The sequence below is a fragment of the Anguilla anguilla genome, chromosome 18 (genome assembly GCF_013347855.1).
Source record: "Anguilla anguilla isolate fAngAng1 chromosome 18, fAngAng1.pri, whole genome shotgun sequence".
Taxonomy (NCBI): Eukaryota; Metazoa; Chordata; class Actinopteri; order Anguilliformes; family Anguillidae; genus Anguilla; species Anguilla anguilla.
In genome coordinates this window covers 2,813,708-2,874,655 of record NC_049218.1, presented here as the reverse complement: position 1 = coordinate 2,874,655, position 60,948 = coordinate 2,813,708, and the positions used below count along the sequence as shown (strand labels likewise).

Here is a 60,948-nt window from a genome sequence, read left to right as displayed (position 1 = left end):
GGGCTCTTTTTTCCTAACTCTTTCTGGCTGATCACTTAATATTTTACAAGCTGAGTGGGAAAAGATGCTGGGTAATGAATTTCAGGATCAGTTTAGTGTATTTTTTAGATTGGCCCGGGCGGTTTTTGTGTGTGCAGTGAAGGATATGTTATTATTTACATACATTTTTGTGACATGCTGGCTTTACGGTGGCTGATAGAGCATTCTGGGATTTGTAGTCTAAAGAAAGATAAAAATACTCCAAAGCAGCTTGTGCTGTGATGGTATGCATCCAGAGGATGTATATGTGTACATTACCCGATTATTCTTCAAAATGTGATGTTTAATATTATTTTCTTTCGGAATTATTTCCAATAGCAAACGCAACCTGAGATTGCGGTACTCAAGGAAAACAATTAGCAAGTGATCTTTATGTTTTAATTGTGAATAAACTGTAAAATTAATCTGTTCATATGTACAGTATTGCTGTAAAAGCCGAGTTACCCGAAGTATATTTTTTAGCTTTTGATGATGAACCCCCAAAATTCCCTGATAACAGCCATTGTAAAGCCGGCTGGTTTCCAGAAACATTTTTAAATATCAAAAATATCTTTCATCACACAGAAAAACTGTGTGGGCCAATCAAAACCATACAATAAAGCTGGAATAATATCAAAATCACTCCAGAAAGTGAATTATCTGTGTAAAATTGGCTGGGGGGCTTACAGTTGCAATTCAAACATTGATTCATCACTCCTCTGTTATTCTGTGTGGAAAGTTTTTGGCTGCTGTTAAAGTCAGAATCCATTCCGTTCACGTTTATTTGTTTGAAACCAGAACACGTTTCTTGGGCTCCTTTCTGGGTTTTGTTTGGCTGCGTTATGGTGCTTTAGGAGATGTGTGTGTGTGTGTGTGTGTGTGTGTGTGTGTGTGGTGTGTCTTGGTATCCAGAGCGACTTAAAAAAGTGCGTACAGTGTGGTTTAGGGAAGACAGAGCTGATGGCAGGTTTGAGCCGGTCTGATGATGAGAAACCAGCGTCATAAGTGACTCAAAATGAACTTGGGCCTTAACATTGAGCAACAAATTTAAAAGCAAGATGCGTTTTATTTCAGTATGCTACCCAAGGAGCACGCAGAAAAAGGCTACAACAGAAATGAGGTTGTTGAGTGAATTTTGAGTGACGTTTGAGCGATGGCTGAAGTTTGAGGAGCCAGATGTGCGACAGGCCGTATGTCTTCCTCTGACAGGTTTAAGGCTGATCATAAAGAACCGTGTGTCTGAACAGTCAGCTCAAACCTGCCTCACCCAACCCTCCCTCACCCCACCCCTCCCTCACCCAGCCCCTCCCTCACCCCACCCTCCCTCACCCAGCCGGCCCAGACGGTGCAGTCGCTCACTGGTCCCGTTCAGCCCCCTGTCCCGTGTGAACGCGCGTCTTGGCCTGATGTGGGAGGCACAACAAACCACGCCACCCAGGGCCCGACCTTTGACCCTGCCGGCTCCCCCCCCCCCCCCGTACACCCTGATTCCAATTTCCCTCTTCTTCTTTCACCTATTTCTACCCTAAATTCCCCTAACCCCCCCAAACCAAAAAAAATGCCTTTCTCTACCTTCCCTTCCACATGTTATCTATCATTGGGCTGTTATGGCCCTACCATTTCATTTCTCATTAATCGTTGTTTGGGGTGTTGGTGGTTTATGAACTGTCCCTGTTGTGTATCTGACACTGAAAGCTCATTGGACCATCCCTGTTGCTTATCCGACACTGAAAGCTCATTGGGCTATCCCTGTTGCTTATCCGACACTGAAAGCTCATTGGTGCTCTGGCAGGGATGCGTTTTCCTTACTGTGACCTGACCCTGTCCTGGTGGGGTGGGGGGGGTGGGGGGGGGCACACAGGCAAATATGTATCTTTCACGTCTATTCTCAGAGCCATGTTTTCGTTTCCTGTTGATACAACCTTCCAGGACCTTTCAGCTTTCGGGGCTTGTTGATTTTGTGAAGGGTAACGCACCTTTGCAGACTGCGTACTATAGTGTTTGTTCACCCGTCGTCTTCTAGATTTATTTTAAGGGTCAAGGTCAAGGATTTTAGCTTGGTCTTCACTGTTCTTTGTTCTAAACTAGAAATAACAAAATGGAGGAACTCACTGCTGTCCTCTCTGTTTCTTAGCCAGAGCTGGACAGGAAATGGGCCTGTGGAGAGCCGTCTGATGCTGCCGTTAGTGAAGTGTGTTGTATCTGTGCAGAGCTTTGTGTGCCCAGCACAAGGGGAGACCTGGAGTAGCTGAAACTCCAGCAGTTCAGGAGCCGGTTCTATGAACTCTGATCGAGTGAGTTTTACTCTCACAGAGTACATTTATCCCTTTTTGACTCGTATCAACTCTGCAGAGTTGTGTTGGCACTCATCATTTTACTCTGGGAAACTGTACCATCTCTGCTACCTCGACATTTTGGTTAAGCTCAGAAGCCACACGTATACGTGTATACGTAACTGTGTAGAACTAAATAAAAAAGTAACCCAAATAATTTCAGCTTTCAGAATATAGGACCATGACCCCGTTGCTCTTAAATCGAATCTACCTCTCAGTTCTGGGGGTGTTGGACACCCCTGTGCTGCACTGCCCTTTGAAAATCCCACCCATCAGAGAGGATTTCACTCTAGCAGCTCAGAGCTGACCTCGAACCCTTTCTTTCATATGGAAGCCGAGGCTAACTGCGGCCTACCCCACAGGCTGAGGAAACGATAACCAGAGCCTATGCGTGGTTAGCCATGGTCTACAGCCTCCACTTTAAAAGGTGCCATTGTCTTATATTATTCTGACACCTTAGAATTTTTTTTTAGTTTTAAACCAAAAGGATTTGGTAACGCTAGCCTGAGAGAGTCCACCCCGTGGCATTCGGTCCTCCGGAGAAGCGGATTGGTCTCGGGATGCGCCGGCCGGTGGAGAGAGCACACGCACCTGGGTTGCGTCCTAACCCTAACCCTAACTCAAACCCTAACCCTAACCCTAACCCTAACCCTAACTCAAACCCTAACCCTAACCCTAACCCTAACTCAAACCCTAACCCTAACCCTAACCCTAACGCTAACCCTAACCCTAACTCAAACCCTAACCCTAACCCTAACTCAAACCCTAACCCTAACCCTAACCCTAACTCAAACCCTAACCCTAACCCTAACCCTAACCCTAACCCTAACTCAAACCCTAACCCTAACCCTAACTCAAACCCTAACCCTAACCCTAACTCAAACCCTAACCCTAACTCTAACCCTAACCCAAACCCTAATCCTAACTAACCCTAACCCTAACCCAAACCCTAACCCTAACTCAAACCCTAACCCAAACCCTAACCCTAACCCTAACCCTAATCAGCCCAGGTGCTTAAAAGTGTGTTCCCCTCCACCAGCCGGCACAGCCGAGACCAACCCGCTTCTCCGGCCGACCGGGTGCCGCACGCCCAAATTAAGACGGTCGCACCGTCACGGTTGTCCTGAGCCCAAATCTGAGCTGGCGAGGTGTGGAGCCCTTTGCACAAGCGGCTCATGGCTGAATAAAGGTTGTTTGCGCGGTGCTTTCTCGCGCTGTCGTCTCGCGTAGGATCACCGGCTGGTTAGCGCGTCGTTAGCCACGGGGGCTAATCTCCTTCTCAGAGCAAGCAGGTGCCTTCAGAAGTGAGATGTCAGTGAATGGGGGCTTGCTGGAGTGCTGCTAAAGGGCTATTTAGAGTCTGTCTCCACCAATCAGTGCAACAGCAGCTGTGTCACAAATACATTGCTGCACAATATATTAAAAATATATATTTTTTAAATGATTCAATAAATTATAAGAAGTTATAATTGATTTTTACAAACTTTTAGTAACCATTGCGTTCATTAAGTGCACATGAACTGATTATTAAGGACTCTGAGGATGAGCACCATTGGTTATTGAACCAATGGTGCAGTCATTTTTCAAATTTTCCCAAATGGATGGGAAAAGATATTAAAACAGTTTCCCTTTGTTTGTCGGTTAGAATTTGAAATCCCATAGACCACGTGAGCTTAATGGGATGAAATGGGGAAAAATACAGCAGATTCCTGTTGGTGCAGTTTATTTATGCAGCTCTGCAGATCAAACTGGGATCTATGCTCACATTCTTCTCGCCTGTGTAATATTTATTCAGTGCGTCAGTCCGTAAGTAGGCCCAGTCTGATTACAACACATCTGATTGCTTACAATGTACAAATATCCTCATACCACCATGGTCTTCTGTTTTTACACGGTGAAATGTCCAGTGCTAAATCAAACCTTACAGAGTTTATATTAGTTCACTATGGGCCAGAGTTTGTTCAGTCAAACTCTGGCCCATAGTGAACTACTATAAACTCTGTAAGGTCACTATGGGCCAGAGTGAACTCATATCAACTTATCAACGCTGGACATTTTACTGCACGGTTTTGTTATTGCTAACAGTTTTTTTTTTTTGCACATTTTTTGAATCATTAGTTCTCGTATTTTATATTACTCGTATCTGTTTTTTTGTGAGATTTGTAGAAACTTTATTATTTTTTGCAGAACAGCCTCTCATGGCAGGTTCTCATGTGGAGAGAACAGTACTGAACTGTAATTTATCTGACTGAATGTGTGGGGGATTGACTGAACAAACTGACCAAAGTAAGCCTCATTAAGAACAGGTCGTATTGAACCAGGAACCAGCAAAGGCCCAGCTGCACTGGTCACCGGTTTGATTTCCATTTAGGACACTGCCACTGTACCCTTGAGCAAAGTACTTAACCTGCATTGCTTCAGCATATATCCAGCTGTACAAATTAATGCAATGTAAATGCTGTGTAAGTCGTTTTGGATAAGAGCATCTGCTAAATGCCTGTAATGTCATTTCTCTGCTGCATGGTAAATGCACTGCATTTATATAGCGCTTTTATCCAAAGCGCTTTACAATCGATGCCTCTCATTCACCAGAGCAGTTGGGGGTTAGGTGTCTTGCTCAGGGACACTTCGACACGCCCAGGGCAGGGATCGAACCAGCAACCCTCCGACTGCCAGACAATCGGTCTTACCTCCTGAGCTATGTCACCCCTGCTGCAGTGACTTCTCCACTGGCTCCCGTGTAAGTCCCTGCTGTTCAGTCTGTGAAACACGCGCGCATGCCTGCTCCACGTACAGCTGTAGCATGGAATTAGCATTTAGCTTCATCGTGTCAGTGCACTGCAGACAAACGGTCCCTAGCTGAGCGCTGGAAGATTTTCTCAAGCACTTGGATATGCTTCCGGCAGTTCAGTGTTTTCCTTAAGAAACGCTCTTTCACAACCTTGGAAATTCTTCAAATCCGCTTTTTTTAAATTTATTTTTTATTTATTTATTTTTTTTAAGATCTGCAGAATTTCTTCTTTGAATGCTGAGTAAAAGCAAAGGCTGGCAGCCGTCAAGCCAACCATGGCACATGACGCGGGTCAGGCTATTCCTGTAAACAGCGATAACGTCCTTCGGTAGAATTTTCTAAAACCGTACAATTTTACTGGCAGCTACGGGTGTTTTAAGTGTTTTCGGAGTTGGACGCCACATTCTCGTCATTTCCAGAAAATGTTAAATGTCCCGCTGGTTACTGTCAGTGAACTTTACTGTCCAAACAGAGACATTTATTTGGAATGAATATTCTTGACATGCTTATTTGCTTTCCAAATTAACCTGACTGGTTTAGTGTTGCATCTGCAGTTTCATTATCAGTTACTGGGCTGTGCATTAAATCAGGAGAAACAGGAGAAGAAGAGGGAGCAGGAGGAGAAGAAGAGAGGGAGTAGGAGGAGAAGAGGCTTTGCTTCAGTCCGTCAGTTATGTGGACATGTGTGAAGTCCTTGTTTGAACACTGATTTAATTACCAGCAACAAAGGCATGGTAGCTCTAGTTTAACAGAATATTTACTTTCTCTTCCATTGTGAGGGGAAAACAGTTAGATAACAGTTGGATGGGGGTTCACCTGAAAATAAAAGATCAGTCCACTACTGGTAAAAACAGTCAAACTGAAAACACCATGCTCCGCCTGGCCTCTTTGAGTTGGTCTTGAAGAGCGAAGATCCTTGACGTTTGAGTGGGTTGCGTGTGAGGTTTTTGCTGGAGCGCCTGGCGGTAAGTACGGTAAGTGGGTCTCTTGGCGGCATGGGAGGACCAAGCCACGGGGAGTGAGAGGGAGAATGCGCGGTCTGGCGTACGGAGCGTTGAGTCACGCAGCTGCTGCTCCTGTTCCCTCACCTCCTGGGCTGTGGGGGGGAGGGGGTGGGCAGGGGGGGATGATCCTGCTGACCGCGGTGTTCTGGTCCTGCGATCGTCCCTCTCCCGCTGTTTTATTCTGACGAACTGGCGCTGCGTTTCAAAGCGTGCGCTAAAGCGGCGATTCGTGGTTGTCACAGCGTGCGTTTGCTTTCCCCCTTTTGCGTATTAATCCAGTGTCCGTTCCATCTCACGCCCTGTAGTGATATCTGGCTGGATTTCCTTCCTTATCAAGTTCAGTGAACTGAACGGTGTAGGTTGTTTTCTTAGTGTTTCAGGTACGACAACAGCTTTAGCAGTTCCAGTTCTATGAGGTTCTAGTACTGTATGTTACTGTAATTTCCTCCTTTTGGTACCAACAGCCTTGCTACCAGTTCTAAATTGCTCTGGTTATTAATTATTGAAAATTCATTTTTGATTGGCATCATAATTATTTGTTAAAATCACTCTGCAGAATTTGTGGACATAGATCAGTCCACATATCAAAATAGTCATTGTAAAGTACTACTTTACCTTTGCAAAGTAGTGTTTACACACCCAGTGTTTGTAGTAGGAGTGCTTAGAGAGAAGTAAGATTTGTATTTTTTTAATTGCCATGACAAATGTTTTTCAATAGTTTTTCGCCAATACAGCCCTGCCCTGTGTCCACATTAGTAGATGGCAACGTTGGCTAATGACGGTGCAAACTCGCCAATAAAATGACTGTCAAGGCATTGGCTGCTCCTTCCAATCTGCTACGTCCCATTAAACCGAGCTTTTTGTCTGAAGCATTTTTCTCTGCCTGCGTCTATAACGATAACATTTTGTTACATTGACCTAGAACTCTGTGCTGACCTGCTCTCAATAGTTAGCTGTCTCCTCTGTGTCTGCCATCCTGCGTGACTACTGCAGATCTTTGAGGGGGGGGATGGGGTGGGGGGGCTGTGGATGAATGGGAGCCCTCTCTGAGCGAGCTCTCCTTTTGGCTGAATCACGGGGGCCAGAATGCTGGGGCCTTTTGTCTGAACCCGGCCCCTGCCTGTGTACCCCCCTACCCCCCCCCCCCCCCCCTCCACTGTGTGTGTGAGGCTGTTGCTGTTTTGGCTCCTCAAACTCCCATAACATCCATCTTATAGTAACACATGAAAGGTAAAGGGAGGGTCGGGGACTGCCCTCCCCCATTATATTCTCATCTCCTCAGAGACCCAGCCGGGCCTGTGTCATTCGGCTTCATTCGCCCCTGCAGCCGCTGCGCAGCGTGGAACTCTCCGGAGAGTTAGGCTGAATTAGGCTGCCTCTAACTCTGGCGTCTGTCCCTCTGTTCGCTCCATGTTCACAGATTTCCGTGCACTAAAGGCCCCCTTTTGAACTGCGCACTTGTGAACTGGGAGCCATTTTGGCTCATTATCGCTGCTCTAGGTTTGGACAAGGGGTCATCAGATACGGAAACTTCCTGAACCCCCCCTCCACTCATACACATACGCATGCATGAACACACGCACGTGCGCACACACATACATGCATACACACTCAGGCACGCACGGACACACACACACACACACACACACATACATACACACACTCCAGCATGCGCACACACACACATGCGCACACACACAATCAGTCACACATGTGCACACACATGCACATGTACACACATACACACACGTACGCACACACACACACATGCGCACACACACAATCAGTCACACATGTGCGCACACATACACATGCGCACACACACACACACACATACACTCAGGCAGGCACACACACACACACACACACACACATATGCGCACACACACACACACACACACACACACACACACACATGCGCGCCCACACACACACACACACACGTGTACACATACACACACACACACACATATGCGCGTGCACACACACACACACACATATACACACACGCGCACACACACACACACACACACATACACACACACACGTGTACACACACACACAGAGACCGGGGCGTTGGATTATCAGCACCACAGTGGGGTATCGAGCGCCCTCGTTCCCAGAGTCGCAGGGAACGACTCAAACCCGGACCAAACAGCAGCAGCTGGACGACAGCGGAACCACCGGGACCAGGCTGACAGAGCACAGCGGCTGAGCCAGGCCCACGCACCCCTGGGACTAAACTACAGCCCCTCTAATGAGCTGGGAAACGTTGCCTTTGAGACCCGGACGCAGCGCGTTTCGCCAGACTGCGCTTAAGGCTGGTCACAAAGGGACAGCGAATAGCGGGTCATCTGACACGGAGGCGGTCCGAACACGCAGCGGCGCTTTGAAGAGCGCTCTGACCGCGGTTTCACGGCTTTAACAGGCTACGCTGTTCGCGGTGACATCGTCGAAGCTTTCTCGCTGAACGCGAGAACCTCGTAGGCTGAAGGTTTTAGACGTGAAATGAATCGGTCCTCTGTCCGATATCGCAGCCAACTATATGTATATCGCATAGAGGCAGTCTTGAATGCATCCCTGATTGATTTTTGTCCATTTTGTTTCGCGTGACATTACAGGCATTTAGCAGATGCTCTTATCTATAACTCCCTTAAAAAGCTTTGTGCATTTTACATAGTATCCATTTTTCCAGCTGGATATGTCCTGATGGAATTTAGGTTAAGTACCTTGCTCTTGGGAACAACGGCAGTGTCGTCCCTGGGAATTGAACCTGTACTGAAACCTTTTTGGCTGCCAGCCCAACTCTCTAACCACTATACCACACTGACTGCTGTTTTGTGTCTTATTTTCTCCTGCATGACAAAGCGACAGTCACATATGACTGGTGACCTCTTAGATGGATAACTGCCCAATAAAGTCGCCATTAGACATTTTTAAAAGGGGATTAAAGTCCAGCCAGCTTTCTGAAATAGACTGCACAAACAGAGTGAGAACAAGCCTCCCATTTTCTCCACCCTGGAGACAGAGCGGGGAGATGCTGTAATCGATGGGACTGCTTCCAAAATGGCCGGTCCGTGACCCCTCTTCCCCATTAAGGCAGCCTTTTCCATCCGCTTGTATGAGCATAAAAACATTCCAGACCTCTTCTTAGGTTCAGTGCTACCAGCTGCACTGTAATATGTTCTTTGTTAAATTAACATGAACATGAACATGAACATTGCAGGCATTTAGCAGAAACTCTTATCCAGAGCGACTTGCATACAATTTGCATTTAATCCATTTATACAGCTGGATATATACTGAAGCAGTGCTTCAACACAGCCGTCCTGCACTTACAGTGTACACGTGGTCCCTGTTGGACTCATATAAACTCTGTTAGTGTTGAATTAACACTGAGCGCTTTGCGGTGTTGCCCTTAATGAGAGGGGATACGGGACAGAGAAATCTGTCGAGGTGAGCCGTCTGGTTCTCATTCAGCCCAAGCCTCAGGGCACTTGGTACACTTGACATTGCATAACAAACCAGACTCCTTTTCACTTCTTGAGCAACATCAGGAGTTCTGCTGTTGCTAAGATGAGTCACATGATGTGAAGGAGCATCGAGAGCCAAAAACGAATTCACGATCCGTCCTGGCTGAGGGTGATCTGCGATGTTGTGAGGTCTTCACAGGCCTTCGTTCCTTATGACTTCTACAGTACGCTGCCTCCGATTCTTACAATAGCTTGTCGAGTAAAGACTGATCACTTCGGACAGATTTATAATGATTGACTGTTGCTGTGCGTGTGTGTGTGTGTGTGTGTGTCTGTGTGTGTGTGCATGTGAGCGCAAGTGAGTGTGTTTGTGTGAGTGCGTGTGTTTGTGCGAGTGTGTGTGTGCATTCTAATGGCAGCAGTGTAGTATAATGGGTAAGGGTTGGCCTTGTAACATATCCAGTATATATCCAGCTGTATAAATGGATGCGGTGTAAATGCTGTGTAAAAAGTTGTGTAAGTCGCTCTGGATAAGAGCATTTGCTAAATGCCTGAAAGCCATGTAGTGGTAGGCTGACTGCTTCGATGCAGCTGCCAGAAAACACACACACATGTTCCAGGGATTATCCTGATCCTTGAAAGGCACACAATGAGCTTTAAAATGAGTTGCTTAGTCTCAGGGGGGTTTATCCTACAACACTTAAGTACCATTAGTGCCTCATTTAAAATCTGTGTAGATTTGGAACAAACACAAAAAGATCTGACATGTTAAAGGGATGTAAAGGATATAAATATAACTTCTTGGATTCGCCAAAAATAATTTTTGCCTTCGTTGACAGGTAACATTAAACTATAGCTTCGTCTCTTCGTAATGGAGCACCGCAGCCACTGAGTGGTTTGTCTCTGTCACAGTGAAGGTCTGCCAGTAGGTGATTTTGAACAAATTCCAGGACAGGCTAGTCTGAGCGAAACTCGGGGCTAAAACCAGCCTCCTGGAACCTGCAGGGTACTTTAAGATATTGGAACGGACAGAGCAGCTTTCTAGTGGCGAGGGCCTGACCCCAGCCAGGTGGAAGCTTTTAAATGACTCCATTTTGGATTTAGCGTGTAGAGGGGTTTTGGCAACTGGGCCCTGTTCTTATCGGGGAGCTGGTTTAAACTAAACAGGCGCAATTACGTAAATAAGGTGCCCCGTGAGGTGCCCCGTGACACATTTTGTCCGTATGTCCTGCTGTCCTAATGTCCATCCCTAATTTTACCTGCCGTCAATTAATTACTTTGAGAGACACAGGGAGAACAAAGCAGGTGACTGAACAACCAAACCTAGCTCAGCAGTGCTCCTGTGAACGACCTGCCGAATTCCAGTTGCTACATTGTATCTATGCACCACAGATGTATTTAATTTGCTAAATAACCAGCCCCCGCCCACCACACGTGTGTGTTATATGGTACATGTGTTGACTTTATGAGTTATCCACTCTTCCTCCGACATTGTGGTTTGCCGAAAGCGCATTTCAGAATGAAAAATGTTCCTGCTTTTGTCATCCTGTCATGCTTTTGAGGGTGCCCCCCCCCCCCCCCCCCCAATAGGGGGCGCAGACCTCACTGCAGGATTACACGGTGCATTTTTCAGAAAGCGCTTGTGTGTCAGGAGGTTTCCTGTTTCTGCGGGATTGGTTGACAGTGGAATTCGCACACCTGGTGTTGAAAATGAACACTGGACGTGTCGCTGGACATGTCAAGACCAGGCTTGATTTGGTGTTAGATACTATCTATTCTGTAGGTAAGCAGAGCACTAGGTACAGTTTAGTCTGGAAACTGGTGAGAATTGTTGGGCTGAATGGCCTGTTCTCATCATTATGTTATGTTATGTCAGTACATTTTATTTGGCAGATGCTCTGATACAGTAAGTGCTCTGTGCTTGGTAATGTAGAGGCAGCAGAAGATCACTTGTTCTTTCGGCGATACTTGACATTTGATACAGCACAAATTCAGTCAGTGAGCACAGGTTCAGTACAGGCTCAGTTAGTGAGCACAGGTTCAGCACCACAGGTTCAGTACAGGCTCAGTTAGTGAGCACAGGTTCAGCACCACAGGTTCAGCACAGGCTCAGTTAGTGAGCACAGGTTCAGCACAGGCTCAGTCAGTGAGCACAGATTCAGCACCGCAGGTTCAGCACAGGCTCAGTCAGTGAGCACAGGTTCAGCACAGGCTCAGTCAGTGAGCACAGGTTCAGCACCACAGGTTCAGCACAGGCTCAGTCAGTGAGCACAGGTTCAGCACCACAGGTTTAGCTCGGGCCCCCAGCTTGCATGGCCTCTCTCTCTGTTCTCCTTCCAGAGGTACATGAGTCACACAGCCTGTTTGGCACTGACTTCACCTGTGAGGGGGATGGACAGGCTGATGTATGCTGGGGGATGAGAGCTCTCTCTGATAGGCCCACTGCCAGTTTAGCCACGTTTGCTGCACTTCTCCTAACAGACTCCTTCTCGCTCTCTGCGGTTTTATTTCTCGCTTGCCAGAGCCAGATAATCCACCCCTCTCTCTGGTTTTTTTCCACATTATATTTACCGATGTGTCCTTTTTCTCTCTGGCAGCTATAGAGATCCCCGCAATGAAATGCATAACTGTTCTCTGAAAACCAGCCAGCATCTTTCCTGATAGTCGTTATTCGACCTACATACATCTACTTGGAGCTTCACATCAATTTCATATTTTCAGGGAAAATAAGTTAGTATATACTTGGCTGTGCCAAGCCCATACTGAATCAGTGGAATGACGGGGTACAGTAGGTCTGTTGCTTGATGTGCTTTTTCTTCCACTTTGGAATGGCTGATTGTATTCGTCAGCACTCTCTGCTCCAGCCTCTGCTGCCAGTGGAGGTAGTGCAGACAGGCATGTGTTCCGCAGTGTGTTATCAACCACAAGTCAGCTTCTCACAGATGTAAGTCAGAGGAAGATGCTTCACATGCAGTCCAGCAGTCAACCAGCAGGGGTCGCTGGTGAGCAACGAGACTGTGTGATCCTGGCTGACTGAAGCCCTCCCCACCCTTTGGAGGTGGTAGTGTCAATAGTGCATGGCCTGTTTAGTGACCAGATGATTGAGGAAACCTGCTGACGTTTATGCAATTTATGGTTCCAGGTTATCAAAAGCTTTCACGCCTTGCCAGAGTTGTAATGTACAGTCTAATTAGATCTTTGGATTTCTGATTACTGCCACTGACACATGTATGTAGTAGTTCTCCCTGAGCGTCATGGACATAAAAACCTGTTATGAAGAACATATTAAACCTCAGGTGTTAACACCTTCACACTTTAGGGTGAAACACTACTTGTGTTTTTTTTTTTTTCTTTTGTGAGGCAGCGGTTTCTGCTGCATCAGCAGTTTTGTTCAATCACACGGAGGTTTTAAAGGGAAATGTTGAGTGACAAGCCAAATGAGTTCATACTGCTAACACAGAACAGTAATTTAACGAGACGGGCGATCCCCTGGGGCTGTGTAGCTCTGCAGTTCAACAGGTGAAGTTTGGCAGTTGCCCTTTTATTCCTTAAAGCCAGTACTATAAAGGTTTATGTAATTACACAGTGCTCTCTGTCTATGCAAGAAAATGGAATGGACTTAGTCTTACAGTCTTAATGGACTGTAATGTAAACTGTTGTGGTATTGCAAACCGCAGTTGCTATTGCTAGTCTGCAAGCAGCAATGAGATGGATAACTAAACATGAAAAACACTTGATTAGACTGGAACCGGTTCATATCTAAACAGCTACTAAAATGAAAATAAGAGGCAAGAAGGCGAATGCTGCTTTTTTGTTTGTTTATTTAAAAATGTTGTGTGAATAGAAAAACATACCAGGAGCTGGCATACAAACAGTGAAGTATAGTTTTAAAGCTAAATAAAAACAAAATTATAATTGTGATACATGTATGATGTAAGCTGCCTTACAGAGTATTTATTTTCACATTTAGTGGGAAAATTGTACATATAAGCATACATTGATAGACAGAAATACATAAGGTGAAAACAAGAAAGAAACCACAAATGTAGTGAACATCATAATTAGTGTGACAACTTTCTTGGATGAGGATCCTTAAAACCTTTTGCCTGCAAGTAATGGTTGAGTATATCATTTTGGCCAGTTGTGTTGTGAAGTTACCAAAGCATCAGATTACTTTGTTTTAATGCGTTGAGTCATTTGATCATGTATTTACGTTTTTACCCAGATCAACTGTGGCAAATGCCATTTTACATGGACTAATATACGTGCGCATAAATTTCAAAAACAACGGGGGCTTTTTGGTCAAATGATTAAATGCCTTAAAGGGCACCATTGGGCTGCTCTTGGAAAATTATCTGTGGTTTACCCAGCAAAAAACATTTGGTGTGTGAAGTATTATAACTTGGAAGTTGGTATTAAAATATTCATTTTTAAAACATCAGTATTTATAAGTATGTAAAATGAACCCTAAGACAAATTCTGTTGTGTTTCAGCGATTCTCACAAAGATTCAGAAACGCTTTGTATGTCGAACCAAAGGCTTCCCCTGGGTTACACATTCTCTTAGGATGACCCTAGGTGCCCCAAAACATTTAGCTCTCCCTGTTGTGGCTGCAAGCATATTTCAGGTCCCTGTAATGCATGTGTGTATTCATGCACATGTCTATTTTAAGTGGTTTTTTAAATCTCATCCACAGTTGTCCCACGCGCACGATTATTTTCACTTTGGCGAAACGTATCGTGTCTGTACATGTACGTACTAAGGGCATGAGATTACTCACAGTTTACGGAAAGAGGAGTTTAGAGTTTATTGGGTTAATGGTTAAACAACAGACTACATCAACCTACTACTTTTTTAATCTACCAGGGTTAAAAAGTGTGCTTGTACACGTTAAAGACAGCTACACGATTACATTGCTGCTCATGCATATAGCTACTATACCTTTATCTGCTATATGGAAATAGTTACTGACAAACAGATGCCATTTGCTTGCTGATGCTATGGATAGTTTAGTTGGGTGGAATGAAGTGAGTTGTACGTGGTTGACAATAATGGCCCTTTTGTTGCTGTAAGCCTGTATGAAATGGACTAAATGGGTTAGTGTACAACAACCAAAACTAAAACAGAAACAAAAAGGGCTTCCAAGTTTTAAATACACAGAGGGCCTTCTCTAAAATTCACAAAACCTGGGAAAGTGTTCTGTAAAATGTTATTGGATCTGTTTCTATAGTGTACTGTCTAGAGATTCTATGTACTGATCAGGGGTTCTTGGTGCTGCATCCAAAAATGTAGAAGGCCAAGGGTCTTCAGCTCCTCGATTTGTATCTCTGATATATATGTTCTGTATATAGAATATCTTTGTTCAAACATATTATTTCCAGGGCTATCCACTTGTGCACGCTGGATTTGTCAAACAGTTTCCTGGGTTTGCAATACTGCTTCAGTTGTTCCCTTGTGCTTAAAAACAATTTCTAGTTCCTACTTATGCACTCGGTACACGATTCCCAGAATGCACCTTGAATGTCAGCACTGACCTAAAGAGGACGTATTCACTTTTGCCTTCGGTGAGTCACTGGGTGTGTGGGATCCGCTGTTTCTCAACACTAAATTTATCGATGAAGGCGATTCATCACACATTTAATTAATCTACACCTTGTTGCTTGGGTCTGAATTGGATGCTATCTTTAAGGTGAAAATAAAAAAAATGACTGAATGACTGCTATTGTGCCAAAGTAATTTAGAATCCCATCAAAATTTTAGATTTTTAAGCAATGCTGGGCTTTTATTTTAAATGTAAGTTGTTCCTATTTTGAAATTCTGAAAATTCAGTGTCACTGGTCCCTGGTGCATTCTGGGAACACCTTCATATTGTATGGTTATTTCAAAAATCGCAGGATATACTTCAAAGATAACTCACAAAAAATATATAAGAAGTATTTGCTATGTTGATAAGAAATTAAAGCAGCTAAAAACAGAAACAAAGTTTTATTTTGCACAGACAATATGTGATTTAATATACAGTATACATACTGTATATATATATTGTAAACAAATAAATGTAATGTAAGTATATAAAAATATAACTACTGAAATTTTCTATTCGAAACGAAAATGTGAAATTCATAGTTGGGAGGGGAATGGTAACCAGAATAGTAAGATTCCATTGTTTTTACCACATTCGGTGAAATTATTGGCTCACCAGGCTAGTTTATTTATCAATGAACACATTGCATTTAAAGTGCATTATAACCCGAGATTATACCATGTGAACACTAAGAAATGATCTGTGCTTTATTGTTCTTAGTAATATTACCTACCATTATAGTAACATTAAAATAGTATTGTAATATTGTTATGATCATCACCCTCGCCCTCATTGACTAGCTGTATGGAGTAACATTCTCTTTTGGGCACATCTCAAAAGAAGGGACTACCCAAAAGGCATGCATCTGTTATTGACGTCTATAATACTTAATGAAACATCCTCCTCCTTGCATATTAATGTGAAAACTCGTGTCTCATATCATCACTGCTCACACACACTGCCAGTTTAATGGTGTCCTAAATCAGGACAGACAGGACCAGAGCAAAGAGATTCTGCTGACGTTTCTCTCGTTTACACGCTGGCTATGTTCCCTTAAGCAAATCTGAAAGCAGTTAGATTAGCGTGCGATGCCAAGGCCGAAGGGCCTTTTCTAAGTCTGCGGGCTACGGAATAAAAACACAGACTTCTTTCACTGTGGTCCTTTTTTTTAATAAAAATAGATTTTTAGACACAGCACATGGCTCGTTACATAAACCTTAAAATAGTGATTGAACGCGGTAATGGACGTGGGAGGGTCTGTGTTTTCCCAACATGACTCAAGACTGGTGTCCCAGCACCACAAGCGGCTCTGCGGAATGCGCCCCACAGCCGGGGAAAAGAGAGAAAGGCGACAGACAGAGACGCAGCGTTTCCCCGCCCCCCCTCCGGTGAACGGGCTTTCTGATTGGTCAAAGCCCAGCCTGCCGGCCAGCCCCTCCCAGTTGATTAGCAGGGAAGTGATTTTGTTCCTGCTTGATTAATCAGGGAATGCTTATTTTCAGACCATAAAATGCCTGGGTGTGTCATGTGACCAGGCCTTCCTGTAGCTATACTTCTTGTAGCTCTCCTTCCTGTGGCTATCCTTCCTGTAGCTAATCTTGAGATTGACGTCTCCACTTTTGTACATCCCTGTGGATAACGGTGAATGTAATGCATTGCAATGCTTCTGTAGTCTCGGCCAGCTGATAGCAGTAGATAATCATTAGCAATAAAGCCAACTGCTAACAACTCCCACAAATTTTTCAGTACGGTTTTTGAAAATCTTAATTTCCTGATTAATCAGGAAAAATCACATCCCCGTGTTTGACCAGAAAGCAAATGTTTTAAAGTTTTTAGTTTTTTTTTTTTTTTAAAGAAGAAATTTTATATACATCAGATGTACAAACTCAAGCTCACACACATGTAATTGCACTTTGCGCTAACAGAAGAAAAAAGTGTCTATACTGGCGGCGGCGGCGGGGCCGTTGGTGGACTGAAGGTCTGTTCGACAGTTTAAGTGCTGTTTCAGCAAGCGTTCCAGACATACGTATCTGTGCGGTGGGTTCGAACAGTAGGCTGTCCCCCAGCTGGGCTCCTTAGTTAGACTGTTTCTTGGCTTTTATTCTGAAAGAGAGGATGGAGAACAGAGCAGGTAAATAAAAAAATACATCAAGGGTTGGGCCTTCCTCCTAGATGCTGTAGTTGCTCAGAAAGCATAAAGGGGAGATGAGTTAGATTACATTCTACAACTTGAAGATACTTCCAGCAGTTTTGCGCAAGGGTGCTTGTATTTATTCAGACTAGACGTTTAAATTTAGCCACATCTACGAACTAAATGGTGTGCTTCATGACTGCTGTGACAGTGGTGTGTTGAGCCCAAAATGTCATTGGTAGATAAGGCACAGCAGACTAGTCTGGATTCTTATTGGCACACTGTAGTTTTAACAATGCAACTCCTTTGGGATAATAGGGACAGAACATGAGATTTTTCACCCGCAGGTTACCGTTAAACTTTTCTCCTATAGTTTCTGTTTCATAGCTGATGTACCTAACTAAACATCCTCAACAATAGTAAGAACAGTAATAATAGTAATGTACATTGCAAAACCAATGAATTGAAAAATGAATATATTCATTGCTCCATTCCAGACCGTGGTCAAATACGTATTTGTTTTGAATTCAAATACTTTTCTGTGCTCTATTGATCTTGCCTGGTGTAACTGAGCCTGCCATTATGACCAGAAGGTGGGGTTTGCACCTATTGAGAGTATTCCATCGGTTCCAGTACACCAGACAAGATCAGCAAAGTGTAGAAAAGTATTTGAATCGAAAAACGAATACGTATTTGACCCAGGTCTGCTCCACTCATTACACTTCTAAAGACGGACAAATCGCAACTGCGACGCCGGTGTCCACGACGACGAAAAGTCTGCGGTTTACATAACGAGCGCGATCTTAATCACCGCCTCTTCCAGACGAAACCCCCCCTTTTGCGTCTGCGTTTAAGTGCCGTCCGTTGAGTGCGCACTGTGTACTGCCCCCGCTGATCTGCGTCTGGCGGCTATTTGGGGCCCCGGAGCTCTTGGGGGGGGGGGGGGGGGGGGGCGTCGTCTGTTTTGGCACCGGACCTGTTTTTGTCGTGCAGAGCAACCGTTCGCACCTCTCTGTGTTTCCCAGACAATGCGCAGTCGTACAGGGACGGTAAAGACCCCCCAAATATGTTTGGTGGGGGGGATGGACGGGGGTGGAGGGGGAGGGGGGGTGCTTGTGGAGCGGTATCAGCCCCTGTACAGCAGAACCCCCCCCCGCGTAGTAGACGCATTATCCGCACTGCTATAGGTGAGGGCACTGCTCAGCTCTCAGTGGCTTTTTAAAGAATAATCCCTTCAGCACCTACTGTAGGACCGGGGCCTTTAGCTAAACGGTGACCTTTAAACCCGCTCAGATATGGAGAGCGGAAAATAAATAATTAGATCATGAGTGAAGGTCTGCTTTACATCCCCCCCCCATGGCCCATTCTGAAGTCTGACTAACCCGTATAAACAGATGAGCTAATGGCTCACACTGGGGGGGTGGGGGGGTGGGGGGGTGGTGGGTGGTGATGGTGGGGGGGTGGGGGGGGCAGGGGTGACCTATTATTATGACCCTTTTTGTTCTCTTGTATGTATGTTGGTACACATGTCTGGGTACATGTACAGTATGTGTATGTGGATATTAATTGATGTGTCAATATGTTCATGGCACTCTCCCTAGGCACCGTCAACAAACGTGCGCATTCTATTAATGCGTGAGAAACATAAAACAGGAAACAGGTTTTTATTTACTTTTTTTTTTTTTTTGCTATTCACCTGTTTTTATGCGATTCTTGTGGTAAATTGTTCCATTTTAACATTTTCATTTTAAGTGAGGTTGGTGCTCTGGGTAAATAAGATGAGGAGAGAGTTACTTTTGAACCAAATTTTAAAATATATATATATATATATATTAGATTTTCTTTTTGTACATTTGAGTCAGAAAAGTGCCTGAGGTGACCAAGGTGCCTGTAATCAAATACGAACCCCTGCAGCACAGACATACGGACGTACGGATTGTGAAAAGGTGCTGAAGCTCACGTGGAAGTGGCCATATTTCATGTCCTGTGTTTCTCACAGTCACCCGAGTCTTCCCTTACTCAACAGGAGGGGTTTTTATTTACTTCTCAAGGGCGTTCTTTAAATACTGCTGCAGCCACTTGGTCTTGGGGTCGATGCAGACCTCTCGGTTGTTCTTCTTCAGTTTGGCACTGCGGAGAGAGGTAGAGGAAGGTGAGAGAGAGCAAAAACACATAATCCCACGTTCACACCTGATAGACCTTCACAAAAAAACATGTTTATAAAAGTATGCCTGAAGTACACTTTTTGTAAACGAAATCCCAGGTAGTCCAGAAGATCACGGTTTAATAGTCAACAAATTGAGATACAAGGTTTTCATAAGTGGTCGCTCATAAATCGTATGCTTAAAGAATAGTATCAGGAAATACTTAAGTAAATAGGTTTACTTAAAATTGGCCAATTTTGTTTTAAAAAGTACTTTAAAAATATTTGAAAAATTAACTTGATGAACTTAAGTATACTTTCAAGTGTGCTTTTTTGTAAGGACAGTCCGAGTCTTTTATGCTGCAACCTTTCCAATGGGAAAACTGTAGCATGTGTACTGTTTTTTAATGGTAGACATCTTGGGAGGGTTTAAGAAATTCATAAGATATTCGGCTTCGTCACGTAAGCATCTGCTGAGTATGTCCTTAAACGGTTACTTTGAGTTGAGGCATCGGTGCGTAACTGACCGTTTTGAATCAGATTTGTCGTGTTAGTTTCATGGGGATTCACTCCGTGGGCAGGAGCACACCGCTACGGTTCCCCAGCCGAGAGTAACGGGCCGTTTTCTTCTATCTAAAAATTCAGCTGCCGGCTTAAAACCGCAGAAAACCAGAAGCGTCTTTCAGCCTGACTGACGTGACACCAAGATGGCTGCCTGACTTCCTTTCAGGGAAGCTGGCTGAGGTTTGGTGGTGAGGTTGTGACCCGAGCATGTATCGTAACATTTGGATTTCATTCACTGCCTGGTGTGTTCTTCTTCTGTGGTCTGACATGGGGCCCCTGTAAGGGCCCGACGGACTGCTGTCCCACACCCTCTGTGCCCCGGGGGCAATAGATCAGACTGCAGAAGCCTCGTCAATGTTGTATACGCAGGGCAAGCCGGCATTGTGCTGGTCGTGCAGAGACGATGTTAATCGCTTCTGTTTTAGCCCCAAACAAATAAACGCGCCGTCGTTAATCTTGTTTTTGCCCCTCGGTCAAAAAGGCCTACTGTATGGAAGTGAAAGCTGATAGCCAGTCACTGGAACCGTTCTTGGTTTTGTAGATTATGGCCAGCTTCAAAACATGCGCTTTTGATTAGAAATCAGCGTGTTTTCCATTGCCTGGTCCACTTTATTGAATTAGCTTGACTGGGTTTTTTTTTTTTTTGTGGGGCACCTTCTATTTGAAAGTAAACATTCGACTAAAAGTAAAAGACCAGCAGCAGCAAAAAAAAAAAAAAAAGACTGAAATTTGATTGGTTTTATTTTAACCAATACCAGCCCTCTTATTGGCTACATTTCCCAAACTTCTGATCATTTACTAAATGAGGAGTGTATCAAGAGTTCTGAAATTTGGTGTGGGGGGGGGGGGTTCCTCAGGGATCCATGTATCAGAGGTTATTTAGACAAAAAGGAGCTGATAGAGGAAAGGTTTCTGTTGGAGAGTCTCTTCAACAGTCACTCATCTCCTAACCTGCCACACATATCCCCCAATCACTAATCTGGGATGAAAAGGTCACAGGGACTTTGCCATTGACTGGCAAGAGGTCACAAACCTTCAAAAGAATTGATTGCAAACTACACACAATCTTCAAAACAGGAGAAAACAAAGCTAACATTGGCCTCATCTGTAACTCCTCCCCCTCCCTTTAAAAAAAATAAATAAACAAACTTGCAGAAGGAAGTGCTATAAAAACTAAACACTAATCAATTTTGTGTGTCACCTCAAATGTCAAATCGTATATACTAAAAAAACTGTGATAGACTCGCTCTATATTCTGAGGGAAGGTGGGGGGGGCTGGGGTTTGTAGTTTGTGTGTTTTGGGCTCCTGGCGTCTCTCTGATTGAGGCAGCAGGTGTGGGCAGTGCAGGAGGAGCAGGAGGACCGCAGGTAGTAATCGCTTCACAGCGCGCTGAGAGCCGGGGCAAACAGAGGGGGCGGAGTTAGCATCCCCTCTCCTCCTCAACGCAAACAGAGGGGGCGGAGTTAGCATCCCCTCTCCTCCTCCACTCAGACAGAGGGGGCGGAGTTAGCATCCCCTCTCCTCCTCCACTCAGACAGAGGGGGCGGAGGTACTAGCCCCTCTCTCCTGCATGCTGCTCAAGCGTTAAGGAGACTGGTCGGGGCTGGGCCGTCTTTCCGCCTGTGACTCTGAGTCCCGTGCCAATCTGCCGGGACGTTTACTCAGGCACCCCCCCCCCCCCCCCCAAACCCCCGACACGTGGGCCAGTTGCCCCTCCCCCATAAATACTGATTTCTCTGGTTCCGAATATGGCATCCAGGGGCGAGGGAGAACTTTTGAAAGTCATGAACTTGCGCACGTTGCGTTTTTTGATTGCCATGAACTCGCGCACATGTTACATTGCATTGCATTCATTTAGCAGTGGCTCTCAGGCAGGGCAGCTAGAAAGGGAGCAGCAGTGAGGGAGCATGAGTGCATCCGCATCAGGTTTGGGCTTCCTGACAGCTAGCAGTGGGAGAGAACCTTCAGCAATAAAACCAAAGAGTGGTGGCCTTGGGAAAATGCATGGATGGATGGATCGAGAACCTCCATTTCCTGATTAATTTGGAAAAGAATAAGGGAAATATGACATCCCTTGTTTTTGTGAGAGCCCTTTTTCAGGCTGTCAGAAAGGTCTGAGTGAGATGAGATCATAACACGGTTTTGTAATAAATAAAAAAACAAAAAAAAACTAAAGCCATTTCCGACCGACGAGTCGTTAGCATGACCGGAAAACTCACGAGAGAAGAACTCAACGGGGCCAATTGTTTTGACCCTTCCTTTTTGTTTCCCGTAAATCCCCCCCCCCCACACACACACACACACACACACTCCCCTCCCCCTCACTCTGACCCTAATTACAGAAGCGGGTTCGAGCCCACTGTGTGGAACATGTTCCTTTCAGAGTCTCCGTCAGCTCGGCAGATTGATGGGGTGGGATGACGGATAACTCAGGGGCCACCTGCCCCCTCCCAACCCCCCCCACCCCCCCCAGCCCCGCCACCTACAGGGGGGACATCTCAGCAGCAGGGTAGGGTCTACAGGGTGGGGTTAAAGGGCACCCTTGCCTATTCTCTGAGAGGAAACGGCTCCTCACACTGCCAGTCGTCTACGTCTAATCGGAAATTCAGTTTTACATTTTCCCGAAACTAAAAAGAAACTGTGCCAGCAGCTGTGCGAGAATAAAGCCTCAGTGAAAGTGCTGGGAGAAGAGATTTCTGGATGCACCGACACCGTTTACTTAGTGGCCCTGGATTCACATTCCGTTAGTGTCATACTGTGTTGAGGACGAGTAGCATACACTAAAATGCATCTTCTTAAGCAATGCAAAATACCGCCAAAAATGTATGTATCTATAAACTATAATCAAAATAGGTAGATTTTCAGGTGGCACAGAGGTATAAAACAACGTATAAAAAAAGAGGCAAGCTATATCTCACATGCGTCCATTCATCCATCCATCCATTTTCAAACCCGCTTATTCCTGGTCAGGGTCTCGGGGGAGCCGGAGCCTATCCCAGCATGCATTGGGCGAGAGGCAGGAATACACCCTGGACAGGTCGCCAGTTCATCGCAGGGCCGAGGCACGCGTGCAGGGGCGCGTTTTGAGATTGGCGGTACTCACATGACTTGGAAGGAGCAGTTGGGCGTGTTCAGGAACCTCAGTTCTCTGATGTTCCGCTGTGGCATGGCGACCGTGGTGCGGCACCAGCACCTCTCCACCAGGCTGATGGGTTTGGCTGCAATGCAAAAACCAAGGCCGGGCATGAGGCTCCCTCACACATCTGCGATATGAGTTATTTTGGGCGCTCGAGCCACCCCACCCCCCCCCCCCGCCCCCCGCCCCCCCCTCTGCGCCGGGCGGCTCACAGCGTGATTCACCTTTTACATTGCACACGCTCAGCGGGACACTCTGACGGTACTGGGGATTTACGGGGAGTGTTTAAGGTGAAGGGCCGTCCTCTGGGGCTCAGTGTCAGCGCTGCTGCCGCTGACCCCTCACATGTGAGGTCTTAAAGCTATTACCGGCGCACCACAGGTTGCCGCCAAACTGGGGATTTAGGAGACCACCCACCCGGCTCTGCATCACAAATCACCCATTACTCTGCACACCCAGATCTGCATCACAAATCACCCATTTCACTGCACACCCAGATCTGCATCGCAAATCACCCATTACACTGCACACCCTGCTCTGCATCGCAAATCACCCATTACACTGCATATCCAGCTCTGCGTCACAAATCACCCATTTCACTGCACATCCAGCTCTCCATCACAAATCACCCATTTCACTGTACACCCAGATCTCCGTCACTGCACACCCAGATCTCCATCACAAATCACCAATTTCACTGCACATCCTGCTCTCCATCACAAATCACCAATATCACTGCACACCCAGCTCTGCGTCACAAATCACCCACTTCACTGAACAGCCAGACCTCCAACACAAATAACCCATTTCACTGCACACCCAGATCTCTGTCACTGTGCATCCAGATCTCCTCTGCATCACAAATCACCCATTTCACTGCACAAAAATCTTATTCAAAAATAACTGATTTCACAGAACGTCCCTTTAAATAGAACTTAATATTCCCACAAAAAATAGCCCTGCCACCCCATTAAATGGTTGATAAAAAATAAGCGTTTCGCTGTTACATTTTAATAATATTTTCCTCCCTTGTGCTTTTGCAAAAACAGCAATCTCACAGCTCCATAACAGAGAGCTGAATTTCTATTTTTTGCTTTTGCCTAGTCGTTGATTATTACATGGTGTGCTATATTAAATAATGGAGATTTATTTATTACAAAATATGAAGATATACGAGTGGTCTTATTTGGTCTTAATGGTCTTAATTTGATAATGACCTAATCAAATAATTCACTTGGTGCATTCTGCAACGAATGCAATAATTTGGTAATGGTACTTAAATACAAATGCAGTACAAATACAGTTTGCTTGGGTTAACCCAAACGCATTAAATTACAGTATGGTATATAAGGAATAACGTGTATTAAAATAAAAATGGCTCACTGAGGCAGGAAATGAGAGATCCCCATTAAACATTTTAAAGCAACTGGTTCTCACTGCTTCAAAATTCAGCAACGGAACTGTGGTTGCCGATATTCTTGAGGTAAACTACATATTTAGGGGAAGCTTTTTAAAAAAAAAATGTTTTACATGAACTTAAATAGCATTTAGTAAAGTAAATATAAAGTACATACAATGCTGTAGAATTTAACACAATTACAGACAATCTCTTTAATCCCTTCATTACAATCAAATGTATAGAAAAAATGATGTTAATATTTACACACTTGTGCGATAGCGTCATGCAAAAAAGGCGAACTAGTCTGTTTTCTCAAACAGTGCAAACATTGCACCTATTGATTCCTATGTCGGCGCACATTCTAAGTAGGCTAGCTTTAGAAGTAGTAGTGTAGTGTTTATTTTAGCTTTTTTTTAAAAAAAATACATGTTACTTTCATAAGCCTGCTGCGGGGTAGCTGCATCTAGCATCAGTAAGATAAAAGAATCGGCATATGTACATTCCTGAAATACCCTACCACAGGCACAGTCGAGGTACTTAAACTGGCATCACCTTTTTTTCGAGGACATTAACGCGTACATTTGCTTTGAATTACCCTCACCCACACACACACACACACAGGCGCACTCACGCGCACCGCCACACGCGCGCACTCCCCATCCCCAGTTAGTAGGCTACGCTGGAAAACGCTGGTTATTTCTCCGGCTATCTACAGATATTATCATGTAAAAGACAGAGTCATTACGCACGGCGAAGACTGATTGAAGTGCATATCCACCGCTATCGCCGCGGTGTTGTTTTATCCCCCAATTTGTGGGTAATTAAAGAAAAACAAAAGAAGACAAATACACACATTAATCAGCGATGCCGATGAGGTTAACTGCCACAGAGGCCAAATGTTGTATCCCAACGTTCTTTGTATAATTTGGTAGTTTAATACAAGATGTGAGTAAATTCTTCATGCAGTGCTCGTTCATCAATTTGCTTAGTAGTATAGTAGAGTGTACGTAATGCGTGCTTAAAGAAACGCAACCGTATTTATTTCAGTTATATAGCCTACAGAAACCTTAAACTTATTTGGCATAGTTAATTACAAACGCCGGTCTAACTGTGATATACAAATATAGGCTACAAACGACACAGTCAACATAGCCTAGCTGCTAGATCAAAACCGTAGGCTACATCTTACCCATTATTTTACCAGCACAAGCTGCAGCCTATCCGTAAAACATTAGCGTGAATCAAAAGTCAAAATTACTGTATCTAACATTTGCTGTAAACAAAAATACAACCCGAGAAGCGCTATTACACCCGATTGATTTTATTTATACCTGACAAGTCAATGAAAGAGAACAAACTGAATAAACTGTTAAATCATGGTTCAAAGTAAAAGTGGAAAAGCAACAGTAACCTTGCTGGGGACTAAATATGCTATTTGGTTTTACGCTTATTAAGTTTTTGCACGAATACAAGTATGTGGCTCAGAACTTGCAGACCGTTCACGTTTTCAGAAACTGGCATCCACGATTAATAAAGCCGCTAAACTCACCGTCCGATACGTGCGTATGCATCGCCAGTGTCAGCAATGCCATTACCGTCAGCACTCTGAGATCCATGGTGGGTGGTTTTCGGGGGTCTGATGCGAGTAGGTTCCAGGGCAACTGTGACTCGAGGAACCTTCTGCAGAGTGTTAAATTCACGCGCATCGAGCGACTCCCCCTTTTCCGCGGAGAGGAGAGGGGGGGAGTGCCTTAGGAGTGATTTATCACACTTGGCGCGATAAACATCCTCTATTAAAATGGATTTTGGCTCGAAATCAAAGAGCAAATGTATCCTTGTAGCTTTCTCCTTCTTAGTTCGCTGAATGTAGAGACATAACCTGTATCCTCGTTAATTTTGTTGTAGCCGTCCAGGTTACAAGGGACGTTGGATTTGTCCGTTGGCATTGAATCGTCTGTTTTGCGCTTTGTCTCAGTGCCCTACGGCGGCTCTAAACATCTATTCATTTTACTGTATTACAGTGAAATCCTGGGCATTGAACATATATCTGTTCATTTAAGGGTGAACTGGACTGTTTTGCCCGAGCTGTTATTCAGTCGCGGTTAGTCTATTTGGATGTTCAGATTGCTAATGATTTAAACAGCATTTACAAGCTAAGTATAAGCACAATGTTCTTACATTTGGGGCGCTAATAGAATACAGTCCCATTATCGGCCTGATGGATCCCAAAACAATTGGTTTACTTTGAAATAGAATTTTTTATTCCATTGCGGCTTCCTGTTTAACGTGCCAAACACCCAATGGTGGGGAATTATTCGGGTGTGTAACAGGACACAGATGTGTGTTCTGTCTAAGAATTGGCTGCTGCCCACTACAAAAACGGTGTCTTTTGCCAGACCTACATTTTAAACAATGGCTTTGGAGTGTTGTTGCAGAATAATAACAAAAAAAGCATCGATGAATGAATTCTCCGTATGGCCAATCACACACACACACTTCTCATGTTCAAAACCTGCGCATTGTTGAGCAGGAGGGAGTTTGCCTGCTCTGGGCATTCGCTGTCAATAAAGTCTGAAAGATGTTTGTTCCCACAGAGAGAATTTCAACACAGGCTGTCAAAACCTGAAGGTGTGCAGACTGGTGTTGTTGGTAAACCCGAAAAACATGGAGACTGTTAACACAACAGAGTGCAGCCCACAATCGCCCCGAAAAAGTAGAAATGTCAGTTCCAATTGATCTTTTTCCACATCGCGGCATTGCTTTCAAGCTCCATAATACAAAATAAAGCATTGTCGACATTTTCGTAAATAAATAAATCTGTTGTTCAGTAACATTCTCATGTGGCCTACGTTATTTGCTTCTCTTCCGAGGGAAGTTGCATATCAGTGTCGTAAATGACCTCTCTCTCTCTCTCTCTCTCTCTATATATATATATATATATATATATATATATAATGTGTCGATTTGTAGGCCTGTTATTTGCAGTGCTTTTCCAGATATTTTACTGGGGCAATAAGTGAACGCCTCTTCAAAAGCTTCCGAGTGATAACAGCACTAACAAGCGTCAGGCTGTAGACGCGATTTACGAGGCGGCAGCGGGAGAGCTCACACCCGTGGTGAGAATCTAGAGACACCTTTGCCAAGCTGGCCCGGGGAAAAAATCTGTCTAACCCTGGTTCCAGTGCGGCCACTAGAATCACGCTTCCTCTACCTTTTGCTTTGGCCTGGCACTAATCCCAGTCCCAGTGCAGCCGCTACAATCACGCGCTAGAGTCGTGTTCGATGATAACCGTATGAAACCCGCCTCCTCTCTACATTTCGCTTTGGCACTACCCCGGTTTGGCAGAGGTAAAAAAAATAAAAAAATAAAAATAAAAAATAAACTTGTAAAAACCTTAGAATGGGCACATTTCATGCATATGTGAGTATATTTTATCTGTGAGTTTATTTTAACATTTTGTTTTCCTACTTAATGAAAAATTTCCCTTTGCCATGACACAATAACATGATATAAGAACACGCAACTGATATTGAAGAAGGGTGGGCAGGCTGTATTCCATTCGGAAAGCCTGGACAAACTCATACACTTAAAAAAGAAGTTCGGTTTATAGCGCATGTTTTATCATTAAATGAATGACGGGAGTTCACGAATATTATTTATCAACAGACTATATTCCAAAAAAACAAACTGAAGATATTGGATACTCAATATTTGCATCGTCAGTTTTCCAACGCCATTGTTAAAACAATTACATACAGTTGCCTGTTAATGAACTGAACAGTAATTCGTTAAAAGTTGGAGGATATTTTCTGTGAACCTTTAAGCTTGTGCTTTTTATTTGGGTGCGTTCGGGTGGGCGCGTTTATTAGTTTGCGTGCAGTACTAATGTATGGAATGCAATCACTTTTTTGGCGTCATGATTTCCGGTCTCTGGATTGGTTGATTAAACAAACGCACACACCAATACAAGCTTCCATAAATTGTAAAAATAAGCAGTCGGGTTGTACATCAGCACAGGAAAAGCAGGCTTACATTATCCTGTTGGATCTATTTCACCCCATATAGACCACTTGCATTTGCAGGATGAACCCAAAGGTTCTTTTAAATTAAAAAAAAAAAAAAGATAAAATGGAAAAGTAAATCTTGTTTACGCTATGTTTTATACACAGCAGATGTCTGTGATAACCCCGTTCCTTTATTAATAAATGTGACTGAGGGGAAAGCCATTAACTTCACATAGAGGGGACATATCACTGTCTCCACGGCCTGCCAATCTCCTTAATCTTCTCTAAGTTGTGTACGCTGTGCCGAAGGACCCTGGTCAGGTTTGTAAACAGAGGGCCCAGAGGGGAAACCTGATTTGTTATCACCTGACCCTGCGGGAGCTTCCATGGCCTTTTCTCAGGACCAGATGTGTGGTTCTGCACCCCCCCAGAGAACCCCCGAGCAAACACACAAGTGTTTTGTAGTTTCAATTTGTATCAGTTTAGTTGTCGACATCACGCAAATCCTTGCTGAGAACTTTGCTCGGAACGATAATGTCTGTTTGAAATTCTTACGCCTCCACAATGACTAAAATAACCAGCCATAAAATAACATCCATATTTGAAGAAACCTTTCTGCAGAAATTTAAACACAAACAGAAATAAATAAATGCAGCCCCTAGACCAATATATCAAGTCCTCCCTATAGTATTTATCAAGAACATAGTTTGAGTTCTGTAGTGTCACCATGGCTGCTCTTGTGAGCTGATCTTGTGAACTTGGGAGCGCATGGGACATAGTGGGTAAGGAACTGGGCTTGTAACCGAAAGGTCATGGGTTCGATTCCAGGGTAGGACACTGCCGTTGTACCCTTGAGCAAGGTACTTAACCTGCATTGCTTCAGTATATATATCCAGCTGTATACATGGATGCTAGATAAAAAGTTGTGTAAGTCGCTCTGGATAAGAGCGTCTGCTAAATGCCTGTAATGTAATGTAATGCCGGGACTGTTTGGCTGGTGCTCTATGAGTGCAGCAGGGAAAGGGCGAGAGAGAGAGAGAGAGAGAGAGAGAGAGAGAGAGAAAGTAAGCACACAGCATCCACAGATCAGGAATACCATTCGCTTTGATTTCCAGCACCCTGCCTGAAAAGGTGCCCCCCCCCCCACATGAAGGATCCATCAAAGCTCAAAAAAGTGCTCTGGGTTTTGGTCACTTCACCTAGACTTACCAAACACAATCTGAGGGGCATCGTCAGTCAACAAAATGAAAACCATTTATGGGCTGTGATGTGCCCAAACACTTCCCAAAAATGATCTGGTGCGACCTCACCGCCTGCCGGTATTTTAGAACTTTGCGATCGCTTGCTCGCCGGCATGTTGCAGAGTGCCGCAGGAAGGCGGGTTCGTATCCCCCCCCGCGTTCCCAGCCTGGCGGGCGGGCTCTGCGTGTGCGAACAGGAACACACTGACATGGTCCATCGAGGTCCATTGGGCCGACTCACGCGGGCGATTCCGGTCTGTTTGGGCCGACTCACGCGGGCGGTTACGGTCCGTTTGGGCCGACTCACGCGGGCGATTACGGCCGCTACTAATCGCCGGGGTAAGCGGGCCAGCCGCGGTCGCCGTGGGGACCGCCGGCAGTGAGAGGAAAGCCCTGTGATTAACAGGCACTTTGCTCCAGACGGAAGCCCCGCCGAGCGGCTGCATTAGTCAAAATGGCCGCACAAATGAGTCAGCCCCCCGGCCTACAAAACCCCCCCGCTCTGCGTCTGCAATTAAATAAAATGTCTGTTTTTTTAACATCTGCTTTTTTTTTTTTTGGCTGGACCGCAACAGCGGGGCCAGTGCTACAAACACAAATGTCTGTGACTGACTGAGTGACTGAGTGAGTGATGACGTCACACCATTAGTCGGCCAAGTTATGACGTCACACCATTGGTCGGCCGGTCCAGCCTTATACTAGGTTTTGCCCCATCATTTATTATATCTACACAAAATAAATCCAAACTAAAGTCCAATCAGTCAAATCTACTTCCAGTCCAATTGAAGTCCAAATCCGCAGCCAATCCCCAAGCCAATTCAAAATCCAATACAAAGGCCCCGCCCACTTCTCAGCAGAAGGTACAGGACTGATCTGTGTCATGTTACGCCTTCCCGGTGCAGGGCTGGCTATAGGCTGACTGATCTGTATTTCATATCTAGTACAGGTGACTTGTTTTTTTTATTTCATCATTTATACCTTGGCATCACTTTCAAAGCAACCGACTAATCCACCGTTCATACTGTAGCCTACAGGTACATTTATTTGGATTGGCGTGGGGGGGGGGGGGGGGGCGGTATTTTGTAACACGATACATTTCAGGGTATTTTTGGCCCACACTGGTGGTTAGATGTTCCAGTGCGCAGAAAACCATGTGCCTTTGATATGGTCTGAGAGCTCCTGGCCCACGGAGAGCCAAAGTGTCCAAATTGGAAACAGGCGACGTCCATTCAGAGCAGCCCGCCTTTTCCTGGTATAGAGCGCTGGCTGTGGATGCTGTGTGCTTTCTTTCTTTTTCTTTCTCTTTTTCTTTCTCTTTCTCTTTCGCTCTCGCTCTCACTCGCTCTCTCTCGCTCTCGCTCTCACTCTCACTCTCGCTCTCACTCGCTCTCTCTCTCTCTCTCTCTCACTCTCTCTCTCTCTCTCTCACTCTCTCTCTTACTCTCTCTCTCACTCTCACTTTGCTGATAGCTAAAGACCGATAAGCCCAGGAAAATATCAGAGAGCTTGTAATTCTCTCTCCCCAGTGAATGGTCTTTTGTGCCTGTTTAAGGTAACGCCAGTAAAACCTTCTGCTCTGTCATTTCTCTCATAAGAGCAATTAAGGCTTAATTGCCTGAAAGTGTGAAATGAGTCCATCGTTAACATTTTCTTGACCAGCCTCCCCCTCCCCCCACAGCTGATAGATTATTTACAGTTACTATATTGCACTGAGACAAAACATGAGCATTTCTAAGGTAATCAGGTTATATCTCGGCTGTTGACAGCCTTTCCTGGACTTGTTTCTTGATATAGTTTTATCCCTTGTCTAAGTTGCTATCTCAGATGTAATTACTGAGGTTAACGACCTGTTACCAGGCAACATGAGTGATTATTTTCTCTTGGAATCGGCTGCATTCTAGCATTACTTTGAGTTTGTGGTCAGAGTCAAATACTATCAATAAATAAATAAATAATAATAATAATAATAATAATAATAATAAAAAATTGCCCTGCTGGAGCTTCCATGGCCTTTTCTCAGGACCAGACGTGTGGTTCTGCACCCCCCCCAGAGCACCCCCGAGCAAACACACAAGTGTTTTGTAGTTTCAATTTGTGTCAGTTCAGTTGTCAACATCACGCAAATCCTTGCTGAGAACTTTGCTCGGAACGATAATGTCTAAAATAACCAGCCAGAAAATAACATCAATATTTGAAGAAACCTTTCTGCAGAAATTTAAACAAAAATAAAAATAAATAAATGCAGCCCCTAGACCAATATATCAAGTCATCCCTATAGTATTTATCAAGAACATAGTTTGAGTTCTGTAGTGTCACCATGGCTGCTCTTGTGAGCTGATCTTGTGAACTTGGGAGCGCATGGGACATAGTGGGTAAGGAACTGGGCTTGTAACCGAAAGGTCATGGGTTTGATTCCAGGGTAGGACACTGCTGTTGTACCCTTGAGCAAGGTACTTAACCTGCATTGCTTCAGTATATATATATATATATATATATATCCAGCTGTGTAAATGGATGCTAGGTAAAAGTTGTGTAAGTCGCTCTGGATAAGAGCGTCTGCTAAATGCCTGTAATGTAATGTAATGTAATGTAATGTAATGCCGGGACTGTGTTTGGCTGGTGCTCTATGAGTGCAGCAGGGAAAGGGCGAGAGAGACTGGCGACCTGTCCAGGGTGTATTCTTGCCTCTCGCCCCAATGCATGGTGGGATAGGCTCCAGCACCTCCCGCGACCCAGACCGGGAATAAACAGGTGTAGATAACGGCTGGACGGCTGGATGGATGGATGAATAAAAACGATAAAAATAGTGAGTCCTGTAATGCGTGCCAGACCATAATGAGCGCCGTTGTTCTCCGCAGAGGGCGTTTGTGCCCGCGAGCGTTGCCAAGGCGGCGCCCTGTCCTTCACAGGGGCGCTGCTTCCTTCCTGTTGGCATGGCGATATCGCTGACGGGGAAAGTGCCTTCCCTGGCTCCGGCAGGCGCTGATCTTCGGCCAGGCCGTTACGCAATAGCAGAGGGGTGTACGAAATGCGCGCGCGGGATTAGAACAGCTCGCGATGAAACCCATGTGTAGCTCCGCCTCCCAGAAGTGGGGGTTCCATTTAGCCTTTCCTTGGAGTGCCATAAGGGTACTAACACACCCAGACTCGTATTCTTATGCGGTGTAAAGGCTGGGTCTGTTCGATTGTGGAAATGGAAGTCTTTCGGTTGTGAATGGACAGGCTTGCTACATGTGGTGTTATCATTTCTTTTTTTTTAAGCTTTCTGTTGAGATGGAGACCAGCTGTGGGAGGCTGTACCATTACATTGCATTTATTTGGCGGACGCTTTTATCCGAAGCAACGTACAGTAAGGTCACTGGAACAACTACAAAACACAGGTCTGATAAGGTACAATACTCATTATGTAACAGTTATTCATAGCCATGAACACGGTAAGGCCAGTTCACACAGTAAGCATAGGCTGGATCAGAGAGTAGTGTTCAGTCAAACTAGGAGACATGACAACATCAAGATAATGATACAAGTGCAATAGAAGAGCTGGACGGTGGTACATGTAAAATGGCATAGGAGGTACAGGTATACACCTTTACCAGAACAGACCAAGCGCTGAATCCCAATTGGCCAAGATGGACTCCACAGCCACCCAGCAGGTCCTACTGGATATTGCTCAAATTGGCACGAGCAATTTGTTGCAGCGCTCTGAGAACACGACGGGCTGCGTTTCCCCCTGCTTACCCACATCAAAGGCCAGGACAGGATTCACAGCTCATTGTAATAACCCCAGACTCAGCCCCAGATGTGAGCAATCCATAAATCTCTGGCTGAGGCTTACCGTTGCCGTGGCGCCACATCAAAGGCGGACCTGACGTGAGCGCGAGACGGGGCGCGTGTGTGGAGGACTACAGTGATTCATTCTGTAATTTCTGCACCAATTACACGCGGGTCGAGTCTGCCCGTTATTTCGGCTGTTTAGAGCAATGCGAAGCACATCGAGCTGCTCATTTCCTCTTATGAAAGGTGCTCTGTGAATAGTGATTATTATTATCATCATCAATAATAATAATAATAATTATTATAATAATAGTATTAATAATCATCATCATAAATAATATTCATTCATTTATTTAGCTATTTATTTAAAGAGTCTAATTATTTCCTTTTTACGTTAGACATTTAGCTGACCCTCTTTATCCAGGGCAACTTAAAATCAGCACAAAAAGAAAATGCCTAGATGCATAAATCGCCAACATTCCAAGCGCAACCGAATCGAATGTTTTCGCTCGGCGGACGATGTCACGAGCAGCGGCGACGGGACAGAGCTTCTTCCCTGCGGCTGCTCGGGAGCGCTGTGTCAGGCCGCAGATGGCTTCTGCCGAGTGCTGACATACTGCGCGTGAAGATCTGCTGATCAATAGCTCATTAAGCGTGGCGCGGAGACACAGAAACACCCAGCCAGGGAACTGCGCGCATCGCTGAGAGATAACACTGAAGGCGACGAGGCTGCGATGCAATTAAAGGCCTTTTCCCCACCGAGCGCAACAAAGGGACCGGGGTCCTCAAGTCTAAAGATGTAATCAGACTGCACAAGCTCACCAAGATAAGACACACCGTGTTGTTTCACTCTATGCTCGCCTCTCAGCCAATCGGCATGGAGGAAACACAAAGAATGCTTCCGTGAAGAGGTGGGGCGGGGGGGAAAAAAAGAGTCTTCAGATTTTGGAGGGGGCATTCACTCAGACCGTGTCCCATTGAAGGAGTGGGGGGTACCGCGTGACTCTGCTCAGCTTGGCGTAGGGGAGCCCTTGTTTTGGCTGGTTGCACACATTATGGGGGTGGTGGCCATTTTGGCTCGATCCAGGCGCGTATTGGTCACCTGAAGGATGAAAGGACTTCAGACCCTGTGGGGTGCTGCTGGCTCTTAATTGTGGGTTTGAAGTGGAGTGGGGGGGGGGGAGGTGGGGGTGGGACGGGGGTGTGAGGGGGGGTGTCTGGCTGTGCTTTTGTGCCGTTTCTACCTCCTACAACGTGTCACAGAGATATGACCCCCCTACACACACACACACACAAACACAGACCCACACACACACACATACACACACACACACAGAGGCACACAAACACACACGCACCCAGACAGACATACCATACGAACACACACACGTAACTTACACACACACACCCAAGCACACTCACGCACACACTCGTTCACACACAAGCAAACACACATTCACACACACACACACTCACACACACACTCACATACCATACACACACACACTCTCTCACACACACACACACGCACTCAACTCGCTGCTCTCAAACCCGGCAAGCGAGTGCCTATCGGGCCACCGTCACCGGCGGCCGTGACTGCTCCTCCCTTTAGCGTGTTGGCGGTACAGCGGTGTGTAGCGGCAGGGCGGGTCACCGGCTCCTCCGTCCTCCCCGGGGAGCTGCTGCTCGTCTCAGCTGCCCTGTGGAGGGGCCGATTCGCCGGCCGGATCCCCTGCAGCAGCGGGCTGCCAGCAGGAAGTGTGCCCCCCCTCCCCCCCCATGAATTATGGACAATAACAAAATAAAAACCTGGCGCCTTGGGGAAGCATTCCGTGGGAAACGTGGTGTTTTGGGTCTTTTTTTTTTTAAATCTTCGCTGATCCGATGGCCCAGATGCTGTCAGGCAGTGTGTGTGTGGGGCGGTGGCGATGGCCCAGATGCTGTCAGGCAGTGTGTGTGGGGCGGTGGTCCATTCAGGGACCGAACCTCAGGGAGCGACACATTTAAGACGGTTTCGGAAAATCAGACTTGGGGAAGATCCAGGATTGTTCCCTCTCTCTGAGGGGCTTCCTCCGGTTCCTCTCTCTCCGTTCAGGGTCCCGTGTCCGTGCCAGGGAGCTGGGTCCAGGCCTCCGTAGAGCCCTCTCTGCCCTGGTGCTGCGTGTCATTCAGAGGTGGGTTGAGGCCTGTGTTGTAGGGAAGCCTCCCTCTCATTCTTACTGCTTTACCTGCATGCGTATGTATTCAGCACAGAGCAGAGGCTGCAGAGGAGCGGGAGAAGTTTCCAAAAAAAGGCCTGGGAAGCTCGGGGAAGACTGGGAGCCATTTAGGGGAACCTAGGGCACTGCCTGCTGAGCTCAGTCAGGCTTACTCACTGTGTGACCACACACACTTACACCCGCACACACACAAACACACACACACACACACACACACACACACACACACACACACATACCCACCACACACACACCTACACACATACACACACAACACACACACACCCACTTACACATACCCACCACCCACCCACACAAACACACACACACACATGCACACACACACAAACAAACACACACACTCGCCCACACACAAATACACTCTCTCACACACACACACACACACACACACGCAGTGTTCCTTTACAAACATACACAGACGCTGTTTGCCTGTACTAATCTTCTGCGGTCGACCTTCAGTGACCTTGCCGTTTTTTAGGAATTTTCCATCATTTGACTCAGAAAACCCTAACGTCCTCTGTTAACCTCCGGAGGCCTTGGAGTGGGCAATACGCTTCCTTTTTTTCACATCACATCCTCGGGCAGTTATCGAAAACACTTGCAAAATTTGTTCCTGCTACTCATCCAAAATGCCACTTCCTGTTTCCTGTCATTCCAAAACATTCTAATGTCCTAAAAGCAAGAAAATCTTTTTGTGGTTGGGGGGAGCAGTTTGTTTGTATTCATGGAAAAAAAACCAACAATGCGGGTGTAGGTTCTCCCATCTGTTGACAACGGGAATCAACGGCGTAAAAAGAAGAGGGTAGAGGTGAGGGGTTGGGGTTGGGGTTGGGGGGGGGGGTTAGGGCCTAAACCATCGCGGGCTCTCTTACACAGAGTCACTCAGTAACACCGGCCCCCTCATAGGAATGTGATGACAGGGCACTCCACGGGGAGAGCGAGAGAGCAAGAAAACAGAGCGGGGTCCTAAAGCAAACGATGCGCCTCTTAAACCATCACTCCTCGCCCCGAGATCAGGAGACGGAGGGCTGGGGGGGGGGGGGGGGCCCTTTCCTCTTTCTCATAGGGGGGAGGGGGGGACATGCCCGTGCCAATATGTGAGCTAAATTTAACCTGCAGCACCTGCAGTCAAAGGAACCAGCTTCCTGAGTGGGTCACACTGGAGCGGGGCCAAATTATGACTAATGCTCGGGGTGTAGCAGCATTTCAATGCTGTGTTTGGAAAATAAAATAAGCCTGTTTGTTAAAATTTGTATTTGACCCCTGTATTTAAAATCAGAGATGCATGCATTTGAATGCATTTCATGTGATGCTTGCCTCTGTTTGTGGCTTCAGCAGCCCATGCCTCCATCACTTTCATTGTGGTTTATACAGATGGATGCATTTATTTGTGAGGAATTTTGTTTTTGTAAAAAAAAAAAAAAGAAAAAAAGAAAAAAAAGAAATTTAGGATATTTTTTTAGCGATTCCCGCAAATGCTCTACTGCAGAGGTCTCGTATTCCAGGTTTATGTAATATCTTTTTTTAGCCCACAGCCAGTTAAAGTCTTGGAACCAGGGTGAGTGGAGTTTAGCCAAGCAAAAGCTTAAATGTATCAGAGAACATTAAAAACCTGCACACACTGCTTCCCTCCAGGACTTCAGTTTGAGATCCCAGATCGATAGGAAGTGAGCTGAAGAAATAAATAACAAAATGGAGAAATAAATAAAACAGTGATAACGCTAACACCAGTAGAATACACAAGCGTACGGCATAAACATGCAAAGCGCACAGGTGTTAGTTTAAGGTTAAGTCATCTTTCCCTCGACAAACCTTGATAAACACCTAAGCACATAGATGGTGAACTCAAGTTGAAAACCGTGTGCTGAGTTTTTGGTGTACCAGGTCTTGTGGATCTGAAGGTTCACAGGTTAGATCGATCCAGTTTGATTCAGTTTAGTGGGGTAAATGCAGGTAAATTTAAGCAGTCCTGTCCTGTCCTGTCCTGTCCTGTCTAGTCTAGTCTAGTCTAGTCTAGTCTAGTCTAGTCTAGTCTAGTCTAGTCTAGTCTAGTCTAGTCTAGTCTAGTCTAGTCTAGTCTAGTCTAGTCCAGTGCAGTCCAGTCCAGTGCAGTCCAGTGCAGTGCATACACGCATTAAGGGAAAGCATCTCATTCAGGCTGCAGTGAAGCATTCCTGAGGACAGAGACGGAGCCCAGGGGGACCTTTCCATAAAAGTGTAAACTGCAGAGGTCCACAGAACACAGACGAGGAGCTCAGCTTCCCTATGACTGGCGTGGCAGGTTTGGGGTTTGTTAGGGACGTCATGCCTATACAGCACTGAGGGTGTTCTACCTTTTCGGGAATTTTCTCGGGAACAACTACATGTTTCCTTACAGTAATTACAAATTTCACTCCTTTCAAAGATCTACTTCTGTACTTCAAATGTGTTTTTAACTCTGACCTTCCATACCCTGGTGGCCTTCACTTCAAAAAAACAAAAAAACTAAAACGTGTCAGCTTTGAACTTTGGTTCAGGACGTTTGCTGAGGGACTTGTGGCCCTAAATTCTCCATCTTCATGTAGTTGTGCATTTCCTTGGATGTGCACCCCCCTTTTTCTTGCGGGATGACAGGACGTTGTGTTCCCGTGGCGACGGGCCATTACCTGGCTGGACAGCCCTCGGTGGCTCCTGACCTCGTGCAAACACACAGAACTGGGGTTTTGAGAGCCGCCCAAGCCTCAGCTTCAGGCTCTGAAAGGGAGACGTGCAGCTCCGGGCCCTTTAAGCCCCCGCTGGCTCAGCGCGGTGTTTGCCGAGGGAAAAGGCGGGAAAACTGGGGGGGGGGGGGGGCGGGGGGGAGACCTTATCCAGCCTCGACCGGCCCCCTTAAGTGAGGGCCGCGGGGAGGGGCGGCGGGATTCGGAAGGGTGCAGGTTCGACGGAGCAAGGCGAGGCATGCACAGGCGTGACCGGGACACGGAGAAGGAAGGGTCAGCCAAACAGAGCAGCGCACTTAAGTGCCACTCTGTACGCCTCTGCAAATCTCAAAGACCCGAGAAAAAAAGAACAAAAATGCTTTTTTTTTTTTTTGCAGGCCTTTTACCATGGCGTCAAGTGACAAAAAGAGAAGGCGTCTCTGCGTTTCGTCCGCTCTTCCAGAGCACACGCCCGCTCATATGTGGGAAAAGGTTAAAGGTCAGTTTTACACTGATGCTTGGAGCCATGCGTGTAATGATTGTTGAGGATTTCTAGAGTGCAATCAGAAGTCAAAGACCAGGCTTGATACGATGTAGGAGGTTTTCCAGATCAGGGGATCGATTTGCTCGTTTGAGGCTGTACTCTTTTTTTTTTATTCCCCCCTCTGGAAAGTGTCCATTGTGAAGCACGGCGTGACAACCTGTTTGTAAACTACTGTCATACAAAAATAAGAATAACTGATTGATTGGTTAACCCAGAATGAAGTGTAGTGTGACACTTGGAAATAAAGTGTTTGTACAGTGGTTCGGCTGCTCCATGAACTATTCGAATAAAAATTAAATCGATAAATTTTGAAAATGGGCTCCCTCCACTGGCACCCTGTGGAACTATGGCCTAAAACAGAGGCGCCCAAATCCGGTCCTGGAGAGCCGATCCGCACTTTGGTTTTGATTCCAACCAGTTACCTTTAGTTTTAGTTTTCTGACAGCTCTATAAACCACGCTGCTTCACTCCTGTACTTGAGCACAGCAAAATCTTTAGGATGCTCTTGCAGTCTGTGGCTGTAGCTGGTGCTTTTACACATGTCAGATGAAGATATGATTAGGCAAATTGAATAATTAAGAGCAGAAGTTGACACAAATTTGTAAGACTGCAGATGTGACTGAAAAACTGTTAACTTGACTCACAAAGAGTTTAAATGTTTTCCCCCTTGACAAAATTAATTTGGCAAATCACCACAATTACTCATCAACATGTGTTTGTAAAGAAAAAAACAAAAACTCTTGCATTTTATTTGTGTTAAACTTAACTTGATCCAGGCCAGTGACCTCTTCAGTGTTGTTGCTGTGTCTGGAGCATCTATAAATGAAACTCCTGCTGTTGTAAAATAAATATAAATCCACGTGTGGATACTCGCCACAGTTTAACTGAAACAGTTAACAATGAAACAGCATGACACTACTCCAAGCTAATGAAATGCTTGTTAACTGAGAGTAGTTTACATATTTAAATCAAGTCCTACAGAAAGCTTAAATTCAGTTCTGATCAAGCCAGTAGAGGTTAGACTGTTTAAAAAAAAAAAAAAAAAGAAATCTGAGTCAAGGTCCCACTGTATAGTCCACATCAAAATGACAGTTAAATTAAATAACTGTTTCAATGAAGAGGTATTTGAATCCGTCTGGCCTCAACTCTGGACTCTAGATTTGAATCTGGGAGAACACAGCGTAGCAGTCGCCAGCAGACTGTCTGAAACGCAGTTTTACACTTCGGAAAACGTTCAGAAAGCTCACGTGATGGACCTTAACATTCATGCATTTGTGAAAACTGAGCCCAACTGCCATCGCACCGTGTCCAGAGGACTGACTCATCGGTCCTGTTCACTAGTTTAGTCTTTGCCGTAAAACTCCATCTGCCCAGTAAACGTTCGAGCCTTTGAAGATCTGTGAATGCCTCAGAGTTGGCAGCTATCAGTCAAAAGCGTGAATGACAGCCTAACAAGATTCCGTTTATGGGTTTGGAAGTGCACGTGCAACATTCACAAGTCCACTCTGTATGGTAGGCCTATAAGAAAACTGTGTAATGCTTTTGAAAGGTGTTTGAAAGTTTTTGTTGTTGTTGTGGTTGCGGCGTTTCCACAATAGTAAAATGATGTTTGAAATGTACTTATATTGATGAATGTATTTATTAATTTTTGGAAGGAACAAATACCTGAACAAATTTTATTTTTCCTGTCGACCGAGTGCAAACGAGGCACATTTGTCATTTGCAGCAGATATCGGTAGAAGAAGAAAAAGAGCCGCACTTCACAGCTTTCTCTAAGAATCGAACAGGACGCCACTGAGCACACCCAGCATAGCTCGCGGAACTACACAGCTGAGGAAGAATTCTCCGGTGGCGGGGGGTCGGTCACTGCGGCAGTCAGTTGTCCATTTAAGTTAATCAGCTTTAAGGTCCATATGGGTTCTGGTGAGGACCTTTTTTGTGGTGCTAGTGTTTACGCAAAGCGTTCTCATCTCCTGGCTCTAAATGTGCCTCACCGTTATTTTAAGGAGTTCTTCGTCCTCGCGTTTCAATAAACTCGGTTCAGAACTACTGAGTTTTCCTTCCCAAAACAAATCAAAGAGCACCGAGACTGTCTTTTTTGCGGTTGGCTAAGACTGAGTCGTGTTCAGTTTCGCGTTTCCCAATTGCGCGCCCCAGATGCCGCGGCTGGTTCAATAAGTAAAGTGAACTCTTGACTGAACGGCAGAGACGGATGGGAAAGCAGCGGACTGACTGGTGGCCTTTTCTAAAGCTGTGTTTCATTAGCCGGGTAGACGGGCTGTGTTCTCAATTAACGTTAACTCTGAGGGAGATGTTTCGTCCTCATTCGCTGGGCTGGGAGATGCATGTAGAAACGACTCTCAGCTCAACTACCGATTCCCTGGAGATGCGGGAAACACATGTATCACCTTCTCGGCGATAATCTCTGGTTACAAGAAATTCTCAGGGCTATTACGCTGTGCTAGATCATTTGAAAGCAGTGTCATTTACAGACATTGATACGAAGTTATTTTAGAAAGCAATGTCTGTTCTTTCACACAGTTATCTTAGAAGAGAAACCCTTGCATAAAAATTCAGAAACACCAATCAAATAGGCACTGTTTTATTTTTTTACTCTAAAGGGAATATGTTTTATTTATATTTGCAGCAAAGCAAATGAACAGATGCAATTGCAAGTGACAATTATTTAGTGACAATTTTAATTATTTTGCACTGATATTCAAAGCTCTTTTTAAGAACTACTTCCTTCAAAGTTTACACAGCTGGTAATCCAGGGCAGATAAACGAGGTTCCAGTCGCCAGAGCCCTAAATCGTTGCCTCCTTGTAACTGGCGGTGGTCTCCACCTGCGAGAACTGAATGTGTTTTAAAAACGCATTCCCAGATGTCACCCTTTTAGCTGCTCTGAGCTGAGAAGGGAAAAAACAGCTGTGAGCGAGTGGAACTCGTCCTCTCGTTTGCGTCAGGGAGAGAAGGTGCGCACATTCCTAATGCAGATTCCCAGCTGATATTCCCAGTTGTCATTCCCAACACACATTTCCAGCAGACGTTCCCAGTTGTCATTCCCAATGCACATTTCCAGCAGACATTCCCAGTGGTCATTCCCAACGCACATTTCCAGCAGACATTCCCAGTGGTCATTCCCAACGCACATTTCCAGCAGACGTTCCCAGTGGTCATTCCCAACGCACATTTCCAGCAGACATTCCCAGTGGTCATTCCCAAGGCAGATTCCCAGCTGACATTCCCAGTGGTCATTCCCAAGGCAGATTCCCAGCTGACATTCCCAGTGGTCATTCCCAATGCAGATTCCCAGCTGACATTCCCAGTGGTCATTCTCAATGCAGATTCCCAGCTGACATTCCCAGTGGTCATTCCCAACGCAGATTGCCAGCAGACAATCTGACATTCCCAGTGGTCATTCCCAGTGCACATTTCCAGCAGACATTCCCAGTCGTCATTCCCAACGCACATTTCCAGCAGACGTTCCCAGTGGTCATTCCCAACGCACATTTCCAGCAGACATTCCCAGTGGTCATTCCCAATGCAGATTCCCAGCTGACATTCCCAGTGGTCATTCCCAACGCAGATTCCCAGCTGACATTCCCAGTGGTCATTCTCAACGCAGATTCCCAGCTGACATTCCCAGCGGAGCTCACGGTGGCCGTGCTCTGGCTGTGGTGCGCGGTGCGCGAATCGACTCCAGGACCTGCTGGAGTGTGCCAGCTTGGCTGTGCTTCAGGTCCATAAAATCACAACAACTCAACCTGGGGCCCAGCCTGTCCCCCCAGGTGGGCCTTTCATCCCCCAATCAGAGAGAGAGCGGGAGAAAGAGAGAGAGAGAGTGATAAACACCCGGCGTTTCCAGCACGCGCTCGGCACCCGGCCCATGCCTCTGGCTGGAGGCCGCGAGCCCGTCTGTGAGCCACGCAAACAGGAACCCGCGGTCCCAGCGCGGAGCCCGAGCCGCTAGAGCCAGAACCCGAACCTCCAGTGTAGAGGCCGCTTTTTTAAACAGAGGGGGTTGCAAAACTGAAAACCGCCAAAATCTCACCTCATCAGTGTTGTTGTGTTCTCTGGCAGAGCAAGTGCACACAGAGGATATTTCCCCGGTCTTTCACAACAAGCCGTTTACTCCAACGAAGGAAATAATCAGCATGTTTGTCTGTTTTGTTCTCCGTCCATCCATTATTTATACCCGCTTATTCTTGGTCAGGGTCGCAGAGGTGCTGGAGCCTATCCCAGCATGCATTGTGGGAGAGGGAGGAATACACCCTTTTCAATTGTCTCATGAAATGAAAAAAAAAAAAAATCTCTGGCCAACAGGCGGAGTCAAAAACCGAACTGAAAAAAAAGTTTCACGGTTCACCTCTGTCATTTCCCCCCATTTTTTGGAGCAACTTGAAAACTCCAGTCATGCCCCGGTGTCTGGGCGGGGATTAGTCCCGCAGGATGCCAGGGGGAGTGGACTGTACCCTCCCTCTGCTCACTGAAAGGGCGTTGATTAAAAACTAAATGGAGTTGAGCCTGTGCAACCATTAGATGTGCTTCTTTCAAACTCCGCCATCGTTCAACGGTAAAAAAAAAACTACACCTTTGTGGACAGGCTGAAAACATGCGGTTAATTTAAATGATAAATAACAAAATGATTGACTGCAATATTTAAAACAGTATTTAGCAGTGGGTTTCTGTTAGGCTAACTCCTCCCGTGTTACTTTGCAGGCCAAGTGGAAAAGGCTAAAAACCATTCTTGTTGTTGTGTGTGTGTGTGTGTGTGTGTGAGAGAGACAGAGAGAGAGAGAGAGTGTGTGTGTGTGTGTGTGAGAGAGAGAGTGTGTGTGTGTGTGTGTGAGAGAGAGAGAGAGAGAGAGAGAGAGCGTGTGTGTGAGTGAGAGAGAGAGAGTGTGTGTGTGTGTATGTGTGTGAGAGAGTGTGTGTGTGTGTGAGAGAGTGTGTGTGTGTGTGTATGGGTGAGAGAGAGAGAGTGTGTGTGAATGAGAGAGAGAGGGTGTGTGTGTGTATGGGTGAGAGAGAAGGTGTGTGTATGTGTGAGAGAGTGTGTGTGTGTGTATGGGTGAGAGAGAGGGTGTGTGTATGTGTGAGAGAGTGTGTGTGTGTGTGTGTGTGTGTGTGTGTGTATGTGTGAGAGAGGGTGTGTGTATGTGTGAGAGAGTGTGTGTGTGTGTATGAGAGAGAGTGTGTGTGTGTGCGCCTGCAGGATTTGTTTGGGGGGTAACTCTTCAGAATAGTGGGGTGAAATGTGGCTGGCGCGACAGGTTTTTTCTCCTCTCGTGTTGAAAGGGCGCTGGCACTAGCGGGCGAGCACAAAGAGGGGCCCGCTTGTAGGGCCTGAATAAAATCACTATGGGGTGGAAGCGCACGGGGACACTGAGCCGGCCGGGGAGGACCCACCTCCGGAAGCTTCCAGAATTCCCTTAACCCCTGACGCCCGCCACAAAGGACGGCATTATGGGAGCATGCTGGGGTGTGCGTGTTTTTTGGTGCGCTTCGAGTGCATGTAAAATAAGCGCCCCCCCCCTCCCATTTTTTCTTCCTCCTCCTCATTTAATTCTCTTCCGAACGCTTTGAGCTCGCGCGGACAGATGCGCGCCATTCATGGCGGGTTCGTTTCCTTTGACGCGTTCGCACAATGGTCCAAGTGGCGGCGCCGGAGACGTGCGAGAGAGAGAGAGAGAGAGGGTGTCTTTCGGCGGCCCCGCCGGCTGTTCGGGCGGCGCTTTTCGAGCGAGTCCCGCTAAATACGGCGCGGAGGACAGAGACCCCGTCCGCGCGCGGAGGGACCGGAGGGCCAGAGCGTCTCACACTTCCCGGTCACCTCCCAGACACGCACAGCCCAGACGCTCAGAGTCACAATACAGCCGCTGAAATGGAAAAACACTCGCTTTCATTTCTGCGCTAAAGCAAGCAGCTGGGACTGAGGACCGCTTGGGAAGGACGCCACTGCACGTGTTGCGCATTACAAGTTTTCAGAAAAGGGGAGTTTCTTTACAGACAGGGACGTGAGGGAAACGTGAGCCTCTAAACCACCATTTCACGAAGACCCCCCACAGCAGTAAATTTTAACTGGGGTAGTAACATGTAACTGAAGTGCCTGGGAGAGAGGGCAGTTTTCTAATAGTGCCAGGCTTGGAGTCCTGTTAAAAAACATCTGCTTTCCAGGTTGTGTTTTGGGCAACCCTCACACACTTCTGAGTTGCAGTGGTAGATTAGGGTTTATATTCGCCAAGAGTGTTAAGAGTAAGAGCGCAGATCTAGGATTAGGTTTCGCTTGTCTGTATCCTAACCCTGCGCTTTCTGGGCTAAAACATCAGACTGATCCTGGATCAGTTCGCCTACTCTGAGGCACTTTATGACTATGGGCCCAAGTCAAGGGAATGCTACATTTCCAGAGCACTGCAGGTCTGAGCGTATCACACCTGTCCTGCTGTCACTGCAGTGGCCTCCTATTAACCAGCATATGAATGACAAGATAGCATTTGCCTCAGCGTCTGAAGCGGATGTGATTTTTGTGTTTGTGTTTTTCGGTGTGAAATGGCCTCAGGATGATGTTGGTGCTGGCAGTCGGCATCAGGACTGAATGGAACAAGCGAACGCTTCAGTGTTCAACGTCGTAAACCTCGCTGAAACACAGAGAGTATAAATTTGAGGTAACGCAGGGTTTCTGCAGTAGTGCCAGACAGACTGAACTGAACAGAAAAGGCTTCTTTATCGCGCACGGCGGGGACTTGCTCCAGAGCTGAGGGAGATTACTGCAGGCCACAGGCTCTGGCCTAACACACACAGAGAGAATACAGCCCCGCCGAGCGAAAGCATAAACTAGCATTATCCCTCTGGTGCACCGGGACTTAAGGAGACCAGGGAATGCATTGTGTTACTTACATTCCTCTTATCCTGATCATTTAAATAAAATAATTTAAAATATCTTCTGGCGATACTTTGAAAACCTTCTCCCAGCGCGCTTGCACGCACACGTACATAGACCCACACAAACACGCACACACACACACACACACACACACACACACACACTCAGACTTACTCACTCTCACACATACACACACACACACACACACACACACACACACAATGGCTGATTTGAACTCTTCTGGCAAAGAGTCTCATGCTTTGTAGCTGGTGCTGGTGTGCCTCTATATGGAATGAGATGAAATGTATATTCCCTCTGGGTTGTCCGATTCATATTTGTGCAGCTGGTGTGCGGACAGTGGGACATGCTAGAAGCATTTACACAGCTAAACAATGTTAATTCAAAACCTATTAACGTCCTGAATGTACGGCGAAGGTCAGGGCAGAGAATCGGGCGCGGATCGAGTGAGCCAGTCCCTTGTTTATTTTTGGGGAGATTTGTTTCCGCACATTTTTTCTGTAAAATTACAATTATCCACAAAAAACCTCTTCCATGTTCTCTCACTGTTATGAGATTGTAAAAAATATGTTCATTACATGTGTTCATGCTTAAGGCAGTAATAATACTGGAATTACAAAAGTAATAAATTAAAACATGAGTTGCAGCTCTGCTGGTACCATCCAACTGAGTTTGTGAGAATAGTTAATGTATTAGGATTATAATTATTAGAATAATGAATAATATTTAATGCATTTATTATGTTGATTTTTCTTTACAGTTATTATGCAATGCATATTCTTAAATACAATAATAACAGTAATATTAATAATTATTCATAACTATATATGATGATTATTATTGTTATTATTATTACTACTGCTACTAGGCTACTACTACTGCATGTGCGATATGCTTATATTTATTTATTTATTTATTTATTTATGTATTACTTTAATTTCTGTTTTAAAGGCTGAGAGAACTTTTCAGACCCATCAGGCGTGGGGTTCAGTGAAGTGTTCAATGGATGTCCCAGTGCCATCTTTCACCCCTAAATCCAGCATGTCCTAGGAAAACAAACACATCCCAGCCAGCACTATGCAGAATCACTGCCCCCCCCCCCCCCCCCCCCCCCCCCCGCCTTACAGAGCGAAATAAAAGCGGAGTCGGCATTGAAGCCTTCTCCAGCGGGGCTGCCGGTCTATCCTCACGCTGATATACGGCTCAGTGCTGCTGATTTTACCATACATCATTACCAACATACGAAAACACTCAGCCAGGAATCCTACTCGTCCGTGTCGCCCTCCACGAATATTATTGAGAAACAGACGGATTCTGGCTGTGTTGCTTGAGTCCGCGCTGCCGTTTTCGCGCGGCAGGAGCGCGGAACTGACAGTTTAAAAAATGAAGTGACGTTCGGACGGCCTCGGAGAACACGACCAACTGCCATGTTGCCGGGATTAAGGGATTAAAAACGACGGGTGGTGTTAGCAAAGAATGGCAGCAACGGGCGCTTGACAAAATTGTTGGTAACAGTCGTTTCCTTGAAAAGAGAGTGTGAAATTAAAACACTTGTGCGTGCTTTATCAAAAAATAAAGTGAATCGTATTCTTAAAATACCGCTAATATAAACGATATTTGGGCTAATCGCGGGCCGTACTGTGATTTGCTCATACAGCACGGTGCAGTGTTGTCCATTTAAGTGACTTTGTCACTAGGACCAGAGACCTTTTAGAGGCTCTTTTCTCAGTGCACCTTTTTATAATTTTTTCCTTAAACACCCAGACTAATTGAAAGTCAGTCTATATCCAGAAATACATGAATGTAATATACAAGGACATACAGTTGCATCATCACATAACATTTTATTTTCATCATAGCACTTAACAACTTTTTAAAAAATATATAAATTTGGCCCCTAGCACGGGGCTGAGCATCTCTAATTCCCACCTCGATTTGGAATGCCCAATCGTCTGCAACCGCAGCTGCATACATTGTGCAAACCCCTCTACATATTTGGGAGAGTGTGGGCATCCACGGTCCTCCTCCGAAACACGTGGTGTCAGCGCTGCTTCTTTAGCTTCAGTAGAGTGTAGGTTAGCTCACACAGCATGGAGGTGGAGGAGGACCGTTCATATGAGGCTTTCTATGCAATCTACGGGCGACAGTCGCCCATTCAGCCAGCAGGGGTCGCTAGATAGCATTACACCTGGAACCCCATGTGTCTGAACACTCCCATTCCCTGGGCGACGCAATTTCCAGTTGCGCATCGCCCTATGAAGCTACCAGCCACAGTCGGCACTGGCATGGTCCAGATTTGGTCCGAGGCCGTGAGGCTCATCCATACACCACAGTGTGGCGCCTTCATCGAATGAACCACCCCACAGCCCCCACCCCTGCGACACTGCGCAACAGCTCAATCACTGGTGACATCCCATAATAAGCTGGGGATGAGCTCTGAAGCTCACGGTGGGACGGACCTCAGTGAACCACTGAGCCTTTTGGGCGCTGGACGGTGCCAGACTGGGACCCTGGGTTCGTCAGGGTTCAGGGAGAGGCTTAGTGCTGGGGGGTTTACAAAAGGGGGGTTGGTGGGGGGGGGGGGCAGCCTTTAATTTCCCTCAGTAAACCTCCCCAGGCCCACGGTGCAGGGGGGTTACCCATTAAACCGCACTTAGGTGAGTCAGGAATGCTGAGAGACCGGGGCAGCGTGGACACGCTCCCCGTCCGACAGAGAAAAGGGCCAGGCTGAGCCGGACGCTTTCACCGCTCGGAGAGGAAAGAGGCTTTTAACGGCCCACACGGCCGGCCCTCGTGTTCCAGCGAACCGGAACGGGCCGGATCAGCGCGGAGCGGAGTCCCTCAGCTCTCTCTCTCTCTCTCTCTCTCTCTCTCTCTCTCTCGGCCCACAGGCATCTGCACCTCCGCCCGCCGTTCCCGCTGTTCGTTTACGTCCCCCGAAAAAGGCACCGGATCGCCCTCGTATCAATCGCCTTTATTTAAAATGCTGTCAGCCCAAGTGCCTTGTTGGTCAAAGCAGACCCACGCGGTTTGATTTCTGACGGTGAGAAATCGGCGCGATTGAGCAATACTTCTGTCGGCGGAATATATGAAGGACAAAATCAAGAAACATCAACAACGTGGAGAAACAGAGTCATGGAAATGTTAGCCAGCTCAGTTCATTTTTGCGAAATTACATTTTCTTTCAACCAGGACTGCCCATAAATCCTGATACTGGTTTGTGTTTGCGCCCCACACAGATGGGGGTTTTGCCCCGAACATGATCCCTTTTCTCCCTGGAAGAAGGTTTTGCCTCTCTCACCAACATCTTGTTTGCTTTTCTGACATTTTCTGAGGTGGGGTTGGGTTGCAAAGGGATTTGCTTTGCAGGGTTTAAAGATAGTATTGGCATAGTAACTTTAATAAGAAATATGTTTCTTATATGGCGACTAGCCCACATTTTCAGAATATAAAAAATTTAATGCAGGTCAGTGGGTGATTCTGAATTAATGAATCCCCACAGATACAGTGATGTACTGTTGTGGTCCTTTTTGGCCAAATTCTGAGAATTAAGCAGCCGTTTTGGACCAGTTGTTGTGGTCACCTGATAATATAACAGATGTGCTGTTGACTCGTAAAATGTAAAATTGAGAGGCTCAAAAACCAGTAAATACTGCTTTTCGTCGATTTGGACTAAACAACAGAATTTTTTTCCAGCCGCGTACTTCCTTACATGTATTGACTTTAGCGCGCTGATTGAGATCAGAGATCCTTGTTCTCCGGAATTCAGACATGAGCTCCGGTTATTTTTAAACTGTTTTTGGTAAGGGGCAAGGGAAACGCTCGTGCCAGGTTCGGAGAGGAGAGTCACAGGTGACGAAACGGCACCAGGGGGATGCGATTTCAACAGCCCTCCCTCTTTTATCACCTCAGGGAGGGGGCGCTGACAGCCCGGGAAGTGTCTCGCGGAAAAACAAGAGCCCGGCGCAGCGCGGCGCGTTTTTATAGTCTTATAGAAACCACATGGATAAATAAGCACGGTCGCGCGCGGAGCCGTTTCCGTCGACCTTGTAAGTGTAGCGTGCGCAGTAGAGAGTACAAATTGCTGAAGAGGCTGAGAAACCCGCGAGCCAGAACAGGAAGCGGCTTTGCATGCTCCATAAAGCCGCGCGTGGAGCCATTAATTATACGCGGGCCAGGACACCGGCCTCTGGCGGAAAACCTGCGGTCTGTGCCCATGTAGAAGTTGAGGGGAAAATAATTTAATAAACGGTGTCCTTTACGAAGTTCAAAGTTTATTGGCCATTTATAATGAGTACATTGGAATTCTTTTTCACAAGGACGAATGAATGAATAAATAAATAAATAAAAGTGCATTCACATATTTAGAAGACACGGAGCATTCAGGTTGTGAGGGCTTTGATGCTCCGGTATTTTCTGTCGCATGTATGTGCTGAACACAGCTTGAAACTTGGATGACTAATAGATGCAGATTTACGCACGTTTAGGTGAATCCCTGTAATGGAAGACTGCAGGAGTTATTAGGATTACCAAACTGTAATTGTGTATGATACTTCCACAGTGTAGGCTACTGCTACACACCTATAGGTACACAAGTGAACCCTTTCAAAATGAACACGTTGGTTTACGAGTAGAAACTCTTTTTACAACAGTTTACTCAGACGTCGTTCATGGGGTGCCTCTGTTGTTAAATAGTGTCTGGTAGTGTCATCTAGAATGGTTTCATTTGACTTAGGAGTTTCTACTTCTACTTTCAGACAGTATATAAAAATAGAGGCACGCCATGAACGACGTCCGAGTAAAATGTTGTAAAAGAGTAAAATGGCAGTTGACTCCTTTCACAACATTTTACTTTGATATTGCTCATTCACGTTTTGGCCTGATGACATCATCAGCCTGATTTTTCAGTCCACTACAACACAGAATTTTAAAGTAATCGGAAACTTCATCTTAACCAGGCCTTCTCCACTTGGCCTGACTGAGGTCATGCAGTTGACTCACTACCAAAAGGACAGGGTTACAACTCCAGCTTCATTTAGTCTGTACTGTGAGGGCTGCAATCATGGGTAAAATATGGACTTGCCAGCACCACTTAGCAAGATGTATGTAACTGTAATGGCCCAAGGACCTCCAAGAAATTAACAATCCAATCAAAAGGAAAAAAAAAAGAATTTTACTCCAACCAGAATTTTCTTTATTGAGAGGTATTGTGTGATGACGTTTCATGATTAATCAAAATTGAGCAGATTTTGCACAGTGACCACCACACCCCCTGGACACCCTCTCCTGACCTGTGAGCGGGGATCCCAGTACTTAGACGGATTAGCGGATAGCTAACAGCCATTCACCGCTTTACACAAACAGGTCTCCTGATTGGGGCATATTTTATGTTCTCTTGCCTCTCCTGACTCTTGTAGAGAGGACACAAGGAAGGGAACATAAGGGGCATTTCAGACACCCCACATCACAACCAGAAGTAGTAGCTTACTATTAGCCATCCTTACTCTCAGGCATACTTTACTGTTGGGCATGCAATACTGTTAGCCATACCGTAGCCACATTTTATTGTTTGTCATACTTTACTGTTAGCCATGCATTGCTCTTACATACATTGTTGCTATGCAGACTGGGGTTCAGGAGGTGTGTTGGGGTAAATGAAGGTGAGCAATAAATGCTAAAAGGTGGGACTGTGGTGCAGCCCCCATGTGGCACAGGGTCCGTGTAAACGGCTCACATCCAGAGGGGATCAGGCCCATTACTCAGCCATTTCCTGGGGGGGGGGGGGGGGGGGGGCGTGAGGGGGGAGAGCCCCAGCTACAGTACAATAATGGGACTCTGACATAATGGGGGGTGGGGGTTAGGGGGGAGAGCCCCAGCTACAGTCCTGTAATGGGGCTCTGAAATAATGGGGTGGGGGTGGGGGGGGCGCTGAGGGGGGTGAGCCCCAGTCCTGTGATGGGGCGCTGATATAAAGCATCTGTGAGATCTACACCCGATAAAGCACAATCCACACTATCAGAGATCGCCATTAAATGACTGAGCCCCCCATCAGTACTGTGTGTGTGCGAGAGAGAGAGAGAGTATGTGAGTGTGTGTGCGTGTGTGCACATGCGCGTGTGTGTATATGCATGCATGTGTTCGTGCATGCATGTGTGTGCTTTTGTGTGTGTGTTTGTGCTTGTGAGTGTGTGCGTGTGTGTATTTGTGTGTGTGTGAGCATGTGTGTGTGTGTTTCTTTTGCAGGTGGCAAATATATATAAACCAGACAGAAAAACAAGCAAGCAACCTGTTTTACATTTTAAATTCATATATGCAATGAGTACAAATACAACTTCAACAAATATTTCAAATTTCAAATGGCAGGTTAGACAACAGGTTAAACTTGCTTTGAGTCTATACATTTATTCAGGAAGCATTTGGTATCTCGTAATAAAATACATTCTCCATACTCCATCCTGATGGCAGGGACTGTACAGCAGTAGGAACAAGTGCTGTGTACACAGCCTGGGAGCTACTTGTCTGATAACAGTTAGCAGATGGCCCTCGTTGCTGTGATCTGACAACCTCCATTTTAGCCTCTCACTCATAGAGATGTTTAACATCCCTGGTTCCCCGAGTTTCCCGCCCTTTCGTCCCGGCTGCTGTGAGTTCTCGTGTGATTGGGCGCTCACACATGACAAGCCCCCCTAATGTAAATACAGCGTCACTCGTCTGTACTGTAAATGTTTCAACAAATATGATGGATTACTTTGAACGGGCAAAAGCAGTCAGCCATGTAAGTGTGTGAAATCCATGTATATTTTTTGTCACTTAATCAGCCTGTGTTTTCTAAGCCGAATGAAAACGTGGTGGGCGGGCATTTTTGCCGCTCGCAAATCGAATTGGAAACAGCGGCTTGATTCACGATTTTCACAAGTCATATGCAGGCCACTGTTGAACTGTCCAGGAACACGTTTTGCAACTTAGCTGCTGGGGGGCTTGTCCTGTTCAGGCACTGTTCTAGCATGTACTGAAGCCATCCCAAGGCAAGATTGCGGACTGGGGCTGGGTGGGAGGGGGGTGGGGTTGTGAGTGATTGCAATTTAGCAATTGTTAACAAGGGGGGAGGGGATGGGGTACTATCATGGTACTTAGTTTGCCACCCCCCTACAGATGGGTGGTGCCATACGCAACCACCTATGTCACTTATGCCTTGAGTCTGGTGTCAAAGCCAAAGTGGACCAGTTCTGATTGGCTGGCATCCCCACAGAGAGACACGCAATTGGTTCTTGCAGTACCCAGGGATGCCTGGGCTTCAGTTTCATCGCAAACCAGCGGGTTGGTGGAGCACATGCAAGTTTGCTTGTTAAAAGGATAGTTCACTTTCTGGAGTGTTTTATTGTATGCTCTTTATTGGTCCAGACAGTTTTTGTGTGCGATGCAGGATATTTACATCCTTACAGAACTTCTCTTCTTTACAGTGGCTAGTGTAAGGGCATGGGGGGGGGGAAATGGGGGAAGAATTTTAAAGAGACTCAATTGAAAGTGTGTGATTTGACCCGAAAGTCACAGGAAAGTCCTAAAAACATGAGACGGCGAATTAGGCAAACTGTTCTTTGTTTTCACAACTGACTTGTTCCAGGAGTTCTCTGACATCTAATGATCCTATTGGCCTTATGTTAGGACTGTCATCACATCTTTTTGAAAATGAAACAGTCGTTGTTTTCAGCTCAAACTGTGGAGGTCTCTGTAATGACTTCACCATGTCTGGTTTCTCACAAACGTCGCAGTACAGAAGCATGTTTCCCCGTCCTTCTGTCTGTTTTTGGACAGCTAGTCGTTGACCTTCAAGAGTTTGTGTGTGTGTGTGTGGTTTTTAGATTAAATCCTGGTAAAACATGTATCAGTAATGACCACAGTACTGTAGACGACACTTAAAAGGCTTATGCATTTGCAGAACCTAACTGTGGCCGGACACACCAATAGGCGTGGTCCTCCGATTGCCCTGAATCTTCCCCACACACCAAACCCTGCACACTTTTTGTATACTCCTTGAAATAGATTTCTCCAGGCTCTGATAATTGAAAGTGACTTAATTCTCTCCAGTAATACAAACCTCTTCTATATTTATTCAGTATTTCATTTTTGTATTCTAATGGATACAAGGAACTTGATGCACTGGCCTCTAAAAATGACACAGATATGAGGACAGCATAACCCTAGACTGAGTGCTTAATCTTCGTCTTTCACAGATGTCCAACTCAATTCAGGAAAACATTTATCTCTAAAACAGACTCTTGACTTAAAACCACACTGTGCTGTAAACGTACATGTACGGATTTAGATAATATTAAGAAGAAACCAAAAGTACAGCGGCCTTTTATTGTGACTAATGAAGTAATGATATTTAATATCTACCCGTTTCCCTCCTTCTCGTCACGGATATCTGCTTTCAGCAGTTCGGTGGAGTGGCTTTAACTGCGCCTGCAACGTCACACGTTACACTGAACAGACCGGGATCGCGAAAAAACGTCCACCGCTATTGCCATCCCTGATTATGATAATGTTAAAATACAGATTCGCCGATATCGGAGCCCGTTGTTTTAAGCCAAAAAGTAACAGAAAGCTTTTTTGATCTCTCCGAAAGAAACGCGTTAACGTGATGTAAGTTTAGGCCCATTTTTAAGTCAGTGAGGGTGTTGCTTTATACAGTATCTCAATAAAATTCGATGGAGGCAGTCTCAGTGTAATCAAAACTAATCTACCGGAATGACATTTAATGTTTGGACAGTCTAATTTCAGTGTCCTTTGTAGCCATGCTCAACCAAGCATTTTCTTTTCATTTTTATTGAAACGAACACTTGTAGGTCTATCATATTTTTATTCTAATGTTTTCATTGTTATTTGTGCTACTGTACATTTATTTTAATTATGGCAACATGATAAAATACAGTTCTGTCTTTAAAAACAATAGCCAATAATCTTGTTTTGAATTCGACGTTGATTTGATAAAATGTCAACTCTAACAGAGTTTATATGAGTCCAATATGGACCATGTGTACATTGTCAAAGTTAGTTTAACATTTACTATGCGAAAATAATTATATTGCCATTGACAGCAACTATTAAAGCAAAGCCTCTATACCACAACCACATTTAATTTAGAAGTAGCCATTTTCAATACCAGATTAGAGAACATACAACTCCGTTTGGGTTTTTGCTCATTTACTCTGAAATTATGTAGCCCTAGCACTAAAAAATGTACTTCCGACAGCTTTGCCATGTCAGTTGTCAGCAGCCTACCCGTTTCAATTAAGTTACTAACTTAATCGAGTCGGATGCAATTTAAACTAAAGTACGAGCAATCCGGATGTTTTTTGGCACACGGTAGAATTGCGCGTGTACAGACCTGAAATGGCCTACTGTAGCAACAGTCTACAAAAAGTTATTGACCGCATAACATTTATGATGCGTAGGTCTTAAAACTCCATCCAACTTTTTGAACCCAATTAAGTAGGCTACCTACCTGTATAAGAAAGCCTACAACACAGTTTGTCATATATAGGATGCTCGTCTGTTAGTGCTGTGTTGGTTTTTCCTGTTTCTCGCGGTTCCTTGTAGGCTACATATTGTATTAATTGCTTTGCTCTTATTTTACTCTTGCTATTGATATTGTGTTATGTATTGTTTATGTATTTTATTACACATTGCAGCGCTTTGAGCGCGGGAAAAGTGCTTCACAAATAAAATGTATTGTTATTATTATATCGACCCTCACCTACATATTTCAATATCAATATCATAATCAATATCAATTTTAATCGTGTTTCTTTTTTTCCGTTTTAGGTTTTTCTTGTTATTTTACCAAATACTGTGGGTGATAAATGGTGTCTGTCATTATGCCAGATGCACCTACACACATGTAGCCTGTAGCCTACACAAACCACCCACCGACAATCAATACGGGGTCAGCGAATGTGAGACCTCCAATAAACCTTTGACCGGGGACTCTGCCCTTAGAGCACGCATAGGCTATTCATAATTTAGCCATTTTCTTTTTGTGAAACTGTCTTCCAGCAGGCTGGAGGTGAGTAGTGCGATTTGTAACATATGGCCCTCACAGCCCGATAGCCAATAATGTTTCGTAGAACAGAACAAGACGCACGTGGAAACCTCACCACTGCCCGCAGTTACAGAAACCGAGGGCTGTCGATGGATTCCCTCAGCGCGCGATCCAGCCCTATTCTCGGGGGTTGCCAGATGTCAACGGTGGTTTTATCGCAGTATCAACTAGCAGACAACACCTATTTGTTTTCCTTGACGTTAAACAAAGATCTCGCTGCGGTTCTCTCAAATAACACGGCGAAGTGATCATGGCTGCTTTCAGCGAGCGTCAGTATTTATGAAACGCAAAACAGGATCAGCGCGGGGGCATGGGTACCGCACCTGGCGGCTTCTGATGTCATTTACAGGTTCGTTTAGTGTTGCTCGCGACCATTTAAAGATAAATGTTTATTTTCATGCATCTTTGTTATTTTAAAGACCAATTTCATTTAAAGCGCATTGAGATACGAGAAGATAGGACAAGGCTACACAAGCTAAACAAATCCAACTCATAATAATATTATTATATAATTATTACCAACCGTCATCAATAAAACAGTTATAGGTCTTATTTTAGGCATTAATCATTTTTAAGAAGCACTTTTAATTCATCCATATTTCTTATAAAAAAGGGAATGCCGTGGTACGGTATTTACAATAATTTTGTTAAAGTATGTGTCAGAAGTGTTCTTAGAAATGCATTTGATATATTGCGATAAAGCAAACACTGTCATTAGAACCGGAATGCTCGGGGAACCGCGCAACTCGATTCGTTGAAGCAGGGCCTACGGGTCATTGCGAGTCTTCTGTGTGCACAGGGCCAGTAATCAAATAGATTAATTGCAGGTCCTGTAATAAACTGAGAGATGAAACCGTGAGACAACATACAGTGGACATTTCGTGGGTTATGTTGGTTTAGCGGCGAGACGCCCCTGAAGCGCACTGACCTAAGTATTTGAGGAAACGGATCAAAGCCGGGATCGTATGACACTCAGTAAATTCAAACGCCCTAATTAGACTGCTCACCAGAATGACGTATGCTCTGGGTAAACGGTGAAAGTGCACAGGCAGATTACAAGAGTTTTCATACAAATTGCTTCCGTTTCCTCGTTCCCGCTGTTAAAATGTTCATCGGATTAATATCGTTGCTTTCAGCCTCGCGGGTAGAGGGAAAAATTAATATACTTCATTTGCGGATTTCCTCCGTGGAAAAGGAATTTCCTTCCCTTTCAGTTGCTCATCACGCTGTAAACTTGGACCGAAGAGCGGCGTGGACTTCATTGTTTTCAAAGAGCGGGGAAAATGTCCAAATCTTATGAAAAACAATGACCACATCACATCAATTTTATGTTTTCCAGCGCCGGAGAAGACAATCTGAACTCTTTATTCGCAAAGGAAAAAAGAGCAGTGAGGAGGCGTTTTGGGATGTGTTCCAAAGTGAGCTCTATGCATTTGGGTACGCGTCCTGTACTGTATATCACATATATGTTTGATGGAATCCACATCCATGCCAGCTCATTAACTGGGGGGGGGGGGGGGGTTCAGTGTTTCCATGTGAGGTCATAGGCGTCTAAGAGACAGAGAGACAGACGACTGAAGCTAATTTGCTTTATTGCTCGTCCGTGACCTCTGCTGACCGGGCATTTATGGGTAGGCCGGCGGCGGCGGGGGGGGGGTCATTCATGTGCATGCGAGCCCTACGGCGACCAGTACGCCGACAGCATCTGCACAGGTCAGCTTCACAGGGGGACGGTTAATGGATCTGAGTCCCGGGTGATGCCCTGGGTCCAGAGCAACCATCAACCGGTGTGACCCCCCCTTACCCCACCCGGCCCCCGCCCCATGCCCTCTGTGACAGACGCAGTTGTGGCTGCACTCACTTCTGAAAACTTCTCTCCTTTCAAGATTAGTGGTTCCCTGGTCTTCCTGTGCCATCAGACTTTCTCAGAAAAAACACAGATGCATTTACAGGACTTATAAATAAGTCTTTTTTAAAAAAATCAGCTTTGTCGTAGTTTGTGAAATGTCATAGCTACTGTGTGTTCTGGGATGCTTGAGGCGAATCAGTTTCATTAGGTAACTTACACCATGGACGTGTGATAACTTGATGTAAAGGTGACATAGTCTGCATTCAGTCTGTCAGGTCATGTAGTAGAGGCAGAGACTCAGGGGATTTTCAAGACTAGGCTTGATACGGTGTTAGATACTCTCTAGTCTGTAGGTAATCAGAGCACTAATTTAGTCAGAAAAATGGTGAGCTTTGAGGGCTGAATGGTCTGTTCTCATCATTATTTTATTTTAAATGTCATTAGAGTTCAGTTTCTTTTTGTCCTTATGGATGGTAAACAATGTTACACTTAGTCTAGCCCAGAGATGCTCAGATCTGGCCCCCTGGGCTAGTGTTAGGCTACTGCTGGTTTTAATTTTTACCCTTTAATCAGGGACTGATGTAGACCTGGGGACACCAAATGAGTGGAATCTTGGGCCAAAGAGTGACATCAATCAACCATGGAAATCAATCAATCAGGTAGGAAAGAAAAACACCATTACTACTAGCCTCAAGGAACATATGTGAGTATCTATGGTCTAGACCAGCAGTGTCAAACTCCAGTCCTGAAGGGCCACAGTATCTGCAGCTTTTTGGAGTTTCTTTGAAAACAGCAGAAAATAGGCTGTGTGTTTGTTGTTTGTGCGGTAAGCAGTTTAAATGATGGTTAAGTTCTCACTACGCCAGGCACAAATGTGGTGGTTGCTGAAAGTTACCAAGAATATGCAGTGTTTTCTTAAATATGCGCAGGCAATTTATAATGCAGACATCTGTTACTATCAAACCATTGACAAAAGCACTGGCCTTTCCTTTGTTGCTACGAAGAGTAATACAATGGCCTTTGGTCTCATTCATTACAGCATAAACATTCTTAAAATTTACAAAAAGTACAACAGCACCTTTGTTTGCTGCCATTCATGCAAGTAAATAAATACTGTTAATAAGGAGGCGTGTTTTGTACATATTTGACTGGGTTAACCATGTGGAACTTATCTGTGAATGGACCTTAGCTTTAGTTCCTTTGACGGTTGGTGAGATCATAGCTAATCCACATATTTCTCAGAAATAAGAATTTGGGGGCAATGCAATACGGATTCAAGGAAACAAGCTGGGAAAGTTTCCTTTTAACTCCAAAATACTTTTTGCTTCCATCAGTACACGCTCAGTGAGTTATTGTTCCAATGACCGGGAACATATTTTAATGTTAGTATTTGTTTCTCCTTTTTTTTTTTTTTTTGGACGGAATTCTTGGTTCTTGAAATGTACGTTTGGGGGCGTAACTTGCCGTGTCTCTGGACTCCGAGATCATCCGTCATTGGGGGCCTGCTCATTAAAAGCCAAAAAAAAAAAAAAAAATGCTTGGGAGAGATGTGGAAACGATGTGTTCCCTGATTTAATTAAAGCTCGGGTAATGGGGCCCGCGGACTCCCTCCTGACAACTTTACGGCGGGTCCCGGAGCTTAAGGGGGCAGTGAATTCCCCCCCAACGCTCGGCGGGCTTTTTGGGTTTTTTGATACTCCTTAATTAAATTAAAATGGCCGTAACCGAGACGGGACATTTACGACACATAGGCTTCGCCGCTAATGACTGATGGGCCCTCCGATGTTCTTATTATTTTTTTTTGGGAGGAGGGGGGGGGGGAGAGCAGCATTTGACCCTGCTCACTTCTATGGAAGAGATCAAGTGGTGTTTAATCATGTGAGTCCTTGACTGTGAGACCACTGAATGATTCTTGCAATCAGTAATTGGAGAGAAAAAAATAAATAAATAAAAATCCAACGTAAAGTTTTTCTTAATCTGTATTTGTGATGGAAAGCCGAAGTACCTCAATGAGCGATTGAATGCTGATCTCTTCACGAGCGAGTCTTTCTTTACACAGAAAAAGGCCGGGAGCCTCTCATACGGTTCTTGGGAGGCGTTTGATGTTGTCCAAATATTCAGTCTTTTGGGGACTGGCAAGTTTCCTGTAAAAACTGCGGGGGCAACATTTGCTGTTGCTCATCCAAAGGTTGCGAGCGCATGAATCCACCGAGTATTCTCAGTCCTGTTTTTACACAAAGGCCCCGAACAACCTAAGCCCTTTCCCAACATCTTTTGGTAGAACATGTGCTTGGCTCGTGCTATTAACAAGGGAACGTTTGATTTGATCGGCCCTCTGTCCCACCAGAAAAATGAACACTCACAGTAAAGAGCATAATAACTTGAAGCAATTCGATGCCATTAAAACAAGATCACACAGTGCTGGTCCGTGCCTGTTTTTTGGAGAGTTACATGTCCTGGACCAAAATGGTTGAAGGATGTTTTGCATTGTCCTGTCATGTCCATCCATACTGAATTGTGTAAAGCGTTTTAACTATTGCCAATGTGCCCCTTCCAGTTAATGCACCAGCTTATACGTACTAATAGTGAAAAGGAGATTACAGGAGCTCGAAGTTCAGAGTTGATCATCTGTGGTTAACGGGTTAGTTAAAACGGACGATTGCACGTTTTGAAGCCTCAGAAGCTCGCGATGGACCTTGCTCGTGTTCTGTTTCCGCGCCACGGTCCGCTGGCGTGGTGAAATAACACCAGCGAAGGTCCTCTCTGGGGGGTCGATGGGGCTTTTCGTAACGCGGCGGGACCTCCAGCGAGCCTCGGCGTGCTCGAGCGGCTCGCTGAGACGTCGTCCAGACGCTCCGCAGCTTTTTTTTGGCCGAAGGAGAGAGTATTTCACCGCGAGGCTTCGTGCCCGGGGGGCTGACGCTGCTGATGATGCGGGGGAGGGATGTGATTTGAGCTGTCGTTTCCAAGCCCAGATTTTACTGTGTGATTCCCCCCCCCCCCCCCCCCCCCCAGTCCCCAGCGAGTGGGCTAGG

General features: G+C 45.5%; 1 protein-coding gene across 1 annotated transcript; it reads right to left on the bottom strand.

The window, feature by feature from the left end:
• Positions 1 to 13,422: 13,422 nt before the first annotated feature.
• cxcl12a (chemokine (C-X-C motif) ligand 12a (stromal cell-derived factor 1)) lies at positions 13,423 to 26,277 on the bottom strand. The gene is made up of 4 exons (XM_035400278.1): positions 26,127 to 26,277; positions 23,146 to 23,260; positions 19,378 to 19,464; positions 13,423 to 17,306 (listed from the first exon to the last, which is right to left on the bottom strand). Exons 1-4 carry the CDS (start codon positions 26,191 to 26,193, stop codon positions 17,279 to 17,281), a joined length of 297 nt encoding a protein of 98 aa, XP_035256169.1. The 5' UTR covers positions 26,194 to 26,277; the 3' UTR covers positions 13,423 to 17,278.
• Between the last annotated feature and the right edge of the window lie 34,671 nt (positions 26,278 to 60,948).

What these genes read in the sequence shown, in the direction of transcription:
- cxcl12a (XM_035400278.1), bottom strand. Translation starts at nt 26,193, where the DNA reads ATGGATCTCAGAGTGCTGACGGTAATGGCATTGCTGACACTGGCGATG. An exon ending in GCATACGCACGTATCGGACG is followed by an intron (nt 23,261 to 26,126) that starts GTGAGTTTAGCG and finishes TTTGCATTGCAG; the next exon opens with CCAAACCCATCAGCCTGGTG. An exon ending in TTAAAGAACGCCCTTGAGAA is followed by an intron (nt 17,307 to 19,377) that starts GTAAATAAAAAC and finishes CCTCTCTTTCAG; the next exon opens with AATAAAAGCCAAGAAACAGT.